General features: G+C 36.9%; 1 pseudogene across 1 annotated transcript; it reads left to right on the top strand.

Annotated features, from left to right (window-relative positions):
• The first annotated feature begins 36,799 nt into the window (after positions 1-36,799).
• On the top strand, positions 36,800-38,018 carry LOC149847127 (AP2/ERF and B3 domain-containing transcription factor RAV1 pseudogene; annotated as a pseudogene). The gene has a single exon (XR_016430590.1). The product of XR_016430590.1 is annotated as an AP2/ERF and B3 domain-containing transcription factor RAV1 pseudogene (transcript).
• The last annotated feature ends 27,137 nt before the right edge of the window (positions 38,019-65,155 follow it).

Genomic DNA, 65,155 nt, shown 5'->3' with positions numbered 1-65,155 from the left:
CAACCTTTGAATTAATACAATAATTAGAAAAAAATGAAATAAAAATTCCTAGAAAATGAGAAAACTTATTAGAATTAAATGTAGGCTTTTATGGTTTTTTCTTTAATTATTGAAAATTTAAAGAAAAATATCCAAAATAGCCTTTTATGCCCTAAAAATAAAGGGAAAAATTAAAAATAAATACAAATGATGCATGACTTTTGCAAAAGCATTCTGATAATATATTTTGGAGTTTCAAAATTTTGAAATTAAGTCTTGAAATATGTAAATCCACTTTAAAATTTAAATTTAAAATGAATTTAACTTTGAAATTAAAGATTTTATAAATCAGACATTGAAAATTATTGAAACAAAATGTAAATAAACTCCAAAACTTATTAAAATAAAGATAGGGCATTCTAAGTTGATGAAAAACATTTTACATTTATGAAATATATGAATTATATTTAAAAATTAGGTTTCAAAATGTTAAAATGCCCAATTTAACTTCATTTTAACAAAGAAAAAGCTTTTTATGAAATCGATTTTGAAAAGTGCAATGAATTAAGGGTCAAATGCCCATAGAAATTTATGAAAATTAATATAGAGACTTCTAACAACATTATAAATACTCTAGAATTGAAAAAATACAAGAAACGATTGAATAAAAATCTGAATTAAGGCCTTTTATCCAATTAAAACAGGATTTTATAAAACCAGGATTTAACAAGCAGACTTGTGAGAGAATTTTGGGTGAATAAAGGTCTAAAACAACTCAAATTAAGCTCAAAATGAATCCATGGATTTATAACACATCATAGAAACATCTCTTTTTTACAGAACTTCAAAATCATTTTTAAGACTTGAGATATGACTAAAACATTGAAGAATTAATTTTAGAAATAGGGAATTGGATTTTAGCAGACAAGTTTCTATAATTTTAGTGTTTTAGAGGCTAAATCGACTCAATTTATCCTAAATTTGTGGGAGAATGTAAACACCCCAAATTTTCACTCACCTCTCTAGCATTTCCACCAAACATCATCATTCAGCTTTTGAATCGCCAGAGGGCAAAATGGTCATTTTCTGAGCTCAGACCTCGCAAAAGTCCAAATTTCATCTGGAACTCTTAAGATTTCTCTATTTTTAGCACAAATGTTCAAAATTTTACTCCTGACAGAAGACAGGAATCTTCAAGTCTTGGTTCAAGATTCTATTGCATAAGACATGACATTGCATATCATTGCATGAGCATTTCATATCACTGCACTGCACAACATGTCATTTCGAGGTCCAGAACTCTCGATTTTAAAATTTTCAATCCAGATTTGAATTTCAACTCTTTTCAAAATTGATTTCAAAACTGTGGGTCTTCAAAATTATCAATTCTTCCCATTTTACCCCAAAAACTCTGAATTTCAAAATATTTCCTCAGGAAAACAATCTGGATAATTTTCAATAAAGTTCAACTCAGATTTTGCCTTTTGTCAACTATTTCAACTATCATTCTTTTACAAAATCGCCCTACAAGGGCCAACTCTTTCCAAAAATTCCTGTTTTACCAATTAGTCCAGATATTATAAAAATTCCAAAAAGAAGTTGTTGTTTTATCCTTATTTCAATAAAGAAGCAATGTGGGACCCACACTGAGGTGGTGTCACACAGGCTTTTCTTTTGAAAAAATTTGAATTTTGAAAAACCCAAAAATATAGGAGCCTTGTCCCCTGGATTGGAGCCACTTGTCTTTTCTCTCTCCTCCCATTTCCATGCCAAGTGTCAGTGTAGGGCCACCTTAAGAAGCCGCCACATGTCATCCCATTTACCTGCCATGTGTTAGTAAACACCATACCTATCATGCGCCATGTGTCATTTCAAAAAACACCAGGAGATGCCAAGTGTCATAGGTTGTCCTGTCTAGAAAAAGTGGAGGCTTGTCTCCTCTGAGGTGGCGCCACTTAAAGTGTGTCTCCTGCAGAGGACACGTGTCAACCTCTCCCTCCTTCAGAAAAAGTAGCCTGACACATGTCTCTCCCTACCTTTCTCAGAAAAGTAGGAGACACGTGTCACTCCTAGCTTCCTCCAGAAAAGTAGGCTTGTCTCCTCTGAGGTGGCGCCATTTGGAGAGTGTCTCCTGCAGAGGACACATGTCAATCTCTCATCTCCTCAGAAAAAGCAAATGCCATGTGTCATTCTCTGCACTTCTCAGAAAAAGCAAATGACACATGTCATTCTCTGCTCTTCTTAGAAAAAGTAGAGGACACATGTCATTTTCTGCCTCCTTCAGAAAAAGCAACAATTCAAATATTCAAACTCCAGGCTGAGGTGGCGCAAATCCTGAACTTCACCTTTTCTATTTTGTCTTAGATGGTGCCACGTGTCCCTTTCCCTCCTTTTCATCCCTCTTGCCACATGGCATCGTAGGAGCCACTCTGAGGAACTGCCACATGTCCATCCTTCATTCCTCCAGAGCCAACCTCCATTTGAAATTCAAATTCACCTTCTGAGGTGGCGCCATTTGAGAAGACCTCACCAGACAACTGACACTTGTCTGCCACATGTCCAGACCTCCCTGCATCAGAAAAAGTAGAAACCCCCCCCTCTGAGGTGGCACCTTTTGCTTCCTCCATTCATGTTCTCTTGCCACATGGCATCGTAGGAGCCACTCTGAGGAAATGCCACATGTCAGCCTCTCCTTTCCTGCAGAAAAGTAGAATTTGAATTCCTCTGAGGTGACACAGTCTGCTTCCTCCACTCCTGTCCTTCTGACACATGTCAAGAGCCTCCAGAGATGGCGCCACATGGCATGCTCCAATTGTTTTCAGCTTTACACCTCAAATCTCCTTTTGAGGTGGCGCCAATCCAGAGTCCCACTTGGCTTCCTCTCTTTTATTTAATATATTTTTTTAATAAAAATAGCCCCATGAGGTGGCGCCACCTGAGGGCTCCCTGCAAAAGCCAAATTCGAATTTCAAACCCCCAGATAGCACCCCCTGAGATGCCGCCACATGGAGGGCTCAGATTGAGCCTGTTTGAAATTCAAATTTTTCAGAAAAATCTATAAAAACAAGGCTCCACGCCCAACATGAAGAGACCATCTTTTGAGAACTCCTGTTGGCCTTGAAAATTTGACCTAGCCTTCTTGAGAATCCGATTTTTGCACTTTGAAATTCACGCCCCCTTTGGCTCAGTGAAGAAGGCACGGTGGGTCAATTTTGGTGAATCATCCGAAGCTCGGATCGAAGGACGAACGAAGCCCGTGATAGCTGCCCCTTTCAAGAGCTTCAACGCTGCCTAACGAAGCAAGGTGCACCTCTTTTCCTCTTGATTTGATTTCATAATTCGATTCGAGAGTCGTTTGAAGAAAGAGCTCATCCGAAAGATAGATCGAGCTATTCTCATAAAACGACACATATAAAAATACATGATTATGATTCCTTGATGATTTTTAGCATTCATGCATTTAGCTAGATTTAATTTGCATTTTATTTCGTTTATTTAGCATGTTTCATGAATTAATTAGGATTAATTTAGCATTTATTTAATTTCTGCTCATTTTCAATAGTTCTCTGTTTTTGTCAGTCAGTCCACACGTCATTTTATGCATTTATGTTTTATTAAAAATCCCCAAAAAATCACGGAATGCGCCCTTAGGTGTCTCTAAAAATGTGCAGAAAATTTGGAAGCATTTGAATTCGTTTACTGTGGTAAACGTTCAAAAAGGTAAGGCGGGTTTTACTACTCGGGATGCATTTTAAAATATCTTTTCCGACTTGTAAAATCGAGATCTCCCTCATGGGAGATTCGATTTTCGATCCAAAAGATGTTATGAACTCGGGCGGATGTCTAGTTTTTAACCTGATTTTATCCGATTTTTCTGATTTTTGTTAATTTCTGACAAAAATCCGAGAGTTTGGGACACGTGTCAGAGCCTGATTTAGGCCTCTAAGACTTTGGATCGACTTAGGTCGATGGGTTCTCTTTGTGTGTTGCTCCAAATTCAAAACTGTAAAAAATGAAAGTTATGTCCGAGGTGTTTTATGTTTGCATCAGAAAGCCTGTGATTTTTAGAACAATGTTGATACCTGTTTCGAATTTTTCTTGTCAGTTCTCTGTTTTGTCACATTTGTCTGTTCTGTCAATTTAGGATTAAAAAGTTACATTTGTATCCATGTTTCTGATGATCAAATGCCAAAGTCATGAACATGAAAGTTGTCCATGTAGGTGTCGTGAGTAGCTCTGATTAATATCATAAATTTCCATGGCTGTTTTCTATTGTTTTAGCATTTTACATCAGATTAGGGTGATTTTTACCTCTGTCAGAACTAAATCCCTGTTACTGAACTCACCATGGCTCAAATCCCGAGGCTGTAAAAACCAAAAATGTTCCATTTCGGGTCCTTTAGCAGTCTGCAAAATATCAGAAGTTTTCATGGTGTAAATCTTGCATTATCATGTTAAGCATTGCATTTGGTTCGGATCCATAGGCAAAATCCACCCTTTTTAGGACTTTCTTTAAATTTTAGCATTTAAATCATATCATTTCGTGTTTTTTTAGCATTCTAGGATGTTTATCAGAGTAAGTAGATGTTTTATACCGAATTTGGTGCAATTTAGAATCCATTTGAGATTCAGATTAGCCATAATACCAAAACAGGGTCCCGCAGGACCTAGATCCAAATGAAAAACAAGCGAAATTCGTTATTTTGGATAAATTGCAAAATGTCAAATTCTGATTTTACAGTCCTAATGTGTTTAGCAGCATGTCATCATGCCTCATACTGCATTTCATCATCATTTGATTCAATTTGAATTTCAAAATCTCAATTTCACCAAGTTTTCCTTCAAAAACCCTGATTTTAAAGGTATAACTTTATTTCTAGGGGTATTTTGGTCATTTTGACCCCAATTCCGAATTTCAAACTATTTTCCACTGAATTTCTTGCATTTTTATCATTTCAAATATCAAGGAAGCATGAGAATAGGGTTTATATCCAATTAAATCCAATAATTTCATAATATTATTGGAAAATCTTGGAAAAACCCACATATTTGAACTAACCCCATTTCAAGTTTGGCAGGGACATTCAAAAGAGAGAGTTGAAGTCTGTAATTTCATTTTATTCTATTTATTTAGTGATGTAATAATGTAAATTTTGGAATAAGAGATTTAATTTTCTGCTTAGACTAGGATGCATATCATATAGTTTGAATTTATGCAATATCCTGCTTATATGATTCATGCATTGTTATTTCAAAAGCACTATGGATGTTCACGAATGACACGTGCACCAACTCTTAGGGAGTTGATGAACTCGGTGGAATCCATATTTACGGCCCTAGTCGGAATATGGACGAGACCCAGATCCATCATCTTTCTACTAGTCACATTGAGCCTACACTCTTAGGCTATCTTAAAATGCACATCATATTTCCAATGTTTTCAAAGCATTGTGCATTAAATCAATCAAACTCTGAACATATTCATGGCCACAGTCAGAATATGTGAAGGATTTATCTTGACTTAATACACATTTTTCCAACAAATTTCTTAGAAAATCTTCCAAAATGCATTCATTCACTCATATCATTTGCATCTTGAAATCATTGGTTTTCTCATGATTTTCTTAAAAAAATTTCATTCTCAAGAAATCGATTTCTCAAGAAACTCTGAGAATTTTCCAAAATCGGTTTTCCCAAGTCAAGTTTTTCCACAGTTTTCCCTGGAAAATGCTATTTTCTTAAGACTTTCAAAAAGAGTTTTTCAATCTTTCTCCAAGATCAAAATCGATTTCCAAGGATTCCAAGGGTAAAATTCCCAGGATTTCAATTTCCCAAGTTTTGAATTTCCTTCTCCAATGAGTTTTCCTATAAATTTTCCATCATTTTCCTAAGAAAACTCTCAAAGTCCAAGTTTTCCTAAGAAGTGTTTCCCTTTTCAAATGTTCACCTTTTTTTCAAGAATCACTTCTATTTTCTCAGGATTTTCAAAATATTCATGATTTTCCCACAACTTTATAAACTTTCCCATGATTTCAAAAACTCTTTTTCATCTGAGTTTTCTGAGAAATTGACCTTTTTCCTGAGAGATTCTTTTAAACTCCAAATATTTCCCAAGCATACATCATGTTTTCCCAAGCCGCATTTTCAGAAATCTCATAGCACATGCCTGAATTTTCTGTGCATTTAGGATAGAACATAATTTCGATGATTTAACTAAGTCAAGCACAATTTTGGTCCTTGGTTCGATTACCCCTGTTAAAGGCGGCAGGAACGGTCGAACCTCGTACCAACAGGTCGAGCCCCATCCCATGGATTTTCTCGCAATTTTAAAAAAAAATGGAGGCGAGTATTTCAAAACAATTTCCAAAATCCGGTCAAGTTTGAAGCGCGAAATCATTTTCCTTTCTCTCTTCCGCAAGGAAGGGAAGACGGGAAAAAAATTTGTGACGATAACAGGTTTGGCGACCTTGATGGGACTTGTCCTTGTCTGATCAAAAGTGTGTTTGACTTAGTTTAATTATCAAAATCATGTTCACAAAATGCGAGCTCTTTTACTTTCAATATCATGTGAGCCTAAGAGCCTAGATTCTGACCTAGCTGACATTGATTGCATATAGACTAGGCATGGTTTGGTAGGGCCAGATTGAGGAGATATTTTCATGTTCACATAGACTTAGGTCTAAACGCAACTCTCCTCAATTTAGGATCTGAATGCAAACAATGTATGCTTCTTCAAAGTTTTCAAAATCTATCTCTCTAGGATTTAGAGCCCTCTATTTCTTGCATGTGATCATTTTTCAAAATCTCCCTTACCTATCATTACCCGGTCTTCACGTTGCTGGGCTCTCTTCCAGAACCATAGTTCGGGACAGAGCCTCACAACTGGGCCAATTATCTGGGTTAACACCCCCCTACCACGTACCGCGGGCCACAGTCCAAAGTATATCGGTAGGCGCTCAAGGATGTTGGAAAACCTTATCCTAGAACCGAAGTTGGAATTATATGCCACGTACATCGAATTTCGATTCAGGTATATCGACATAACTGGATTGGACAAAGATGATCTGAACCTAGAGTTAGGATTAAGGTCCTACAGTTGTTTTCAAAATGATACATCTAGAGTCAGCCTTTTAGGGAGTGCTGAATGTGCATAAATGTTTGTGCAGGATGTGAGTTTGTATGCTACCTTTATTTCTCTCATATTTTTCCCAAAAATATTTTTCAAATATCCATATTCTCATCTTTTCCTTTATTTTCTCAAACCCTGGATGATTTTCTCAAATATCCAATTTCTTTCAAAACTCCAGGTGATTTTCTATTCTCCCGTTCCACTGGATCCCGAATTTCCAGCTGCATTTTTTTTATCCTGCTTGCAATTTTCCAAAATCATATATTTTCTCTCATTAGATTTTCAATTCTTTTGTCTATTTGCAAAAATTCTTCACCTTATTGTCCTCGTGCATTGCAGTGGAAATTGTTTACCCACTTGCCTTCTCCTTATTCTAAACCCGTTTGTTGATTGTTTTCCAAGAGATATCTCTTTCCTTCAAAATGATATTTTCCTCGTGGTTGACGACCTCGCCTAGGTAACAAGGCACATTTTCCGTTGTTCATTTCTCTTACAAAGAATGACAACACAATTGTCATGATTCCAGCGGCGACTCCATCCCTAGTAATGGGATATTCTTCCAATTGTCCACCATATAATTTTCTTCCCAATCCAAAAATTTCCTCAAAGTCTAATCAAGACTTTATCCTGCAAAGAGCCTTCGCAACATTTGATGGTTCAAACAAGGTCAGGGAAGAAGACCGCACCAATTCAGCGTATCAGCTATTCATCAACATCAGAAGGAGAGATGAATTCGCCAAGGTCAGACAAAGACCAAGAGCAGCCAGGAGATGACGGTATCGACCCTCAGATGTACGCGATGTTTCAGAAAATGATGAAGAGGATGATGAGTGAGCAGGCTGGCACCAGCTCAGACAAAAATCCATTCAGTCAGAGAATTAGAGATCGTGTGGCCAAGAGGTCAACCAAGTCCTCTGAGGAGAATGTTCAAGATACTTCAGACGAAGATGATACCGATGAAGAATATGAGGTGCCTCAGACATTTCAGAAATGTGGCCAAAGGAGGAGTCACAAATCCAAAAGTCAGGATGCAGAAAAGCCCCTGCAGACACAATTCAGGGAAATGGCCAGAGTGGTAAAAGATCTGCAAGCCCGCGACAAGGGCAAGAAAGTCTTTACCAGGGAGGACTTTTATGACGGTTTAGAAGGGGATGAAAATCTGGAAAACCTCCCCCGTAAATTCATCAAGTTCGATGGTTCTGGCGACCCGAAAGCACATCTCGCCATGTTCTTCGCTGAATGCTCTAGGTTCAAAAGAGACAATAGAGCACTGTTCTTATGCTTTCCCCGCAGCCTGGAAGGAATCGCGGCCAAATGGTACGCGGAACATATCAACCCAATAGAACTGAAAGAGTTCGACAAAGTCGTGAATTTGTTCGTTCAACGATTCTTGTTCAATACTGAAGCGCTCCCAACATTGAGCCATCTCTGCAATCTAAGGCAGAATGAAAATGAAAAAACAAGGGACTTCATTCGCAGATGGAGAGAGACCTGCAACAAAATGAGGGATCCTATATCAGAAAGGCATGCTTTATCCCTGATCCTCAACAATTTTTCGTAACCTCTGAGAGGATTAATTTCTACCTCACCATCCAAATCTTTCGTTGAACTCATTGAGCGAGCAGAATGGCTTGAGCTGAGCGTGGAGAATGGAGTCTATGAAGGCTTCACATTTTCCAAGAATAACCTTCAAGGTGAACAAAAGAAGAAGGCTCACTTCACTTTTGCGGCTAAATCTTTCAATAATAGCAAAGGCAACCAGAATGATCATGGCAACAGTTTGGAGAGAATCAAAAAGCAAAAAGGGAAGGACATCAACAGTGATAAACCTCTCCAATCCAGCCCTCAGCATCAAAAGAAAGATCAGGAAAAATCAAAGCGCAAGGACTGGAGAACTGATCGAGAATTCACCCCTCTGGATCAGACACTCGAGAGTATACTCGAGTATATGCTTGAGAAAGACATTGTCTGGTTGCCTAAAGCCGCTGATCCTCCAGCAATTATGGGCAGATTCAAAGAACAATTTTGCAAGTTTCATCGAGCAGTAGGGCACGATACAGAAAATTGCTTCGTCCTTAAAAACATTGTTCAAGACTGCATTGACAAGAAGCTCCTCGTTGAAGATGAAAAGGAGGACCAGTCATCCTGACTAAGATTTTCTCACAATCATTCAAGAAGATGACAATGCCAACAATTTCCCATTTCTCATCTTGCTTTTCCAAAAGAATAATGTAATCTCATTCTCTTTCATTGATTTCAAAGTATCAATAAAATCATCAAATTTTCCAATAGCTTGGTGCCAAATTATATGCTTCCTCTTCCTTTTCATAATGTCTCTCTTGTGAGGAATGATCTTGAGGACATCTATCAGTCAAGAAGCTTGTCGCCTTATTCATCAATTATCCTTCTTTTCAAAATTTTCCTCCCCAGTTACACTGGGGCATTTTTTTTTTTGAAAATTTATCTTTACCTCAAAACATCCTGTATGCAGGCAGGATAAACCAATCTCTCATTTTGCATATATATGCACTCATTTGCATTAATTTTGCATTCATTTGCACTTCATTTGCATTTCATGTACATGTGCATTTCATTTGCATTAATTATGCACCCAATTCACTTCCCATTCAGGAGAAGGGATAAATCCTGAGACTATGAATGATTTCCCATCTTAATCATCAATCTCCAGTTTACAATCTCTAATGATTTTCCCTCAAAATTCTTCAGATAGAATCCTCTTTTCAAAAATACAGTCCCCACAATGGTGATTTGCAAAATTTTGATACCCTAACTGGGTTCTCCTCTGAAAATCTGAATTCCGTTTCAGGCTTCTTTTTCTTTCAAACTCCAACTTTCAAGATGGTCCATATTTTTCTTTTGTTGATCCGAGTTCCGACTCGAGATCTCGTTATCTTATTCAAGCTCTGATTCGAGCTCTTCATTTTCTTTTGTTGATCCGGGTTCCAACTTGAGATCTCTTTATCTTATTCGAGCTCTGATCAGAGCTCTTCATTTTCTTTGTTGATCCGAGTTCCGACTCATGATCTCTTTACCTTATTCAAGCTCTAACTCGAGCTCTTCATTTTTCTTTTGTTGATCCGGGTTCCGACTTGAGATCTCTTTATTTGTTCAAGCTCTGACCCGAGCTCTTTATTCTCTTTTGTTGATCCGTGTTCCGACTCGTGATCTCTTTACCTTATTCGAGCGCTAACTCGAGCTCTTCATTTTTCTCTGTTGATCCGAGTTCCGACTCGTGATCTTTTTACTTTATTCGAGCTCTGACTTGAGCCATTCATTCTTCTGCATTGATCCAAGGGTCACTCAATTTCTCAAATTTGATATTTTGCCCACCAATTCCAATTCAAATCCTCGGGTCATTCAATTCTTCAATTTCGACCTCCGGGTCACCCAATTTCCAATTTTCGACCTTTGGGTCACTCAATTTTCAATTTCGACCGCCGGATCATCCAATTTCCATTCCCCGTTCAGGATAAGGGGATAATCCTGAAACCATTTATAGAAGCGACCCAACTCCATATAATGGTCCTCATTTTTCATTGAACTGATAGTCGTTCTTCATCGAACTGATAGTGTTCCAAGTGAACTGATAGTCGTTCTTCATTGAACTGATAGTGTTCCAAGTGAACTGATAATCGTTCTTCATCGAACTGATAAGCGTTCCCAAGTGAACTGATAGTCATTCTTCATTGAACTGATAATCGTTCTTCATTGAACTGATAATCGTTCTTCATTGAACTGATAGTGTTCCAAGTGAACTGATAGTCGTTCTTCATTGAACTGATAGTGTTCCAAGTGAACTGATAGTCGTTCTTCATTGAACTGATAGTGTTTCAAGTGAATTGATAGTCGTTCTTCATTGAACTGATAGTGTTCCAAGTGAACTGATAGTCATTCTTCATTGAACTGATAGTGTTCCAAGTGAATTGATAGTCATTCTTCATTGAACTGATAGTGTTCCCAGTGAACTGATAGATGTTCCTCATTGAACTGATAGTGTTCCAGCGAACCGATGGTTGTTCTTAATTGAACTGATATTATTCCCACCGATGGTCGTTCTTAATTGAACTGATATTGTTCCCAGAGAACTGACAGTCGCCTCCTTTGGGGAAAAGAGAGGAGAATTTTCGTCACGGATGTATTAAGCCGGATTTCAAATACTCACTTTCACCAAGGATTTCAAGAAAATTTTATCAATTTGTCAAATCAATTATTTGTTGATTTCAGAATCTTTACGGCACAAATCTTTATTTCAGCTTGCCTTTAGCATTTCTTCCAAAAGAGCAAAGCTTTTGCGAAAAGAGATTCAAAACTCAAATTCTTTCTATTGGCCAACCAAAAAGATGAAGGATAAATCCTCGATATGGCCAGAAAAGAAGATTCAATGTTAGTGAAAAGCCATGGATGACCGATATTGATCACAGTCAATGGCACATCTTTAAAGATTATTCTTGTAAAATGAGGCAGTGGAAATATCCTGAGCGCTAGAAAAAGAGAGCATTCATCAAAACCCTGTCTCCTCAGAATCACCTAAGCTGCAATTAAATATCTGCAAAAGGGATCTCTCACCTATCGTCAAGATGAAGGTGAATTAGGCGAATAGACCCCAGGGCCAAAGAAGATTCGAAACATCTCCAAAATGACGGAGTTTGTGACGGATCCTTCCAGGGAAAGTCTAAAGCACTGTCGAGATGAAGGTAGATGCGATGAACCTCTCGACAATCCCTAAAAGATATTTGATTTCAGCTATCATCCAAAAATCCCCAAACCCATCGCCCAAGAAGGATGGAAACATCTCCAAGATGAAGGAGCTTGTGACGTACCCTCCCAAAAGAGGGCAAGAGAGGAAAAAGAAAGAGAGAAAAAGTCAGAACATCTCCAAAATGAAGGAGAATGTAGCCAAAACACTAGAGGGTCAAAAGAGTGCAAAAGATTATCATGAGAGAAGCTCTCAGGATATCAAACTGCCAAATCTATCAAGAATCTTATTTAAATTTGTGAAATTCTATTATCAATATTCTTTCATCAACTGCTTTCATAATATCAAATTCTCTTTTCTATTCATATCAAGGAAATTGATAGCTTCCTTGAAGGTCAATCGCAAGTAATTTGGATTCCCAATCTCGATTCTACGAAGTGAACCTTTTTTGGAGGTAATGCTTCTGGTAGAAGAGTAAGAATATCTTTGCAACAATATGCAACATTTTCAAAAATTTTGAATCAACAACAGAATTCTCAATATTTTGACAATATTTTTTAGCTATCTTGACGTGAAGTGAGAGCTTGATGTCCCTTTTTTACACATCCTGACACCAATTTTAAATCCCTCCTAAGGACTTGATTCATTCCCTTCTTTGAGAGCATGAACTCTCAGATTTGCACACTTCCCTGTGTCCCCACTGTCCAACCATAGACAGTCCCATTTCGGTTCGAGGTCGAACCACCAATCATTTTCTCGCAAGAGGAAATTTCAAAAGCTGATTTTAGTCTCAGCAATGAGGCGCTTAAAATCAATCCCTTTTCAAGCTTTAGGGACCCCATTTTCCTTCCTTTTGCAAAAACCCTATCAGATTTATTGTGCAAAATCCGAAGGTTCTATCATGGTCTCTTCTTTCGAGGATTTCATCCATTTTTTGCCTGATCAGGATAAGGGTACAAACCTGAGCCTCAATCAAAGAGGTATTTCATTTTCCGCCCGATCAGGATAAGGGTACAAACCTGAGCCTCAATCAAAGAGGTATTTCATTTTCCGCCTAATCAGGATAAGGGTACAAACCTGAGCCTCAATCAAAGAGGTATTTCATTTTCCGCCCGATCAGGATAAGGGTACAAACCTGAGCCTCAATCAAAGAGGTATTTCACTTTCCGCCCGATCAGGATAAGGGTATAAACCTGAGCCTCCTTTGATGAGGTATTCCATTTCTGCCCGATCAGGTCAAGGGTACAAATCTGAGTCTCATTTCTATGAGATATTTCAATCCCCAATCAGGTTAAGGGTCAAACCTGAGCTTCGTTTCATGCGAGGTATTTCTGTCCCATCCAGGTTAAGGGCATAAACCTGAACTTCACTCTCATAGAGTGAATCTTTCCTCTTCATTCTCCATTTCATACCTACTATCTTCCTCGGGCTAATTTCTTCACACCCAGTCAGATCCTTCTAACTGAGGCATTTTTTTATATAGCCCAAATTTGGTGTGTTTTTCTTTGCCACTAAGCTCGGCCATGAGCCAGCTTAGTAGCAAAGAGAGGCATCTGTAAACACCCCAAATTTTCACTCACCTCCCCAGCATTTCCACCAAACATCATTATTCGGCTTTTGAATCGCCAGAGGGCAAAATGGTCATTTTCTTAGCTCGGACCTCGCAAAAGTCCAAATTTCATCTGGAACTCTCAAAATTTCTCTATTTTTAGCTCAGATGTTCAAAATTTTACTCCTGACAGAAGACAGGAATCTTCAAGTCTTGGTTCAAGATTCTATTGCATAAGACATGACATTGCATATCATTGCATGAGCATTTCATATCACTGCACTGCACAGCATGTCATTTCGAGGTCCAGAACTCTCGATTTTAAAATTTTCAATCCAGATTTGAATTTCAACTCTTTTCAAAATTGATTTCAAAACCCTGGGTCTTCAAAATTATCAATTCTTCCAATTTTACCCCCAAAACTCTGAATTTCAAAATATTTCCTCAGGAAAACAATCTGGATAATTTTCAATAAAGTTCAACTCAGATTTTGCCTTTTGTCAGTATTTCAACTATCATTCTTTTACAAAATCGCCCTACAGGGGCCAACTCTTTCCAAAAATTCCTGTTTTACCAATTAGTCCAGATTTTATGAAAATTCCAAAAAGAAGTTGTTGTTTTATCCTTATTTCAATAAAGAAGCAATGTGGGACCCACACTGAGGTGGTGTCACACAGGCTTTTCTTTTGAAAAAATTTGAATTTTGAAAAACCCAAAAATATAGGAGCCTTGTCCCCTGGATTGACGCCACTTGTCTTTTCTCTCTCCTCCCATTTCCATGCCAAGTGTCAGTGTGGGGCCACCTTAAGAAGCTGCCACATGTCATCCCATTTATCTGCCATGTGTTAGTATACACCATACCTATCATGCGCCATGTATCATTTCAAAGAACACCAGGAGATGCCAAGTGTCATAGGTTGTCCTGTCTAGAAAAAGTGGAGGCTTGTCTCCTCTGAGGTGGCGCCACTTAAAGTGTGTCTCCTGCAGAGGACACGTGTCAACCTGTCCCTCCTTCAGAAAAAGTAGCCTGACACATGTCTCTCCCTACCTTTCTCAGAAAAGTAGGAGACACGTGTCACTCCTAGCTTCCTCCAGAAAAGTAGGCTTGTCTCCTCTGAGGTGGCGCCATTTGGAGAGTGTCTCCTGCAGAGGACACATGTCAATCTCTCATCTCCTCAGAAAAAGCAAATGCCATGTGTCATTCTCTGCACTTCTCAGAAAAAGCAAATGACACATGTCATTCTCTGCTCTTCTTAGAAAAAGTAGAGGACACATGTCATTTTCTGCCTCCTTCAGAAAAAGCAACAATTCAAATATTCAAACTCCAGGCTGAGGTGGCGCAAATCCTGAACTTCACCTTTTCTATTTTGTCTTAGATGGTGCCACGTGTCCCTTTCCCTCCTTTTCCTCCCTCTTGCCACATGGCATCGTAGGAGCCACTCTGAGGAACTGCCACATGTCCATCCTTCATTCCTCCAGAGCCAACCTCCATTTGAAATTCAAATTCACCTTCTGAGGTGGCGCCATTTGAGAAGACCTCACCAGACAGCTGACACTTGTCTGCCACATGTCCAGACCTCCCTGCATCAGAAAAAGTAGAAAACCCCCCTCTGAGGTGGCGCCTTTTGCTTCCTCCATTCATGTTCTCTTGCCACATGGCATCGTAGGAGCCACTCTGAGGAAATGCCACATGTCAGCCTCTCCTTTCCTGCAGAAAAGTAGAATTTGAATTCCTCTGAGGTGGCATAGCCTGCTTCCTCCACTCCTGTCCTTCTGACACATGTCAAGAGCCTCCAGAGGTGGTGCCACATGGCATGCTCCTATTGTTTCCAGCTTTACACCTCAAATCTCCTTTTGAGGTGGCGCCAATCCAGAGTCCCACTTGGCTTCCTCTCTTTTATTTAATATATTTTTTTAATAAAAATAGCCCCATGAGGTAGTGCCACCTGAGGGCTCCCTGCAAAAGCCAAATTCGAATTTCAAACCACCAGATAGCACCCCCTGAGATGCCGCCACATGGAGGGCTCAGATTAAGCCTGTTTGAAATTCAAATTTTTTAGAAAAATCTATAAAAACAAGGCTCCACGCCCAGCATGAAGAGACCATCTTTTGAGAACTCCTGTTGGACTTGAAAATTCGACCTAGCCTTCTTGAGAATCCGATTTTTGCACTTTGAAATTCACTCCCCCTTTGGCTCAGTGAAGAAGGCACGGTGGGTCGATTTTGGTGAATCATCCGGAGCTCGGATCGAAGGACGAACGAAGCCCGTGATAGCCGCCCCTTTCAAGAGCTTCAACGCTGCCTAACGAAGCAAGGTGAACCTCTTTTCCTCTTGATTTGATTTCATAATTCGATTCGAGAGTCGTTTGAAGAAAGAGCTCATCCGAAAGATGGATCGAGCTATTCTCATAAAATGACACATATAAAAATACATGATTATAATTTCTTGATGATTTTTAGCATTCATGCATTTAGCTAGATTTAATTTGCCATTTATTTCGTTTATTTAACATGTTTCATGAATTAATTAGGATTAATTTAGCATTTATTTCAATTCTGCTCATTTTCAGTAGTTCTCTGTTTTTGTCAGTCAGTCCACACGTAATTTTATGCATTTATGTTTTATTAAAAACCCCCAAAAAAATCACGGAATGCGCCCTTAGGTGTCCCTAAAAATGTGCAGAAAATTCGAAAGCATTTGAATTCGTTTACTATGGTAAACGTTCAAAAAAGTAAGGCGGGTTTTACTACTCGGGATGCATTTTAAAATATCTTTTCCGACTTGTAAAATCGAGATCTCCCTCATGGGAGAACCGATTTTCGATCCGAAAGATGTTATGAACTCGAGAGGATGTCTAGTTTTTAACCTGATTTTATCCGATTTTTCTGATTTTTATTAATATCTTACAAAAATCCGAGAGTTTGGGACACGTGTCAGAGCCTAATTTAGGCCTCTGAGACTTTGGATCTACTTAGGTCGATGGGTTCTCTTTGTGTGTTGCTCCAAATTCAAAACTGTAAAAAGTGAAAGTTATGTCCGAGGTGTCCTCGGTTTGCATCAGAAAGCCTGTGATTTGTAGAACAGTGTTGATACCTGCTTCGGATTTTTCTTGTCAGTCTTCTGTTTTGTCACATTTGTCTGTTCTGTCAATTTAGGATTAAAAAGTTATATTTGTATCCATGTTTCTGATGATCAAATGCCAAAGTCATGAACATGAAAGTTGTCCATGTAGGTGTCGTGAGTAGCTCTGATTAATATCATAAATTTCCATGGCTGTTTTCTATTGTTTTAGCATTTTACATCAGATTAGGGTGATTTTTACCTCTGTCAGAACTAAATCCCTGTTACTGAACTCACCATGGCTCAAATCCCGAGGCTGTAAAAACCAAAAATGTTCCATTTCAGGTCCTTTAGCAGTCTTCAAAATATCAGAAGTTTTCATGGTGTAAATATTGCATTATCATGTTAAGCATTGCATTTTGTTCGGATCCATAGGCAAAATCCACCCTTTTTAGGATTTCCTTTAAATTTTAGCATTTAAATCATATCATTTCATGATTTTTAGCATTCTAGGCTGTTTATCAGAGTAAGTAAATGCTTCATACCGAATTTGGTGCAATTTAAAATCCATTTGAGGTTCGGATTAGCCATAATATCGAAACAGGGTCCCGTAGGACCCAGATCCAAGTGAAAAACAAGTGAAATTCGTTATTTTGGATAAATTGCAAAATGTCAAATTCTGATTTTACAGTCCTAATGTGTTTAGCAGCATGTCATCATGCCTCATACTGCATTTCATCTTCATTTGATTCAATTTGAATTTCAAAATCTCAATTTCACCAAGTTTTCCTTTAAAAACCCTGATTTTAAAGGTATAACTTTAATTCTAGGGGTATTTTGGTCATTTTGACCCCAATTCCGAATTTCAAACTATTTTCCACTGAATTTCTTGCATTTTCATCATTTCAAATATCAAGGAAGCATGAGAATAGGGTTTATATCCAATTAAATCCAATAATTTCATAATATTATTGGAAAATCTTGGAAAAACCCACATATTTGAACTAACCCCATTTCAAGTTTGGCAGAGACATTCAAAAGAGAGAGCTGAAGTCTGCAATTTCATTTTATTCCATTTATTTAGTGATGTAATAATGTAAATTTTGGAATAAGAGATTTAATTTCCTGCTAGGACTAGGATGCATATCATATAGTTTGAATTTATGCAATATCCTGCTTATATGATTCATGCATTGTTATTTCAAAAGCACTATGGATGTTCACGAATGACACGTGCACCAACTCTTAGGGAGTTGATGAACTCGGTGGAATCCATATTTACGGCCCTAGTCGGAATATGGACGAGACCCAGATCCATCATCTTTCTACTAGTCACATTGAGCCTACACTCTTAGGCTATCTTAAAATGCACATCATATTTCCAATGTTTTCAAAGCATTGTGCATTAAATCAATCAAACTCTGAATATATTCATGGCCACAGTCAGAATATGTGAAGGATTTATCTTGAATTAATACACATTTTTCCAACAAATTTCTTAGAAAATCTTCCAAAATGCATTCATTCACTCATATCATTTGCATCTTGAAATCATTGGTTTTCTCATGATTTTCTTAAAAAAATTTCATTCTCAAGAAATCGATTTCTCAAGAAACTCTGAGAATTTTCCAAAATCGGTTTTCCCAAGTCAAGTTTTTCCACAGTTTTCCCTGGAAAATGCTATTTTCTTAAGACTTTCAAAAAGAGTTTTTCAATCTTTCTCCAAGATCAAAATCGATTTCCAAGGATTCCAAGGGTAAAATTCCCAGGATTTCAATTTCCCAAGTTTTGAATTTCCTTCTCCAATGAGTTTTCCTATAAATTTTCCATCATTTTCCTAAGAAAACTCTCAAAGTCCAAGTTTTCCTAAGAAGTGTTTCCCTTTTCAAATGTTCACCTTTTTTTCAAGAATCACTTCTATTTTCTCAGGATTTTCAAAATATTCATGATTTTCCCACAACTTTATAAACTTTCCCATGATTTCAAAAACTCTTTTTCATCTGAGTTTTCTGAGAAATTGACCTTTTTCCTGAGAGATTCTTTTAAACTCCAAATATTTCCCAAGCATACATCATGTTTTCCCAAGCCGCATTTTCAGAAATCTCATAGCACATGCCTGAATTTTCTGTGCATTTAGGATAGAACATAATTTCGATGATTTAACTAAGTCAAGCACAATTTTGGTCCTTGGTTCGATTACCCCTGTTAAAGGCGGCAGGAACGGTCGAACCTCGTACCGACAGGTCGAGCCCCATCCCATGGATTTTCCCACAATTTTAAAAAAAACGGAGGCGAGTATTTCAAAACAATTTCCAAAATCCGGTCAAGTTTGAAGCGCGAAATCATTTTCCTTTCTCTCTTCCGCAAGGAAGGGAAGACGGGGAAAAATTTTGCGACGATAACAAAGAAGTTGCTCAATTCAACCAAAAAATAACTCTAATTTACAGAAATAGGAAATCAATCCTGGTTTGGAAATGGTAACTTTGAGAAGTTACTGTTCCATCTCAGGAAATGGTCCTGTGACAAAACTTAAAGTTCTATAACCAATTCTGATTTTTAGCAGAATTATAATATCAAATGAACATGAAAGTTTATGAAATTCAACATGGATAAACTAAACATAAAATGGAAGAAAACCCTTTTTACAGATTTTAAAAATGATTTTTCATTAGAGAGAGCTAATCTAAATAAAATGAGATAAGATCTAAGTAATGCTTAATAAGACAAAATGACAAGGTTCTAATTTTTGATCAGAATCAAATATGAAATGTCCATAGAAATTGATAAAAAAATGTAGAGGTAAGCTAGACATGAAAAAAAAGAAAAGTTTTTTTTACATATCTTAAAAATGATCTCCCAATTGTGAGATCCAATCCAATCAAGTTGGCCTAAAACCTGTGTAAAACCTGACAAAGAAAAATGGTAGGGTTATAGTTTTTTATCTAAATGGCCAATGAAAAGAAAATAAAAATTTATGAAAATTGGCATGCATAAACTAGACATTATAAGGAAGAGTCTTCTTTTTACATATCTGAAAAATGATCTTCCATTAGAGAGATATGATTGCAACAAATTTATCCTAGATGTAAGCAACGCCTGAGATTACAAACAGATAGAGTCTCGGTTTTAAATGCAAAAGAAATAGAAATACACTATATTACAAATCATTTATGTAAGAAATGACAAATTATAATATAAATCTTTAATGTACCATAAATCAATTAATTCAGATATGACGACTTAAAAAATCAATCATCACCTTTTATAATACATAAATATTATAATATACAAACCTCTATCGTTTTCCAAAAAGCATTTATTTAAAAATGACAACTTGTGAAAAAGTAAATAGTACACACATTATTGTATTCCAAAAAGCACACAGTCGTTTCATAAAAGAGAGGATGTCTTTGATAAGACAAGATAACCCTCATCAAAAAGTACTCTCATTTGAATAAAGTATTTTCAAATAAACTCGACTCTTCTTTTACTCCTATATATACAAACAAAAAGATGCCAAAAACAAGACACAAAAAATACTTTTTGAGATAACACTTAGAGCTTTAAAAAAGAGAAAAAGAAAGAGAAAAAGACAAAAAAAGCTCTATGACAAAAATCGAGTGTGTATTTTAGAAAGAAGAATATTTTGTTCTCCTGAGTAATTATTCTGACTACTTTTGAAAGAGAGAACATTCTAAGAGAATCTTTATACATGCATTCATACTCTGCATATCATTCTGAAGGTTCTATAGGAAAGTGTTGTAACTTTCTGTTTTCTGCTATATTCCTTCTTGGTTGAAGAAGAAGACCTCTATGTTAGAGGGTGTTTTTCTTCTCTGTTGAGAGAAGTAGACCTCTGAGGAAGAGGGTGTTTCCCTTCTCTGTTGAGAAAAGTAGACCTCTAAGGAAGAGGGTGTTGTATTTTTTATCCCGTAACAAGGATTAAATAGTGGAAAGCTCAAGTGTTTTACTTGAGGACTAGATGTAGGTCAGTAACTCGACCGAACCAGTATAAATCCTGTGTTTATTGTGTGGTGCCTATTGCTTTATTTTTTAATTATCGATCTGTGCTCATATATCACTATTCACCCCCCCTCTAGTGGTATTTCACTTACTATTGCAATCTATGTTTGAGTTACATTGCCTTTATTTCGTTTTTGACATTTTGTCGATTCATTAAGTAATATCCCTTTTTTTGTTGTTTTTTTTGTGTTTTTCTGAAATCTTGTCTTTCATCGATAATATTGATGATCTAAAAAAAAAATAGATCAAAGTTGGGGTAATACCCAGCTTGTGATTTGGATTCACTGTGGAGGTAAATTCTGTACTAATTCGTCTTCCTCCAAATCACGGTTCAGAAGGTTGAATTCACTTTTTCTCAAGCAGAAATCAACTCATCCAGCGCTTGAATAACAAAAATCCATTTACTGTTTAAACCTTGGGGATTTGATGTCAGAGTTTGATTTGTTGATTAATTTGTTGCTTAAGGTTTTATGTCCGAAAATGATTGGCTAATCTATTTCGAAAGTCTGATAGTTAAAATTTGTTGAATCTGTTTGAAGGATCAATGTTTGCATCTAAGTTACCATAAACTCCTCTTCCATTTGCTGCAAATTCCTATTTTCACTTACTGTTAAGATTTGTTACAAATCAATATGAAAGCTTGTTTGCTGTAAGGATCTGTCAATCATTATTGTGAAAGGGATTTTCGCTTCAAAATAGGATCCAAGTATGTCATGAAAGCAAATGTGATCTGCTCTGATAGTCTACTAGGTTTGTTGTAAAAACCAGTGTGAATAGCCAATCTAATCTGTGGTGAAGAACAGATCGGCTTTATTCTGAGAGTAATTTACATTTTTGTATTAGATTCATGGTAAATTGGGTCTGTCATGCTACTTCATTGAGAACATTATTTTGGATTTATTGTACACTGGAGGATGCCATGATTCGTTGTGAGAATAGATCCATCATTTAGAATATTCTGTTGTAGCTCCTGCATCAGTATATATACATATGTTACCATCTGTGCATAACCCCCAGCATCTACCTGTCATCCCCCTCATTGGATAGGTTTGGACAATTCACTGCATAAGCTATGATGCATCTGATTCGTCCTTTGCATACCACCTGTTAAACCATCTCCCAGCATCACATCTATACTATCATCTCTTCACTTCAACACTTTACCACATACATACATCCACTTTCCCGTACTGTCAGTTTTACTTCCAGTCCATTTCATACTCCATGGCCCAACACATCCCCGCACCATTGCTGGCACCTCTTGTGCTTCACTAGCACAACAACCCTAAGATTGTTGTAGCTTTTCCAACCCCTACAACAATACTACATTAATATCCACTGGATTCCCCTACCCTCATGTTATCGTCGCAAAATTTTATCTTCCCTTCCCTGCGGGAGAGAAGAGAAAACAATTCCGCGAGTCAAACTTGACCAGAATTTTGAAAATTGTTTTGAAATACTCGCCTCTGTTTTGAAAATAGCGAGAAAATCTATGGGATGGGGCTCGATCTGTCAGTACGAGGTTCGACCATCCCTGCCGCCTTTAACAGGGGTAATCGAACCAAGGACCAAAAGTGCGCTTGACTTAGTTAACTAATCAAAATCGTGTTCTATCCTAGATGCACAGAGAATTTAGGCATGTACTATGTAGTTTTGTAAAAAAATGCAATTTGGAAAATATGATGTATGCTTGGAAACCTTTTGGAATTGGAAAAGTCTTTCTCAGGCAAAAGATGGAAATCAATTTCTCAGGAAATTCTGATAAAAGGATTTGAAATCTCAAGAAGGTTTATAAGGATTTAGGAAAATCATGAAGGAATGAGAATCCTGGGAAAGTGGAGAGAATTCTTGAGAAAAGATAAACATTGAAAGAGAAAATGTTTGCCAGGAAAATTCCAGCTTTGAAAACTTTCTTTGGAAAATGACTAAAATTCATTGGAAAACTCTTTGGAGAAGGAAAATCAAAACTCGGGAAACTGAAATCCTGAGAATCTTAGCCTTGAAATATTTGAAAATCGATTTTGATTCTTGAGAAAGATGAGAAACTCCTTTTGAAAAGAATCTTAAGAAAAGAACATTTTCCAGGGAAAATCACGGAAAAACTTGACTTGGGAAATCCAACTTTGAAAATTTTCAGAGTTTCTTGAGGAATCGATCTCCATAGAGTAAAAAATTTTCTTGAGAGAAGTTTGAGAAATGTAGACAATGCCATGATGCAGATGATTTGAATGGATGAATGCACTTTGAGAAAAATATCCGAAAAGATTTTCTGAGAAATTTGTTGGAAAAATGTGTATTAAGCCAAAGTAAACTCTTCACATATTCTGAATGTGGCCATGAACATGTTTAGAATTTGATTGATTTAATTCACAATATTTTGCAAAATTGGAAATATGATGTGCAATCTTGAAGGTAGCCTAAGAGTGTAGGCTCGGTGTGACTAGTAGGAAGATGCTGAATCTGGGTCTCGTCCATATTCCGACTAGGGCCGTAAATATGAACTCCACCGAGTTCATCAACTCCCTAAGAGTTGGTGCACGTGCCATTCGTGTACATCCATAGTGATTTTGAAATGCAATGTGTGAACCACATAGTCAGGATATTGCAGAAATCAAACTACATGATATGCATCCTAATCTAAGCAGTAAAAGTAAATATTATTCCAAATTTGATTATTACATCTCTGACACAAAGCAAAATAAATGAAATAAAAAAAATACAGAGTTAAAAAGAATCAGCATCCTCCAGATTTTCCTGCAAAATGGATTAATACCAGAAATACAACATGTCAAGAGAGATTGAAAATCTCACATTAAGGCCAATGCATCGATAATTATGCCTAGATTACAATAGAAATGCACATGTTAATGAAAATATAATGACAAAAAAAATGATCTGGAATATATATGGAAACATCCGGAAGTCATGCCAAACTAAAAGGACTATACATATATGGACCTAAACACTTAAATTTGCATTGAATGAAATATACATATGAAAGTATCTATATTAGAATATACACGAAAATTACGTCTACCTAAAAGCCTATGATAATATCCCTTCTAAGTACATATATGAAAGAAAATGCACAGGAACATCTGGATATCCATATAATTGAGAATAGGCCTAATGATCAAATTTATGTGTGTGATGTATAGATGCCATATATAACTATATGCTGGAATGTAGATAACTGGAATCATACAAATAGGCTATGGAAGGTAATAATATATAGCCATGTTTGATGATTTTCAATGGAATACGTAGGTGATAACAATGTTATTCTACAATAGCAAATGTAGCTATTAATACTTGATGTGCAGAGAATATTTCAGAACACAGACAGAACATGCACAGGGTGTACATAAACACCTACAAAAGATAGACTGAACACAAGTAATGAACTACTTTAGGTTTAGAGATCAGCTACAAGACGCATGCTGTAAAGAAAATATGAAGGTGAGAGATGTCACAGGTGCTATAATGAGTAAAAAAGAAGAAGAAACGGATCAATATACAGGGAGATGATCTATCCTAAAAAATATATATATATTTTTTGTTAAGGGATGCAAATAGGATGATATATGTATGTTGCAGATAATGTGCATAGATGGCTGGTGGGTTACAGAACATCTCATAAGGACTGGCAGGCACTGCCATGCCCTTCAGCCATCGGACGACCTAATCACCATCGTCGCCGTGGGGCGACGTCGTCTGACGGGGAGGGGGGCTGTCGCCGGACCGGCGTCATCGTGGGGTGACGCAGGTCGCCGGCAACCGACGCCGATCGCCGTGATGGCGACGTGGGTCACCGTGGAACCGAAAAGGGCGGAAACTGAAAACCCCCTTTTCGGTTTCCCTAAAACTGAAACAGAAACCATTGGGTTTCTGTTTAGGTTTTAAAATGGGACCGGATCGGGTCCGGCGAGGAGACCCGAGGATAGACCCGATCCAAACCCTTTTGGGTGGATCGGGTCTGCTCTTTTATTTTTGGATCTGACCCGGACCCATAAAGGTACCGGGTCTGGGTCTGATCCGGACAGGATCGGGTTTTTCCATTGGATCGGGTTTGACCCGGGTCCATTTGGACCGGGTCTAACCCGGTTCTGATTTGAAACGGTTCCGATCCGGACCCATTAAGAGCCGGGTCGAACCCGGGGTCCGTTTCGGACCGGGTCGAACCCGGTATCCGGTTTGGACCGGGTCGTACCCGGGATCCGGTTTGGACCGGGTGGAACTCGGGTCCTTTTATGGCCGAGTCTAACCCAGTTCTGTTATGGACCGGGTCTGACCCGGGTATGGTTCGGTCCAGGTCTGACCCAGGTATGGTTCGGTCCGGGTCTGACCCGGGTATGGTTCGGTCCGGGTCTGACCCGTATTAAGTATGGGTCGGGTCAGACCCGGATCCCATTTAAACTGGGTTGGATCCATAAAAACAGGATCCAAACACTATTGAGACTGAATCGGATCAAGAACCTGATCCGACCCCTTCTGGAACCGGTTGAGAACCGTTTTTGACCGGTTCTTTCCAGTTTTCACCGGTTCTGAGATGCTGAGACCCTATTTTCATAAATATAAAGAATTACATGGATTTTAACATACGGTTATAGGGTTTTATGAACTTTTTGTTCATATTAAGTATCAGTTTATAAGGTTCAGAACCGGTTCGGACCCTTAGATGACCGTTTCGGGGCGGTTTCAGACTGATTCAGAGTGTTTTTAGACCGGTTCCTACATGTGGACCTTGGGTTTTACCCATATGAGCATGCTTTTGTTATTTTTCATGCTTTATAAAGTATTTATTTTGAATAATGCATGACTTATGCATGTTAATTCATGTATTTAGCGTTGGTTAAGTTATGCATGATGATTTTAAGCATGAATTATAACTAAATTTATGACAATTAGTTTATGCATTTTTGTTGAAGTATGAACTGATATTATGTCATGAATATACATGCATTAAAATGTGTGCATGAGTGTGCTCCATAATACGAGTAGGTTTTTCGGTAAAAGATTTTGATTAACCGATTCATGTAATCACCAAATCGTGTTAATTAAGGATTCTTTGAACCGTATTAAGATTCGTAATTATGATTGTGTGTGAATTTATGAAACATCGATTCTACCCAAAGGTAAGTCGTTGTGTTCCAAAATTTACACAGGGTGTGATAGTAGATGTGCATTCCAGCCCATGAAGCATGTTCGTACCCAAAGGTACAGTGCTGAATTGCCTTTGGATTCATGATCTACTAGTTTCACCAACTGTAGTCAATTCCTTGGGAATTGAAGAGACAGAACAATTATGAGTATTATTGTTTTCACCAAAGTGAAACGATAATGGCTCAACTATGCTTGTCTCAGAAAAGGTGAAAATAAATGGTCTCACTTTTACCTTTTCAACACGAGTCTCGTCTGAGCAATAATAGTAATGTCTTTCCGTTTTCGTTCCATGATTTATCAGGTTCCTTCCATATCGACGGTTCTAGTAGTATCCCTATCTTAGACGGATCGAATTTTTCTGATTGGAAAGAAATTATGTTATTCACTTTGGTCTATATGGATTTAGATCTGGCTCTTAGAATTGACAAACCTCCCGCTCTTAATGAGCAGAGCACAGCCGATCAGAAGGCTGCCTCTGAAAAGTGGGAGCGCTCGAACATACTTAGCCTGTTGCTTTTGTAATCTTGGGTGGCTAAGAACATTCGAGGCGCAATTCCTCATTGTAGGACTGTGAAGGAATTTCTGGGAGCCATTGAGGCTCAATTCGTCACTTCTAATAAGGCAAGGGCCAGTACCCTCATGTTCAAATTAGTGTCTATGAAATATGCTGGTAACAGTCACATCCGACAACACATTTTGGAAATGAGGAATATTGAGACTCAACTGAATGACATGAAGTTCGCCATCTCTGACTTGTTTTTAGTCCATCTGATCTTAACCTCGTTACCTACTGAGTATGGACCCTTTAAAATCTCCTACAACACACATAATGATGAGTGGTCTTTTAATGACCTCTTGAGTAAGTGTGTTGAGGAAGAGGAGAGATTGAAGGGTGAGAGGGTGCCAAGTGCACATATGGCCTCTCATAAGGATACACAGAGGTCGAGGCCAAAGAAAAGCTCATTCAAAAAGAAGAATCAGAAGAGAGCCACTGGGGAGAGTTCAAACTCTCAGGCGAAAGCCAAATCCCAGTTAGGTGGTCCTTCTATAAAGTGTTTCTTATGCAAAAAGAAAGGGCATAAGAAGGTGGACTGTTTGAAGTTCAAGAAATGGCTAAAAAATAAAGGTAATAAGTCATTTGTTTCTCATGAGTGCAATCTAATTCATGTTCCATTGCATAGTTGGTGGATTGATTCTGGTGCCACGGTGCACATTGCCAACTCTTTGCAGGCATTTCTGAACAAAAGGGAACCAACGGAGCATGAAAGAAGCATCTTCTCAGGAAATAAGATGCGTTCACATGTCAATAACGTTGGGATCTGCAGAATTGTGTTGGAGTCGGGATTCATGTTGGATTTGGTCGATACATTTTATGTTTCATCTTATAGTCGAAGCCTAATTTCAATTTCAAAACTTGATAAGTTTGATTTTGTGTTTAAATTTGAAAAATCTGAACTTATTATTATGAAAAATTCAATGAATATAGGTTCTGCATATATGTGTGATGGTTTGTATCAATTAAGAACCAAACTCCAAATTCAGGAATCTCACTCCATTGAGAACACAATGATTGGCAATAAACGTGGTCTAAAGGATGATCAATCCTATTTGCTTTGGCATCAAAGATTAGGACATATCTCGAAAGAGAGAGTCCAAAGACTCGTGAAAGAGGGAATCCTTGGATCCCTTGATTTTACGAATATAGAGTCATCTGTTGACTGCATAAAGGCTGAGCAGTCTAACACATACAAGAAAGATGCCAAACGCAACAATAAAAAGTTAGAAATAGTGCATACGGATGTCTGCGGCCCTTTTTCACCGTGTTATACAGGTGAAAAGTATTTTGTCACCTTTATAAACGATTACTCACGGTATATGTATCTCTACTTATTATATAAAAAATCTGAAGTCTTTCAAGTTTTTAAGGACTTCAAGAAAGAAGTAGAGAAACAAACCAATGAAGTTATTAAGGTTGTCAGGTCAGATAGAGGTGGCGAATATTATGGTCGTTTCACTGAGATGGGATAAAAGGAAGGTCCATTAGCGCAGTTTCGAAAAGAGGAAGGCATTGTACCTCAGTATACCATGCCTGGTAGTGCTTATCAGAATGGTGTAGCTGAGAGAAGAAACCGTACGCTTAAAGAAATGGTTCGAGCGATGTTGAATCACTCAAACCTTCCTTTGACCTTGTGTGGTGAAGCTCTTAGGACTGCAGTGCATATTTTGAATAAGGTTCCTACGAAGGCTGTTCAAAAGACTCCTTACGAGTTATGAACAGGTAGAAAACCTTCTTTGTCATATATGCACATATAAGGATGTCCAGCAGAAGCTAAATTGTATAACCCACATATAAAAGCTTTTGATCCTAGGACAACTAGTGGTTTCTTCATTGGTTATCTAGAAAGATCGAAAGACTTTAGGTTTTATTGTCCATCTCATACACCACAGATAGTGAAAACAGATAAAGCAAGATTTCTTGAAAATGGTTCTGTTGGGATAGATGCATCTCAAAATATTGATTTTGAGGAAATGCAGGATTCAGGTTCTACACCTGCTGAGGATAATGACCCGATTTTCTCTATCATTGTTCCTTCGAGTAATGAAAGAGAAAGTCCAGTCAATGAACATCAATCCCAACTAGATCTGGTTGTTGATGAGGATATACAACAACAACAGGATACATAGGCTCATTTTGAACCACCTGTAGCACCTGTATGGAAGTCCACCAGAATTAGGAAATCTGCTATCCATCCGGACTATGTGGTGTATTTACAAGAGTCAAATGATTTCATAGACATTGATGACGATCCCTTCACATTTGCAGAAGCCATTGAAAGTGAAAGATCAACACATTGGATCAATGCCATGAAAGAAGAGCTTGACTCTATGGCAAAGAACCAAGTGTGGGATCTTGTACCTCGACCTGATGGAGTTAGACCTGTTGGTTGTAAATGGGTTTACAAAACCAAAACAGACTCTAAAGGTCATGTGGAGAGGTACAAGGCTAGGCTTGTTGCAAAAGGTTTCACATAGATAGAGGGCATTGATTATAATGAGACTTTTTCTCCTGTCTCAACTAAAAAATCATTAAGAATAATCATGGCCCTTGTAGCTCATTTTGATTTAGAGCTGCATCAGATGGATGTGAAAACCGCCTTCCTGAATGGAGATCTGGATGAGGAGGTATACATGCAACAACCTCCTGGTTTCAGTATAGATGACTCAAATAACTTAGTTTGCAAATTGAATAAGTCAATTTATGGACTTAAACAGGCCTCCCGCCAGTGGTATAAGAAGTTCAATCAGGTAATAATGAACTTTGGATTCACTGAAAACATTGTTGATTAGTGTATTTACATTAAGACTAGTGGGAGTAAGTTCATAATTTTGGTTTTATATGTTGACGATATTCTTCTTGCAACTGATGATTTGAGTCTTTTACATGAAACAAAAGACTTTCTTTCCTCTTATTTCGATATGAAAGACATGGGTGAGGCCACTTATATCCCTGGAATCAAGATCCGTCGTAACAGAACTAAGGGTGTCCTTGGCCTATCTCAGAAATCCTATATCCTTAAGGTTCTTAAAAGATATGGGATGGAGAATTGTTCTCCTAGTTTGGCACCTATAGTGAAAGGGGATAAATTGAGCTTGAAGGACTGTCCTCAGGATGATATTGCGAAGGCTCAGATGGATGCTGTCCCATATGCTTCAGCAGTTGGGAGTTTACAGTATGTGCAGACCTGCACTCGACCTGATATAGCATTTGCTGTGGGAATGCTTGGTAGATATCAGTCAAATCCAGGCATTGCGCACTGGAAGGCAGCGAAGAAGGTCATGCGCTATTTACAAGGAACGAAAGACTATATGTTGACCTACAGGAAAGCTGACCACCTAGAGGTCGTTGGATACTCTGATGCGGACTTAGGAGGGTGTATTGATAGTAAAAAATCCACTACTGGATACATTTTCCTTCTAGCGGGTGGTGCTGTCTCATGGAGAAGCGGAAAGCAGTCTACCACTGTTGCTCATACCATGGAGGCGGAATTTATTGCTCTATACGAGACTTCGTCACAGGCCATTTGGATAAGAAACTTCATTATGGGTCTTGGTATAGTGGACTCTATTGAGAGACCACTAAAAATCTTTTGTGATAATGAAGCAGCCGTGTCCTTTTCAAATAACAACAAGAGCTCAACATCGTGTCGACACATGGAGTTAAAATATTTTGTTGTTAAAGAAAGGACTGAGAATCATCTGGTATGTATTGATACAATTGGGATGAAGGAAATGACTGCAGATCCCCTTACTAAAGGGCTAGCACCAGGATTGTATTCCCAACATGTAAAGGGGATGGGTCTTTTTGATTCCTTCTGATGTATGATAATACATTAAGTAATCACATTTGTGTTTATGTTTTGATTCTCTAAGGTTTTGAGTTATTATTGATTTTGCATAAAGAATCTCTCATATGGGTTAGAGAGAATAGCAAAATAACAATATTAAAGGACCAATAGAATAGGTGAGAGACCAACCTATTCATATAGGTAATTTCTTTACATGCCTAAGCACTGAAGGTGAATTGTAGTGTAGTACAAGGAAATATGATATTTCATAAAGGGGTGTTCATATCCTTGACTCATACGATTCATCCTTGTGATAAAGGGTGACATGTGAACCCACATGAAGAATTAAATCGAGATAACGGTATACACCTCGATTTAGTACACTTTTGGTGTCAATGGGTCAAGTGGGAGAATGTTGGACATTTTGGGTTACGGGTCCAACCCACAGTCTGACCCGGTTTGACACCCTCTTAGTGGGTCACATAAGTGGCTGATTAATGGAGATAGTGGGTGGGAGTTACGTGAATGTGGAGAGACCACATTCACGTAACTGCCCAATTCCTCCATTATATAAAGGGCTTAGGGGTTATGAAGTTGATGAGAGTTCGTAACATATCCCCTGCCCAAATTCAGTTCTGCATTCAGGCTTAGCAGAACAGGGTCCTGCTCACCGGCGACATTAGGCCTGGGCTCATTGTGGGCGTCGACCGGCTGAGGAGAACGCCGAACTACCTACACGGACAATGGCGAATCCAGGTACGCTCCCTGTCTTGTTGTTTTTACAGGGCATCTCCCAACATTATATGCTACGTGGCATTCATCCAAAATGCAAACAAACGGACACGATGTTGGCATGAGCAAAAAACTCATGTTCAGCATGACCTGATCTGCTTCCTCAACAAGGAGAAGACAACTGTCCTACACCGAATGAACTGATTTGCACACAATCACAACGACATTTTATTCCATTATCCTGAAAATTATTGGTCTACCATTTAAGTTATTATTTGTTTTCTTTAAAGGGGAATTTTTCTTACTTGTACTGACAGAGTAAAGTACACAGAAAATTCAAAAAAGAAACCACAAAGATACTCCAAATTCTTGATAAGCATATCTTCCATCTTCTTACTTGAAGCTAAAATTCATTGTAACACAAAAAAAGAAAAAGAAAAAAAAACTTTTTTCTAATGAAAATCACCACTTCGAATGCATTCTTTCTTCAATAAGATTTTCATATCCCACTATCTGAAGGGAAGAAGGTCTTGATTTTGTCATTTTAAATAATCTTGTCTCATGTTTAGCTTGAAATATTCACAAAATCCATCTCTCCTTCAACCTTTATTTCTTCTCATTGTTCTCAAATTTTTTTATTTTCTTACCTTACATTTTTCTTATTCTTAAACTATTATAAAACATAACCTGAATCTCTGTACATAAAAACTGAACCCAAGACTACATTATTGTCAATCTAGACTTCGAATATGAGCAAAAGAGACAAAAATTCGACCTAATGCAAAACAATGTTTGCAGAAGGAGCAACCGTATGAGATGGGAATTTCACTTACAGTTCTGGAATGGAGATCCTAAGGATTAAAATTCATATGCTAAATAACAACAAAAAGGATTATCAATGTCTCTTACTGAACACTTCTACACATAATGACAAAAGCAAATTTGAAGTGGTCTACTTCCTTTAAGTCATCTCATTTCTCTCTCTCATCCTATGTTTGGCCCACATGTTTAGTATAATATATTTGAAAAAAAGTATTTTAGATTTTTTTTGTTGTGTCAATTGGACATTCATATAGTCTTATTTGTAGAGGAAGAACAAATAGACTTTTTAATATGTTTTCTATGTGTACTTTACATCTTGGTTTCGTTTAAATAGGTTTTTTAATGCCATCCACCAACAAGAACTACTAGATAAACTTATCAACTCTCTAGAATGAGAGGGAGAAACAGAGAGGGAGAAACAGAGAGAGAGGGAAAGACACAATACATTCTTCTTCTTTCTCCTTCTTTTGACACACAGAGAGAGAGAGAGAGAGGGAGACAACAAGAGAGAGGGTGAGAGTTGAGAGAGGGAGACAGCGAGAGGGAGGGCAAGAGATGAGAGAGAGAGAGGGTGAGAGACGAGAGGGGGGAGTGCCCTAATCAGTCAAAGCCCCCATTTGGCCCAAACCATATAAGGCGCACACCTAGGCCATGAGGCGTGCACCTCATAGCCTATGAGGTGTACGCCTCATAGAGTGCTTTTAACAACTTTGTGCATGCCCTTAAAAAAACTTTGGGCACGAAAAAAAACAAGAAAGCCATAGCTATAGCGGCAGTCTCGAACTGTTGCTGTAGTAAAAGTGTAGATTTAAGGCAGTATTGAACTGCCTCTATAGGTTACCATAGCAACTTCTGCCAAATTGCCACTATTTGATCAAAAGTGTGGTAATTTTTCAAATTGCCCGCTATACAAACTGTCATTTTCATCTTTTGTTGTAGTGACTTATGGACCTAATGTCCATCTATCTACGGGATGATCTTATTGTTACTACTATTTTAATGAATTTATCTAAAAAAAAATGATAACAATGACGGTGCTGAGTGGGTTTTTATGATGGTTTGGGGACAAGTTTCAGGGTGCAAGCAAGCTTGCAAAAGCATCCATATCCTATAGTGCTAGCCTTACAAAGTGGTAATTGTGGTGGCAGTTGTTAGAGAACAAGGCTCGTATGGCAAGGATAAACGAGGTAAGAAGAGTTCTAAGGAAAAGGAAAGTCTTGTGGATGTTGTCATTAAGAATCCTACACAAGCTAAGGACGTTGGTGTGAAGAATCCTACGCAAGCTAAGTTACCTAATGATAGAGAACTTGTTAAAAAGAAAGTTAATTTTAAAGAGAACCTTGGAGCTCAAGGTATCTCTAAAATAGATAGTCATAGATGCTGAAAACTTCAAAAAAGAAGTTGGGCTGTGCTTTGTTTCCAAAAGAGGAGAGTCTCCTCTTAAATTTTGTAAACAAATGAATATTATTAATAAGAGGTCCTCTCTCTCTCTCTCTCGTTGAATGTTGAGAGAGATTGAGAGGACCATACCGTAGATGCAGATCCTCGTGGTCGAACCACGTAAAAACCGTCTTGTGAGTGGTGTTATCCTGGTTGTGCTTGGCAAGTCTTATACTTTCACAGTGAGAACCGCCCCCATCTTAGTCATCATCACCATCGCCTTCACTTGCCTGACCCTCATCTCCTTCTATATCTTGAGAACGACTTCAAAAAGATAATGGCATCACTATAAAGGAACCTTATGCTACGATATTTATACAAAAAATTCAGAGTAAATAAAGCATATTTTAGAAGCAGTTCCTTCAAGTTGCCCAATTGCAATCGACACCGTACACTTCTTGTTGTACATCAACATGCATGGTAATGCGAGTGTCATTGTATTTGCATTAATGGGCATACATATCATTATCAATATCATCATCATGGCCGTGGAAAACTACATTATCTTGTGCCGTAATCATCACCATGCATGGTAACAACCATATACTCTCTCTCTCTCTCTCTCTCTCTCTCTATATATATATATATATATATATATATATATGTGTGGGTGTGTGTGTTGTTAGGGGTGTCAATAGGTCGGGTTTGGTTCAGAACCAGGTGGAACTAGACTTGGACTAGATTTTTGGGTATGGTATCGTGTTCAGACCCTGATCTAATCGGGTCTACTAAAAGAGAAACCATACCCGGACCTGACAAGAACTATATGAACCAGACCCAGACCATACCCGATAAAATAATATTTTTTTATCATTTTTATACTGACAAATTGCAGGTTTTAATCCGAACTCAGGTTGGGCCTGGGTCTGGCATAAAATTTCAAAAATTATACCTGGATCCATATATTAATCCGACCTTCAGGTTTGAACCCGGGTCTTAATCGGGTCTTCTTAATTGTCACCATACCTGGACCCTATAGGGTTTGGTTCCGGTAAAACCTACCGGTTGACACCCCTATGTGTGGTAGGGGACACAATGATGAGCATCCTCACGTTAATCACCATACATCATCACCATCATTAACTGTTAGATTCAATCGTGCATTATCAACCTCACCTAACCAAGACAATCATGTTGTGTCGTCGTTATCATCCAGTACCACCACAGTTATCATATAAAACTCTCTCTCTCTCTCTCTCTGAGTGTGTGTTTTTGGGTGTGTATGCAATGAATGAGATCCCACTTGAGCTAATTTTTGTTTTTTTCCTATGAATGTCCATATACATTTCACTGATCCTACGAGCTACTTTCACATGTATCTCGTTTATCTAGACTGTCAACCTTCAATCCTAACAATCCGAATCTATGGCATGACCCACATCATCCAAACCACTATCAAACCTGGGCCCTTCAGTTTTTCATGATCAAGAAATCCTGACGGTGGCAGATAAGGTGCAATCACATTGCACACACTTGATCTGCCCTCCATCTTCTGATGGGCCACACAACTGACAGGCGGTATGGAGGGCAGTCCTGTGCGACGGGATACTGAAAATGTGCAATGTGATTGCACCTATCTGCCATCGATGGCAGATCAGGTGATTGCACCTGTAAAATGCATTCAATAACATCACCTTTACTGTTTTAGGAAGGAACACTTAACGGGTGTGAGCTCATAACATGACATACCAAAAATTGCAAAATTAAGGCATGGCAGGGTAGCCAAAGTTGCAAATCGACCGATTAAGGAAGTCCTAAAAGCAACTCGTGAATTATCCTTGATATTTTGAGGTGCCTGTAAAACGCATGATATCCCCTCAAAACGATGGCAGATCAGGTGATTGCACCTGTAAACCGCATTCGATAATATTTACTTTTTTAGGAAGGAACATTTAACGGGTGGGAGCTCATAACATGACGAAAAAGTGGTAGCTGTGCAGCCCTTATAGGTTCGCAGCTACCAGCGCAAACAGCAGAAAAATGCACGTTTTTTTTCCATCGCGGCCTGAAAAAAAAAAGACGAGAACGCTGTTTTTGCGTGGTTTTTTATCACCGCTAAAGGTCCTAACAAAAACTGAGGCCTTTAGTGACGGTAAAAAATCTGCCATTAAGACTTCTGACCGCTGCTAATTGTAAAAAAGCAGAAAAATGCACGTTTTTTGCGTTTTTTTACTTTTTTTTTATTGTGAAGTGATGGACAGCCACTAAGGCATGACATACCAAAAATTGCAAAAATAAGGCATGGCAGAGTTGCCAAAGTTGGCAAATTGACCGCTTAAGGAAGTCCTAAAAGCAAGTCATGAATTATCCTTGCTGTTTTGAGGCGCCTTCTTCATTTGCTGCCAATAGGAGATCTGAGGTTTTCCCACTTGCAGGGTGACCCAAAAAGGGTGGGTGCACCGGGATCGACACTATTAGATTTTTTGAAGCTGCCAAATTGGCTGGTTGATTCAGTATTGCTCTATGGACTGGACTTGGCTCGGTTCATGAATTGCAGTCCTTCTTGGGTTTTACTGTTCCAACTTATGGACTAGGTGAGCCAACTTGGTTTTCAAGTATTGGAGCCATCGAACAAACATTTACTGGTCAAGTTTGGTCGAGGTAGAAAGAGATGAGATGAGAAGAGGATCAGGTCCAATGTACCTTGGACAGTTTTCTGTCTACGGAACCTTAGATGGCATCCATCTTCAAGACTGTTGGTCACCCAAAACCCATGAAAAAGACTGGTTTCCACCTGGATGAGCCCCACAAATTTTTTTTATGCCGTTTAATTTTCAGATGAAGGGAATCCATGGTTGAAAAATAGACGGCTCACGTTCGTTCAAAACATCAAGCTTTTAATGGTTTTTTTGGGTGTCGTTCATCTTGAAGATGAACGGCATCCAAGATGTCTTGGACAGCGTTCTTTCCAAGGTACCTTGGACCTTATCCTCTCTCGGGTAGAAAGTTAGAAACAATAGGGCTAGGGGGTGGAACGGTTAAAAGTTAGAAACGTTTGCCAGCTAATCATTGTCTACTGGTTGGACCCAGAAGACTTGACAAGCTCATGTGAGTCTGCAACTACAAGGACATGAAAAATCTGCAACCACCAAAATCCTTAGGTTGGACCCAGGCTGATCAGACCGCTTGGGTAGTTTCCCCAATGCCTTATCAGGCGCGCAGTGCACCCGATCAGGTCTTTGACCCACTCGAAATTGGTTGGTCTGACCCTACATGAGCAACTACACTTGACAGGGCCGGTATTGACCATGTACTCTACTATAAACCATGGTTAAAAAGCAATGGGCTTAATTAATTACAAACTCATGCAACCAGACCAACTTCAACTTGGCCAACCTGTGGGGTGCCATGTAACGTGCCTTTCCAACTCTCAAGTCAGGAATCCTTTATACAGCTACGACAAACTAGTTTGTTTGAGCCTTCTTTACCCAACTGAGCCAGATCGTGGCCGGTTATGTGTTTTGATTGGTGGACATGCTAGTGGTGGACAAGCTGGAGTTCATGAACTCGGTCATCTTTTGCTTGGCATCAAAACATGTAATTAGACTTCTCACCCAGCGGACACAAGGGATATTGGTCCATCCAATCATCATCTGCTACACTATTCCAATCTCTCTCTCTCTCTCTCTCTCATAGAATTAAGAGGCTAGCTAAAGGGGGATGCACCCGCAACCACTTGAGGGCCACTGGCATCTGATAATCATCAACTTGCATACTGCATGGACCCCTCCCCGACACTTCCCCAAGAGAAAAGAAGGATACCAATAATTTTCAATAAATATGCACCCGCTTTATTTCTCCCTTATATAGCAACCCTTCTTCCTCGCATCTTACTCTCACAAACAGACATTGCTTCTCCTCATACACCTCCCAACAACATTCCACAATTCCTAGCAAATTCTGCTATATATGGCTTGCACGGAAGTAAGTAGCCAACTCTCAAGCAATTCGTTCGAGCCAGTCGACTTGATGTCGGGGTTAAATAGCCTCAGTAGTGAGATCACCACTGTTGTCATACACTCGGACTCAGGCGAGTCATGGCCATCAACCAGGAAGCTTTCATCCTCTAGGTACAAAGGAGTTGTGCCACAACCTAATGGCCGATGGGGTGCTCAAATATATGAGAAGCACCACCGGATCTGGCTCGGAACGTTTGCAACCGAGTCTGATGCAGCCAAGACTTATGACATAGCTGCACTCAAGTTTAGAGGTAGAGATGCTATCACCAACTTCAAAGACTCATCAGAAGATGAGCACCAGGCTTGGTTCCTGGATTCACATTCCAAGGCCGAGATTGTGGACATGCTCCGGAGGCACACATATCATGATGAGTTCTTGATTGCCAAACAGAACAGAAAGAAAAACATAAGTGCTCTAGGTGTCACATCCATCCATGAAGGAGAACATTTTCAATTCAAAAGATGCGAGGAGCTTTTCAGTAAAGTATTGACACCTAGCGATGTCGGAAGATTGAACAGGCTTGTCATTCTAAAGCAGCATGCCGAGAAGTATCTACCATCCGCTAGGCAAGATGGGTTGCTACTAACCTTCGAGGACGAAGGTGGCCGAGTGTGGAGGTTTAGATATTCTTACTGGAAGAGCAGTCATAGTTATGTGTTTACTAGAGGATGGAGTAAATATGTGAAGGAAAAGGATCTCAAAGCAGGAGATGTAGTGACCTTTGCAAGGTCCACTGGTCCAGATAAACTCCACTACATTACTTGCACATCAAACCCAAGTGCAAACAAGTTGCATGATCTATCATCACATGACAACTGCTTCCTGTGGCAGTTCTTTCCAGAAAAGGAGTCATCACCACCACTGTCGGCGGCTGCACCGCTCTCTCAACCAGAAGAAAAGTTGGTCAGGCTCTTTGGGGTTGAACTGGCTAGCACTCCTGAATCTCATGTTTTCAACAGAAACAGTAAGAGGATGAGTGAGTTGGATTTGACAAAGAGTGAGTGCTACAGCAAGCAAAGGGTTCTAGGCTTTTATGTTTCATGTTGAGCTGAATATTTATAACATAAAATGGTGCACATAAATTTTTTTTCTTTCAAGAGTACAATTCCCTAAGCGTCTAAGATGATTCCTCCATACATAAAATAACAAAAAATTGCAAGTGGAGAAATTGATACATCAAGTTCTAAAAGAAAAGATTCACAAGTAAATACATGAAAAACCTAAGGTAAAATACTCGCAGGGGCCAACGTAGAATCTTTTTCAGTACCCACTTGCACTAGCTGTCCATGTTTTGCAACTGTTACAACAGATTGAACATATGGGATGCTGAATATCATTCTCATCGCTTGTAATAGTAATAGTGAACATATTAAGTTCGGTTAACCACAAAAAAAATGATACTTAATTTCCACATTACACCATCACAACTGTCAACTTAAATTCTATCTTACCATATCCCATTTGTTTCATCCAAATCATTGTGAATGGCAAAAAGGATCTATAGATTACATCTCATAAAAGACTCACATTTTGCATGACAATCTTTGTGTAGCACGTGGGGAACAGTGTAGTCAAATCACATGCAATTTAATCTGGCACAAATCAAATTCATCTGTGGACCCAAACATGGATTAGGGGATCCATTATAAGGTCTAGACCTGATTTGATCTATTTTTCACTGGATCCATGTTTACTTGTAAAATAGCATACTAGATTTAAGATCTTTATTGAATTTGGATCGCAAAAACCCATAACAATACCACCATATATCTACTTGCATCTGCAAGGAACTTAACAACTCAAACTATATGGATTTGGGTCGGTTAGATGTGAGTCCTGAATCTTTTTATTCACATCTTTAAAATGTATTTCAATAGCCAAATTTTTCAACAAAAAATCTAGTAAATAATAGGATGATGCGAAGTAGTAGATAACCATATAGAGTTCAAGTCCACAAAGAAACGCCTGAGAAAGTTTGAGTGAAATTGGAGATTGTTGCACCCAACAGATATGGCATATAGGCAGCCCGCCATTGTTAGACGTCGTGATGCACCCCACTCAAACTCTCTGGAGATGCGTACTTCATTTGCAGCCAGTGCATCTGGATTTTGTTGTCAGAAGGAGCAGCTTGACCGATGATTCACATGAAGGTCCTTCGAGGATCCTTGCCGCTCGTCCCCATCAAAAGACCCAGAAGATGGCGAACCTCCACAAGGGTGATGGTCATCTCACCCAAAGAAAAGTGGAAGGTGTTGGTCTCGTGCCTCCACCTCTCAACTAGCACCAAGGTTAGCTTCCTTATTGCCTTGACGATCCCACAGTGGGCTAGGAAACTGAACCTAACCTCATCCATGGCAGCCATCAACTCATCATCCTCATGCAGTTGCTACGTGCGAAGTAGTTCGAGGTGTGTCCTATAGCTCTTCTTTGGGATCTCCTGCATTCAAAACAAAAATTGGTTAACACAATTGTCAAGAAAGAACTATTTCAAAAAGGAGTTAAAGAAAAGATAACTAGAGTCCAAAAACTGACCACTTTCATGAGCACTAGACCAGAAATATGGTAGCTTTGATTAGAAAAAGAAGTCTTACATTGCCTGAGGAAGAAAAAAAACAAAGGAGCTGAACCTCTGTCGATATTGTCACCCCTTGGGAACAGTCATCATCACCTCTACAGTTAGGAGCTACAGCAACTCCGTGGGATACAACTACGGCCTCGTGCATGTAACAATTGATGGGGGTGTTGGGTAAGATCGTGCGCAATAAAATAGGAGTCAGTTTTCTTTTCCTTTAAGTTCAGGTTCCTAACTGCACATATAGTGCAAAGTGTTTTGCAGCATCTTTGAAGGAAGTTAACTCCACGAAGTGTGCGTGGGTAGCTAACTGTGTTAGCATGTTAAAAATTTAGTGGTGGTAGTTTCTTTGTTTTTCTTTTGGAACCACTCCCTTACTTGGGATCGTGGGTTACGTTTCAGTTGTTGTTTTTTCATCTTTAAAATCTCATGTTGATCAATAGTAAAAACAGTGAGAAAAAAGTGCGATTAGTTTTTTGCACATCATCCTCCTCTGCTCCATTACCTCATTTGATCCATCAGGGGGAAGGACCTTCGGCTCCTCAAAGTCCCTACTACACTCTAGGACCCCCTCGTAGGTGACATAAATTCCTCATTGGCCATCCAGAAAGGATCAGTTCCCGCCGGTCCGTGGCAGCCTCTCTACAACACAAAAAGATAACATAGGTAAGTATTTTCTAATGACAAATAGGCGGTTCTTAACGATAATAGCAAGTATCATTAGCAATTTGCTAACAATAATCCATGTGTCGTTAATTGATTACTAACAACACATGCAAGTGTCATCGGCAGTAAGATAGATAGACACTTTAAATGCTGACGACACATTGGAGGCATCAAATTGTCGTTCATATTTCATGAAGTGTAGTTAGGAAACTTGATGGAAACTACATGTCGTTAGCAGCCAAGATTTTTGTTCTTTTCTGTCAGATTTTAGACTGATTTATCCTCATTTTCTCAGCTAAAAACCTTGCTAAACTATTTTTAAATCTATTTCCTATAGTTTCAAGTCCTAAAAACCTGATTTTCCACCAGTATTGATCAAAAATCTATTTGGGCATTTTTTCAAAAAACCAAAGGGTCACCCTCTGATTTCGTGCAATTTTGCATGATTCAATATAGGAAAAGGGTTCCCGCATGGTCGTCTTTTGTCCTAAAGCCAAATGGACTTTTTAGATCGATCATTTTCGGCCCAAAACATGAAAAAATTGAAAACTTTTAAAAATCCTACCTTGTTCCATGCTATTGAATCAGACGCCCGACCAATGGTATCTTCCATTCTTCAATCAGACACTCAAAAATCTAAAAAAAAAATCAAGATTTTTTGAAAAAATAGAGAAAATAGGGTCCCGAAGAGGTTTTCACCCTTCCCAACGCTAACGACAACTCTAATAAGTCCTAGTGTCGTTAGCAATTCATATAGTGTCATTAGTAGTTTTAAAGTTTTGTTAGTAATTTTATCTGGTATGTCATCAGCATTTGTATGCGTCTTAGGAGTTCAGGTTGCAGAAACCTGTTTCCTTAGGTTAGCCACTAATGATAATTAGATTGTTTTTAGCAGTTCAGGAATTGTTGTTAGCATTTTATTGTGTCTGAAACCTCTAGGACTTCTCAAAGGGCCCCAAAAGTTATTTTTTTATACATTTATGCTATTTCTCTTCAGTTTCACATGCATTTATCCACAAATTACATAAAAAAAGCCAAAAAAAACATTCATTCATTCAATTTTTTGCATTTACACCTACTAAAGAACCCCCCAAGGGAGATAAGGGAAATCAAAGTATGGAGAGATATTTTCTCACTAATTGAAGTGATCTTGGATGACGTCTAGAACATCACATGGAAGAGAATGAGCATCATGACACTACAAGAAAAATGCGTATTAGCGACGGACACTATTCATCGCTAAACATGTTAGCGACGGATTTTGTGACAGAATAGCGACGGATAGAGTCCGTCGCATAACCCTAGTCGCTAAACTGCGATAGAAACTATCTGTCGCTAATCTGTCGCTAAGTAGCGATGGATCATGTCCGCCGCTAATCTGTCGCTAAATAGAGACTGATTTGGTTATGCGGCAAAATTTAATCCGTCACTAATCTTTAACGAGGGACACATATCTGTCGCTAATGTCTGTCACCAAATTGGTGACGGCCATTAACGACAGTTTAAATTCTGTCATAAACCAACGACTGCTTTAAATTGGCGATGGAGTAGCGACGGATTATATCCGTCGCTAATTTTTAAAAAATAAATATTTTTTTTTAAAAAATATTTTGAAACTTGAGAAAAATTTCTCGTTATACAATTCATATAATCTGCTTATATATTAAAAATAAAGTACACATAAAAAATACATATACAGGTGAAACAAATTTAACACAAGTTCTAAGTTAAACAAACTTTAACAACCAAATACAGTCCTTGCCAAGTTATAATTAGTTACAAGTACGTCAAACAAATTAAACAAATAAATCTAATCCTCGCCAAGATTCTGGGCATCATCCTCTTCGTTTTCTCGATCTACCCCTCCCTTCATGCCTCATCAGCTCCTCTACGTTGATCATCTCCAGCATCCTACAAGAGAACCAAAATGTTATTATTTATAAATAAAATATAATAAAATAAATTATATGCAATGCACCTAATCTAATGTAACAAAGTAAATGACTGAATAACACATAGACTAGCAATAAACTGAAGGACATTAACAGAATTTAGATATGTGTTCTAAGTCTTGAAAAAAAATTTATAGTGATTCAATAATGCAGATATGTGTTCTAAGGTTGTCAAAGAATGTCACAGTGATTCACGCATGCATATATGGTTTATAAAGTTGTCAAATAAATGTGTTATGTATCACAATCATGCATATATGTGTTACAAGGCAATAAAAAAACTTCCATAGTGATGAAATCATGCTTATATGTGTTCTAATCTTGTCAAAAAACTTTCATAGTGATTCAATCATGCTCATATGTATTCTAAATTTTTTTATAGTAATTCAATCATGCATATGTGTGTTCTAAGGTAGTAAAAAATTTTCATAGTGATGAAAGCATGCTTGTATGTGTTCTAAGGTTGTCAAAAAATATTCATAGTGATTCAATCATGCATATATGTGTTCTAAGGTTGTCAAACAACTTTGATATTAATTTAATCATGCATATATGTGTAACAAGGCAGTCAAAAAACTTTCATATATGCTAATATCATGCTCATATGTGTTGTAAGGTAGTAATTCAATCATGCGTATCATGTTCTAAAGCAGTAAAAAAAAATTATAGTGATTCAATCATGTATATATGTGTTATAAGGCATTAAAAAACTTTCATATATGCTAATATCAGGCTCATATGTGTTCTAAGGTTGTCATAGTGATGAAAGCATGCTTGTATGTGTTCTAAGGTTGTCAAAAAACTTTTATAGTGATTCAATCATGCATATATGTGTTATAAGGCACTAAGTAAATTTTATAGTGATGAAATCATGCATATATGTGTTGTAAGGTTTTTAAAAAACTTTCATAGTGATTCAATCATGCGTATATGTCTTATAAGGGTGTCATAAAAATTGTATAGTGAATCAATCATGCATATATGTGTTATAAGGTATCAAAAAATTTCATAGTGAGGCAATCATGCATATATGTATTCAATCATGCATATACTAGCTTGAAATCTAATGACATGAATCTTTATACCCGACGGACATTGAAGCTCATGTTGAATGTAGACAAAGTTTCTCTGTCCTGAAAAAAGTTGCACAACTCATTACGGATAATGTTGGGAATGACTTTATTTAAAAAGTATTGCATTTTGTCTTCAAGACGCTGACAAACACCATCCTAAGACATAGCAGGGTCAATCAGATGTTGGGAGTTGATGCTGGCAGGAGAACTCTGAGAGCCATGGCTGCAGGAGGCAACGATTGTTGTGGTGTTTATGTTACTCCCAAACCCAAACACACGACCCTTTTTGGGTTCACCGGTTGCAGTCACCCATGCTGCAGGATCAAAAGGCGGATGCTGAGTGGAGTCATGGTCATATCGCTGTAGCATTTGTTGCTCGTGTGACTCCTACAAAGTAATGATTAGAATATAAATTAATAATTAAGAATTATAATGTTTATGATAATGTAATTTATAGTAACTTGTATATTACAATGTTTATTAATATAATAAATACATATCGTTGTCATTCTCGCCTTCTCTGATACAAAATCTTCTGTGCTCTTACGTTTATGTGTTTCAACAAACACATTTTTGTAAGACACAATGTCTTCTTTTTTTACTTCCTGTAATGTTAAATGATAAAAAATTTGATTAATAAGTATGCAGAAATACTTACAAATTTGACAATATATATATATATATATATATATATATATATATATATATATATATATATATATATATATATTGATGAATTACCATTTTTATCTAGTGGCTCCCAAAAGTCCTAGATTCATCTGTGTGTAGATGAGCATCGGGCATCTTCGCTCGATTTTGTGCAGCCTTTGCTAAGTGGTTTCGAAATTCATTGCTCGCCCACATGTCATACATGCCCTCCCAATAATCTCTCTTGATAGTAGAAGGCTCATGGCCCTTCCACTGCAGTGGATCATCTATCCTAGCAGCTGCTTTTTTTGCTGCAGTCTTCATATTATACAACATGTCGGCAAATCGGTTGGCAGCCACCTTTTGCCATACTACCCTCGCGTCTTTCTCCTCGTTCGCAGTCACGAAGCGATGGAAAGCCTACAAATACTTTCAGAAAGTTAGCACACATGAGCATAACAAAAAAATAAATATGAAACACATTAGTTATGATAAACGATTGCATACCATGAATGAGAACACTAATATGTCCAACACCTCCGTCGGGTACTCTTTTCATTATGCGATTAGTCCTGAAAGATGTTGCAGTAGTGACTTCCTAATGTTTCGTATTACTTCTTGTTGCTCAAACCTCACATTCATATAAACTGATACACATTAACAATTGACTCTCGATATACACTATTTATATGATAAATATTAGACAAGTGACAATGAAATACTTATGGTCGACTATCGATATACACTATTGGAATGAGTCATCATGTGTCACACTGAAAAGACCCTACATCTGGTGTTGTCTCGTGATGTATATAAGTAGCTGGTGTTGGTGGGTCATGTGTAGGTGTAACATCACCTACAGAACAATGAATTAGAAATTCACACATTGCACATTTAAACTAATCAAGTATACAATTATTTAAATGATATACCTATCGAAGCAGCCCGTGAAGATGAAGACTGGCTACCACTGGGTGTTCGACGATTGTGACCTCCACGAACCATATTCTAACAAATAAAAAACGTCATGCAATACATTCAAACAATGTAATACCTTCAAATCATTCAAATCATTATAATACATTTCAATACATTCAAATCATTCACATCAAATATTGTAATACATTAAAACATAAGATATGACATTACTTACTAATCATGGATAACATATCCTTAACTTGTAATACAATTAGATCAGTTACACAACTTTATATCTTCATGGATACATAATCAAATAAAAAGTAACTTCATGCAAGACATTTAAATATTGTAATACATTCAAATAATTCAAACACGTTACAATACATTCAAATCATAACTATATACTTATCAAAGATACATAATCAAATAAAAAATAACTTCATGCAATACATTCAAACATTGTAATACCTTCAAATCATTCAAATCATTGCAATACATTTCAATACATTTAAATAATTCACATCAAATAGAGGTATGTATTACAAGATGTAATTCACTAGCTCAAAAATGCTTCCTCATCACTTGTTTGACTTTCATATTCTTCTTTTTCCTCCTCCTCCTCCTCTTCGTCATCTTCTTCTTCTTCTTCATTGGGCGCCCATCCACTTGGTATATCATTTGGATCATATTCTTCCATCCATGTGTCATTGGACAATGGAGATATGACATGCATACCATATGCGACATCGTGACCATAAGATAAGTCATACATATCATCTGATTGATAGTAATCACCCTCTTCAACAATCTTGTCTTCCTGTAACTGATCATACTTGGGGTATAGTTTAGACTTCACCTTACAAACTGCCCATCATTCATTTCTATCTAACTTTCTTGTACTCGGATATGAAGTATAGTAAACTTGTTGTGTTTGTGAGGCTAATATAAATGGTTCATATGTTCAAAACCTTGATTTATAATTCACCTTCACAATGCTTGAGGCTTTGTCGACTCATGTTGTTGTGGGATCAAACCAATGACACTTGAACAAGTTACACTATTATTTGTGCCTAAGTAAGTCAACTCTATTATTTCTTTTATAACACCGTAGTAGTCATGTTCATTTTCACCGTAGCTGCTACCTTTGAAGCACACGCCACTATTCATCATTGACTTGTCAACACCGTAGTCTTTTGTATGGAATCGATAATCATTTACGATGTACCCATTGTAACATTGAACAACTTTGGTCAGACCATTTTGTAAATCACATATTCCTTGATCTTTAACATCACCATGGCAGACCTACAAGTATAAACAATGACTGTGATCACGACCAATTAAGTATCTTATTGTTGTTTACACGAAAAGAATGTATGTCATCGTCCTTACCAACTCTTTCAACCATGCCACAAACTTATTTTCACGTTCTTTCTGTACTTTTGCATCAGTGAGATGTGGAAGTTTTCTTCGCAACTCTATATCAAATCATTTGCACTTAACAAATACTTATATTACAGAACCATATACGTATGTATAGAACTTAGTATTACATATTAAGTATACTTACTTGATGTATGGGTCGATTGCTGAGCAATTAAAAAGGATATAAATTTATGCTGCGTCTTGCTCTCGATCTTCCAAGAGTCTTGATCGGCAACTACCAAATGCATGCCCAAGTGGTTGAAATATCAATAATTTGTCAGCTACATTAAATTGTTCTCCATCATCATTACGAGGTGGGCATGTGTAACGTGTTGGAATGTGAGGTTCAAAGTACATAGATGAGAAATTTAAAATCTCTTCTAAAGTGTACGCCTCACAAATAGAGCTCTCTACTCTTGCTTTATTCCGAACCTTTTTTTTTAGGTCAAACATGCATCTATCAATAATATATATATATATATATATATATATATATATATATATATATCGGATTACAATAAATTTCGCAATAGCATTGAAGAGAAAAATATAAAAAAAATATACCTTTCAAATGGGTACATTCACCGATATTACACAGGACCACCAACCCTTAGTTCATATGGCAAATGTATGATCACATGTTCCATAATATCGAAAAATGTTGGTGGAAAAAGCTTCTCTAGCTGACAAATACTAGTGACGATAGAATTCTCGAGATTCTTTATCTCAGATACTACGACTTCTAATGCGCACAATGTTTTAAAAAAACTACTCAACTCAGACAATACCCCTCATATAGGTTTGTCTAACATATCATGAAATGCTAGGGGTATCAACCGTTGCATAATGGCATGAAAATCATGGCATTTCAACCCATATAATTGTCCCTCATCTATCTTCACAGCCCGAGCAATGTTAGAGACGTATCCATCTAGAAACATCAACTATCTCAACCATTGACATACCTGCTTTACTTGATCTGGTTCAAGCACGTGCATTGCCTTTGGTTTCAGTACTTTGTCATTGTACTCTTTGAGTTCCAATTTTGGTCTTTTACATATTACTTTTAAATCCATACAAGCCTTTGAATTATCCTTAGTTTTTCCTTTCACATTTATTATTGTATTGAACACATTATCAAACACATTTTTCTGTACATGTGTTACATCCAAATTATGTTGTATCAATAAGGTTGGCCAATATGGTAGTTCCCAAAATATAGATTTCTTTATCCAATTGTGATCATTCACAAATCCAAGGAAGGGCGTCAAGCTACGAGCATCTGTCAGTCCACATGGAAAGTATCACAATCTTCTTAAAATCTCTATGCCAGACAACCTTTTGGGTGGACCTTCCATTTCAGTTGTGCCTGCTCGAAACACATTCCTTTGTCATTTAAACGGATGGTCGTTGGGTAGAAATTGACGGTGACAATCAAACCATCACAACTTCCTTTCATGTGTCAATCTAAAAGATTTTGTATTCTCTATGCAGTACGGACATGCCAACTTCCCATGTGTGCTCCAACCAGATAACATACCATATGCAGGAAAGTCACTAATTATTCACAGAACAACAACCTTCATATTAAAGTTTTGTTTTTTGTGGGCGTCGTATGTTTGAATACCGTCATCCCACAATATTTTCAGTTCATCAATCAATGACCTTAAATATACATTAAGATTTTGACCCAGAGAAGTCGGACCAGGGATCAATAGAGACAAGAAAAGATTTTAGCGCTTCATACACAAGCTTGGAGAAAGGTTGTATGGGGTGACAAATACCGACCAACATGAGTATGTGGTTGATCTACCCTCAAATGGATTAAATCCATCTGTACATAAACCTAGTCTAACATTTCTCACTTCCATTGCAAAGTTCTGATGAGTACGATCAAAGTGTCTCCAAGCTTCCACGTCAACAGGATGTGTGATCTTGTCTTCATCATGTCAAACTTTATTTACATGCCATATCATTTGTTTAGTTATCCTCGAAGACATATACAGTCGTTGTAATCTAGGGGTGAGAGGGAAGTAGCGGAGTGACTTGTATGACACTTCTTTTGACCTCATGATACCATTTCCCCTTGTCTTTGTCTTGAACTGAAGATGTCCATATGATAAACATGATCTGCTATTTTCTTGATCTTTGAAATACAACATGCAGTGATTTGGACAAGCATCTATCTTTTGATACCTCATACCTAGAGCATTGACCATAACCTTCGCACATTAGAGATTTTCTGGCAATTTCTCATCTTTGGGCAACATACTCTTCACAATAGAGCACAGACAGTCAAAACATGATTGACTCAAATTATACTCGGACTTAAAATTCAGTAGTTGAAGAACTGCAGACAAGATAGTGTGACTCTCGCAACCATTCTATAGTGGCTCATCAACATCTCTAAGTCATAAAATCTACTAGCTGCATCGTTTGTTGCTTCTTCCTCTACCCTAGTTGATGCATCACTATGTTCCATAGCAGAACATATTTTCGGTCCTGCGACATCAAATATCAAATCCACATATGAATTATCGTGCACCACATCCACCCGTGCGTCAAAATTATTCCAAAATTCTTCACCATGAAGCATCCAATTCTGATAACCACTAATAAAACTCTTCCTGTATAGGTGATGTCTAACGTCATGAGGTTCTACAAATCGATTGTTCTTACATATCATACAGGGGCATCTAATCCGACCGGTGGGATCCACTATACTGACACTTGCCATTGCAAATTCAATAAAACTGTCAATACCATCTATATATCCATGTGACACCTCATTATCAACTATCCTGCGGTACATCCATTCACGGTTTGCAGTCATTTTATCCTATAATGTTATGGATATTATCATCACCAATTAAAAGAGAATCTTAATAATGTTGTGATGAAAAAAATATCTAATTTATCTATTAATTCTTGTTTGGTGATTGTTTGTGAGTAATTTTTTGTTTCAATTAATGCATAAATTTACTTTCCCTATATACCACAAATATGCTTAACATAAAAGGCAAGTCTATAAACTATTATGCATGCATTTACAAACTAAATATTTTCGTACATAACACCATCAAATCATATTTATACACATCATGAGGATATTTAGAAATATGAAATCACATTTCATAAAATAATACATTTATTTGAAGCATATTTTCATGATACAATTTCACATGAAAGGCATAATCAAATGGAAAATAACTTCATACAGACACATCAAACATTGTAATACATTCAAATCATTCATATCAAAACAATGTTAAACATGTACCTGCAGTAAACATACTCCAATATCTCGCTAACTAATACCATGCCTAACATAGAATCTGTACTCCAAAAATAAGAACACTTCTATTTTCATACATTAAAATCATGCTCAGCATGATCTCCAAACTCCATCAAAGCAGTCATAGATATCCACAACTAAGTGAGTGTGTGAACAGAAAAGTGTTGCATCCAGAAAATTAAATAACATGTGATGCACTTGGATCACTTACTCACCATGGGTATTTACCCGATTTGAATTGCTTGTACTTCTGTATTTTTTTCTTTCTTTCTTTTGCATTGCATTTTTAGCCACATGCGATGCTTAGCACTAAGCATTGTGCAATTAGCTCAGCAACGTACTTGCAAAGCATAAATATACAAAACAATATAGAGAGGAGTCTCGACCCCTACCTGGCAAAAAAGGAAACAGGGAGGGGTTAAGGTCCCTCCCTTGCATCTCATAAAACAGAGAGGGGGCTCGGCCCCTCCCTAGCGAAAACAAAAAAAAAAGAAGGGGGCTCGGCCACTCTCTCTCATCCCATAAGACAAGGAGACAGGGAGAGGGCACAACCCCTCCCTGGCGAAAAAAATAACAGGGGGAGAGGGCTCGACCCCTCCCTGGCGAAAAAAAAAAACATGAGAGGGGGACGAGCCACTCCCTCGCATCCCGCAAAATAGGGAGACAGAGAGGGGGCTCGACCCCTCCCTGGCGAAAAAAAAAGTGGACGGGCCAAGCCCCTCGAGTGCAACCCGCAAGACAGGGAGAGGGCTCAGCCCCTCCTCGACAAAAAAAACACAGGGAGGGGGCTTGACCCCTCCCTAGCGAAAAAAAATAGGGAGGAGGCTCAACCCCTCCTTGGTAGAAAAAAAAAGGGGAGGGGTCGAGCCCCTCCAGCGCAAGCCATAAGACAGGGAGGGGGATCAGCCCCTCCCCAGTGAAAAAAGCATAGGGAGGGGGCTCGGCCCCTCCCTAGCGGAAAAAAATAGGGAGGGGGCTCAGCCCCTCCCTGGCGGAAAAAAAAGGGGAGGGGTCGAGCCCCTCCAGCGCAAGTCGTAAGATAGGGAGGGGGCTCGGCCCCTCCCTGGCAAAAAAAAAAGGTAGGGGTCGAGCCCCTCCAGTGCAACCCGCAAGACAGGGAGGGGGCTCGGCCCCTCCCTGGAAAAAAAAGCACAGGGAGGGAACCGAGCCCCTCCCTCGCATCACATAAGACATGGAGGCTCGGCCCCTCCCTGGTGAAAAATGAAACGAGGTCGAAGAGAGACGGTATCAAGGAGGGGTGGCTCACCAGAGCTCTGGTGTGGGTTGCCAGTTGCTGCAGGGGAAGTGAGAGGAGACACGGAGAGGGGGGGTTCTCGGGGTCGTCGGGGTGTCTGCCAGACACAGGGAGGAAGAGGTGGTTGGGGCGATCGTAGGAGGGTAGGAGGTGGTCAGAGTGGTCGTCGGAGATAGGTAGGTGATCGGGGCGAGCAACGCGGGTGAGAGAGAGTGAGAGAAAGAGAGAGGGAGACTTAATTTTGTGCCCTAGATGGCGTTTTACATCGAAAGTTAGCGATGGATTCACGACGGAACAATTCTGTCGCCAACACCGACGCTAATTAGCAACAGAATAATATTTGTCGCTACTCTGTCATTAAGTTTCGACATATGTTGTGACTGAATAATATCCGTCGCTAATGTGTCACTACCTAGCGACAGATTAGTGATGAATATTATTCTGTCACAAATTCCGCAACTAATTCAATTTTAGGGATGGATCATTTTCTCTTGCTAATCCATCACAAAATTGTGATGGATTATTTCTGGCGTAAATTTTCGTCGCTAATTGACATTTTTCTTGTAGTGTGATCCTATGAAGAGAAAATCAACTTTAGGCAAGAATCTTACTCGACAGTGTCAATGGCAACTTCTTGCAATTTGTCCTCAACCACCTTGTTTTTCATGATCCTTTGGATCTGTGAAAATTGGCAAAGACACTTATCAGGATGTTATAGAGAGAACCAGGTAGCCAAAGAACCCTCCAAGGATACAACTTGATAAATTTGGGTTTTCGATACATGTGAACATGTATGATTTCCCAAGTGACGGAACCTTCTTTAAGTTTCTCAAGCAATAACCGGTATGCCCTCAAAGGTTGTCAATTAAAATCTCTCTCGAAGTCACTGTACCGTATTCACAGACATTTTATGGGCCGCATCTACATGTCTAGGATATGTTTGTAAAACCAGATTTCAAGCAGAATCTTGCTTAGGTAAGCAAAAGTACTCAAGCTCTAGTAGAGATAAGCCAAGGTTGCCATGCCTAAAGAGAGGCACTTCCCAAGACAAAACCAATGTTTTAAGAGGTGCATGCACTGAACATGACTTCGTGGGTCTCCCCTAGGACAATAAAATCTACAATACAAAAGGTAAAGCAATGCTTAAGTCGTGTCCTAGGCTGGTTAGACAAGTTGTGACTACTCGTGATGTCCTAGTAAGCTTCTCACAAACATGATGAGTTTTCCTTTGCCATTGAGCACCACCAGTCAGATTCCTTAGAGCCATTCACACATCATGAGTTTTCTTGTGTTTACTAATAATGCATGAAATGCATATCATATTATCATAAATCCATGCATTCATGTGTGAGTTTAAAGATTAAGTACCTATGTTTATGTTGTTTTAGGTGCAAAGGATCTTTGGTTCAAATTTTGTCAGAATCCGAGTTAAAATGAAGAAATTAGAGCATTTTTTAAGAAATTGAATCTGTAGCGATTCAAAGTGGATCCAGACCTGATCCAAAATTGTACAACTGGAGTTTAAATCTGATTTACATGTCAATCTGAACCAAATTCCAAGATCCATATTTAAAAAAATATCCAAAAAGCCCCTCTAAAAAGTAGCGTAGGGTAGTTTTTAGCAAATATAGATAGTTTAGGTATTGTTTTGTAAATAGTCTAAAATAAGCCCTTATTTTGTAATTTTTGTAAAATATCATTATAAGTAAGGGATGTCTAGCCCTGTACCAGCGTCTTTGCCTAGGGTTTCATGCCACCCTCTCCATCCTCTTTCTTTCCTTTTGCTTTTTAGATTTCTTCTTCTTCTTCCTTGTTCTTACTCGCCTGCGATTTCTAATATTCTTCCCTTCTATCATATTGTGTGTTTCTTTTTCTTGTTTGGTTTTGTATTTGCTTCAGGTACCCATGGATGGAGGCTTCCAAGTCGATTTTGGTGGTAACCACCGTCTACCTTCATGATCGGTTGATCGAGAACTCTCCCTTTGCAACCAACCGATTTTTTTTCTTCCACGACTGATCTCCCTCTTCGTTAACTCAGCCTCCAATGTGCTGCAACCAAAAATAAATTCCAACAACAAAAATGATGTTCATGGCATAAAAACCAAGGTATAAGCCCGCTCTTTTCTACCCCCACACTCATTGGGCAACCCCTGAGGTGCGCCTTCCTCCCCCACTCTACTTTTCAGCTTTTATTCCCTATTTTTTTAAGAACCCGAGTCTTGACCCCTTTTCTTTTTTGTTTTGTTTTGGGTTTTTGATATTATGTGTTATTTGTCATTTAGAGTCTAGTTTTAATGTCTGGTCATTTTTTTTTGTGTTTCGGTCGAGTCTTGAGTCACCCGGATCGAAGATCTTAACCGAAAAGGCATGTCGGGTAAGTTCTGTTTTATAAAAATTGTCTGTATGAATCCATAGAGTAGTTTATTTTTATATTCTCATTGATTAGATTAATTTTAGAGTAGTTTTAGATTAGATCTGTGTTCCTTTATTTTCAGATTTAAATTTTCAAAAAATAAAAATAGAATAAATTAGATTTTATCAATTTTTAGTGTTTTTTAGGCATAATCTTAGGTTTTTCTTGAAATTGTTAAACATAGAATAGTTTTTTTTTGTTATTTTCATGTTTTTTAGATTATATTTAGGTTTAGATCAATTTAGATTAGGTTTTTGTTAGTCTGTATTAATTAGATTAATTATTTAGATTTCTTTGTAAATAGTCGATTATGGTTTTTGTAGTCTTCTTGATTTTTTTTTTGATAAGTAGATCTGACTTTAATTCATTTATTCATGTTTAGTAGGTTAATTATTTCATGTTAATTTATGTTTCTTGCATATTAGATTTGTTTTGTTTAGTTTTAATTATCATTAAATAGTTATTTCATTAATAATTAAAAATCAATAGTAAATAGCTTAGAATAATAGTTTTTCTTTTCTTCAGCCAAGGAGAATATTTAATTTTTGGTTCATTAGTAGTTAGTTTATTTATGATATTGTATTTCCAAAATTTGATTATAGGAATTAGTTAGATATTTAATATTATTAATTTGTAATTATCATTATTAATTGAATTTTTAATTTTAGCTGAATTAGATAGTATCGATTTTGATAGTTAGTTATTAATTTTAAATTCATGTTTTATTCCTGTTTTCACGTTAATTAGATCAGTGTTAATTTAGTTTAATTTTGTTAGATTAATTGAAATTAGTTTAGCATAATTAGCTTAGTTAAATTAGTTACCCGATTTCCTTCTTTTATCAATTATCGGTTTTTAGCATAGTTCATAATTTTTTGTTTAATCATGAATTGATGTAGCTTAATATTAGTTAATTCAGTTAGTTATGTCTAGTTCTATTCAATTCATGTCAGTTTTGTTTAGTTTTTATTTTAATATTGCAAATAGAAATGGATAGTTTGTTAAATTAGTAATAGGCGGTTTATTGTTTTATTTTTTTAATTCATAGTTAGTTAGATTAGATATATATAGTTTTCATTTAAATTCCAGATTGTTATTTGTTTGTTTTAACCTCCGTACAACACGTTTTGTAGATCCATTAGTTATTAAATTAGTTTTCTTGATTGTTAGTTAGTTTAAAATCTTGATTCTTGAATTCGGTTACTTGTTTTTATTGTTCCTTGGTTAGTTAGATTAATTTGTTAATTAATTTTTAAGTTAGTTAGTTCATTTCTTTATTCATTGAATTCACGTTAGAGTAGTTTAGTAGTTTATTTGAATCATTGATTGCATTTAGTTAATTTAGCTAATTAGTTTAGTTTAATTGTTCATAACCGATAATCGATATTCTTGCTTTAGTTATTAATTACCCTCTTTATTTCATAGTTTAATTTAGTTAAAATTAATTCTTTATTGTTCCCTTAATTGTATTGTCCCTTATTTAGTTAGAATATTTGATTTTTGTTTAGAATAGGGTAGTAGTTCCCTTTATTTTTTTATTCTATAGGTCCCTATATTGTGCCAGTATAAGGAGGAGGGTGGGCTGAGGTGGATACAAAAGAAGAGAAAAATTATCAAGCTCCCTGAATTTTGCTAGTGGGCCCAAGCATAGTTTAGAATTTTTATTGTTTATGTCCCCTTTGTTTTGCAGTTAGCTTGCAATCAAGAATAGTATAATTTTCTCTTCCAGTTATTAATAAAGTAAAGTTCAATGAATTATTTTGCCTAAGTTATGTTCCCTGAGGAGACGATCTGACTTGCTACTCTGCAATGAGTGCAAGAACTGGTTTTAAAATTATTATTTGGTGCACAGTTCTTGGTTTAAAAATAATGTTTTCAAAAATTGCACCAAATTTTTTACACCGTTGCCAGGGAACGGCGAAAGGCAACAATTCACTACTTGCTTTATTAATATTTGTAATAGTTTAGTTTATATGTAGATAGTTAATATATGTTTTAACATAGTTAGGACATATAAGGTCACTTTCTTTTTGTGCAGTCACGATCTTTCATTTTTATTAGATTAGGTATGTGTGCATACCTGGTCTAGGCACCAGTGTATGCAAGGGCGTAGAACTTTGGGTAACCCGTTGCATCCCTTTGTCAAATATCTCGAGAGAATAATTCATTCTTCTTAAGGATGATGAGAAATGGGTGACATAGAGCCCGCTACTCCCACACATCCTCTGAGGGAGTACTTCCTTTCCACGGAGTATACTCAGGTGTCCTGCATTAGGAGATCTGTTGTAGGGGCACCACAATATGAGATTAAGGTCAGCGTGATTTAGATGCTATAATCCTTTTATGGCCTTAGTCATAAAGATCCTTACAGGCACTTAGACGAGTTCCTCGAAATATGTTTCAATATGAAAATCTAAAATTTTGGGGACGATGCTTTAAAGTTAACATTCTTCTTATTTTCATTGAAGGACAAGATCAAGTATTGGTTAAAGTCCTTAGATATCATAGAAATGGGCTCCTAAGATCAGATGCAAAAAGAATTCTTAAAGAAATATTTTCCCATAGGTCATACCAACCAGTTTAGGAGAGCCATCATTAGCTTCTCAGAAATAGAAAGTGAGCAATTTCATAAGACCTAAGAGAGATTGAAAGATCTCCTTAGGAAGTGTCCCCATCACCAGGTGTCGAGATGGCAATTGATCCAGTGCTTTTATGATGGTCTATCTAAATAAAATTGTCAGATGATCGACTCTTCTTGTGGGGGCACATTCACATTAAAGAGCGAAGATGAGGCATGACAGTTGTTCGATACATTATGCAAAAATTCATTGCATCATACCTCTAGCTCTCGTGTTGAGAGAACTACACCAGGGATTGTCAAGAAAGGTGGTTCCCTGGAGATTGGAGAAGTTGTTAAGTTAAGGAGCAAAGTAGATTTGATTACTTAGAAGCTCGACCAACTTTTTGTGGGCCCAACACCTACTCATACAGTGTGTGCTCTTTGTGCCAGTCTGGCACATGTTGTTACTGAGTGCCCTTCGGTATCTCAGTACCTTGAATTTATTCAAGAACAAGTTCAGGCTACTCAAGGGTTCGCCAAACCCATGAATGACCCATTCTCTTCTATGTATAATCTGGGTTGGTGAAACCATCCTAATTTCTTATAAAGGAACCAACAAGCTGCAATTCCTGTCCCTCCAAATCAACAGGTTAGGCCCAGTGCTTTCACTCATTCCTATTAGAGACCCAACTATCCCCAATCTTCTCCCATGTTTCTCTCAGTTATCCCTCAGAACACTGTTCCCCAGTTGTCTTTTGAAGAGAAACTTCTCCAAGCATTTTAGGTGGTGAAAACCTCAAGTCAAAATGTTTTGGAGAGATGTAACCAAGTGTTAAACTCCCACACACAATCCATCGCTAAATTAGAAACTCAGATGGGACAATTAGCATAGGCTTTAACAAGGAGAACTGAGGGTAGTTTACGCAGTCAACCTGTTATGAATCCCAAGGGCAAAAACCCCATGGCTTCTGATCTGAATTTGACAGACCTTCATCGAGGAACAAAATAAGAATTGAGCAGGGATCTTGTACCATATGTATAGAGTAAGAGTAGAATTAGATTGTTTATTTTTTTTATTAGATTGCCATGCATATATGGTTTAATCATTTGTGCTTTAGTGATATGAGTATTAGGTTATAGGACACATGAACCTTCATAGGAGTGTATCATGTGCCAGACCAGCAGAAAATCATGCATTCGTATATGCATGGTGGTGGTGCAAGGATAAGGCGACAATTAGCTCACAAGGCTCTACGCGTAAACAAGTTGTATATTTCCTTTCTCCCTTATTTATTTCTTTTATGTTCTTAGGTGTGCATCACCATCTGCATGTTTGCATTTTTGTATGCCACTAGAGACAGTGTCAATCAGGCATGGGGGAGGGTATGAGATGTACACCCAAATTTTTTTTGTCCATGTATCTATTTTTGATAAAAACTCATAAAATTAAGCTTTTGAGAAACAAATTTAACATATATGAATGTTTTTACATAATATGCCATTTTAGAAATTTTTAAGCCCTATGTAAAAAAAAAATACTAAAACTAATCTAGAAAGAGTGGTTATTTATGTGGATTTCAAAGAAAAGATTGTATATGAATGTTATAGTTTGTTTTGAATCACAAGTATGAATATGCAAAAATCTATTTTTGAAAAACTAAGCAAATGAAAAATAGAAAAAAATAAGAGTTTTAAAGAAAAAGAGCATACATTTAGTTTGTTTGATATCATGGTTGTTCCTTAGCAACTGGGTTGAGACACAAGCTAAAGTGTTTGCTTCTCATGTTGAAATGGACAACTAAGGAAATCACTTCTTTGTCTACTTGACATCTATGGCCTATTTGGTTTGAGCAAGTAGAGCCTAAGGGGAGTTTACACCTGGTACCCTAAACCCATCTGATTTGAGAGCCACTGGCCTGAAAGCCTGTTACATAGCCTTAGTAGAGAGCCTAAGAGATCTAGACATTGCACATGACAGAAAGAGGACCATATATAAATATAAAAATCTAAGGTCTAGTGACTCGAGCAATTAAGTCTGAGGGATACTCTGTATCTGGTGCCCTAATTAAGGTCATCTAGTTTGGGAGTTACTGACTCAAAGCACGTTATATGGGTCACGAAAACCTGAAAACTAATATAGTGCTCAACAGAAAAAAGAAGAAGAAAAAAGTATGAAAAATCGAAAAAGAAAAAGAAAGAAAAAGAATAAGAGCTGAATGAAAATTCATTGTTTAAAAATACTTATGAAAAAAACTATGCAAAAAACATACAAGTGATGATAAATGAGCAATAACATGATTGTACTTGATTTTCTAAGGAAAAAGCATAGAAAATTGCACATTTTAGAAAAGTGAAAGGAAAAGTTTTTCTACTATGAAGGCATGCAAAACTCTAAATATGTTGTAAGAATGTAATTGCATGAAATATTTGTTTAGACTAATCTCTTAATTGCCTAATGCTTTTTGAAAATTTTTTATATGCATGACGAAGATGTTTGTGAGTAACATCATTGCAAACCCTAACGAGACTTTACTCATCCACTGGGGTAACCCAGGGGTCTAAAGGGCTTGTTGCATATGCCAAATGCAACCGTGATTCCTACAAAAGTGAGTTAGGACTTATATGTTATTTGCTTTTGAATTCATGCATTGTGAATTTGTAGTTTTTCAACACAGTAGTTTAGATTTAGTTTGCTCGAAGACTAACAAACAAATAAGCATGGGAGCATTTGATAATGCATGAAATGAATTTCATATTATCATAAATTCATGCATTTATATGTGGGTTTAGAGCTTAAGTACTTGTGTTTATGTTGTTTTAGGTGTGAAGGATCTTTGGTTCGAATTTCATCATAATCTAAGTTAAAACAAGGAAATTAGAGCATTTTCTATGAAACTAAATCCGTACGATTCGAAGTGGATCCAGACCCAACCCAAAATCATACAACTGGAGTTCAAATCTGATCAACACGTCAATCTGAACCAAAGTCTAAGATCCACATTTGAAAAAATATCCAAAAAGCCCCTCTAAAAGTGGTGCAGGGTAGTTTTTAGCAAATATAGATAGTTTGGGTATTGTTTTATAAATAGTCTAAAATAAGCCCTTATTTTGTAATTTTTGTAGAATATCATTATAAATAAGGGATGTCCAGCCCTGTACCAGCGTCTTTGCCTAGGGTTTCATGCCACCCTCTCCATCCTCTTTTTTTCCTTTTGCTTTCTAGATTTCTTCTTCTTGTTCCTTGTTCTTACTCGCCCGTGATTTCTAATATTCTTCCCTTCTATCATATTGCATGTTTCTTTTTCTTGTTTGGTTTTGTATTTGCTGCAAGTACCCACGGCTGGAGGCTTCCAAGTCGAATTTGGTGCAAATCACTATCTACCTTCATGATCGATTGATCGAGAACTCTCCCTTTGCAACCGACCGATCTTTTTTCTTCCACCACTGATCTCCCTCTTCGTTAACTCAGTCTCCATTGTGCTGCAACCAAAAATAAATTCCAACAACAAAAAGGATGTTCATGGCATGAAAACCAAGGTATAAGTCCACTCTTTTCTACCCCCACACTCATCGGGCAACCCCTGAGGTGCGCCTTCCTCCCCCTCTCTACTTTTTAGTTTTTATTTCCTATTTTTTTTAAGAACCCGAGTCTTGATCCCTTTTCTTTTTCGTTTTGTTTTAGATTTTTTATATTATGTGTTATTTGTCATTTAGAGACTAGTTTTAATGTCTGGTCATTTTTTTTGTGTGTTTCGGTCGAGTCTTGAGTCATCCGGGTCGAAGATCTTAACCGAAAAGGCCTGTCGGGTAAGTTTTGATTTGTAAAAATTGCCTGTACGAATTCGTAAAGTAGTTTATTTTTATATTCTCATTGATTAGATTAACTATAGAGTAGTTTTAGATTAGATCTGAGTTTCTTTATTTTTAGATTTAAATTTTAAAAAAATAAAAATAGAATAAATTAGATTTTATCGATTTTTAGTATTTTCAGGCATAGTCTTAGGTTTTTCTTGAAATCGTTAAACATATAATAGTTTTTTTTGTTATTTTCATGATTTTTAGATTAGATTAGGTCAGATTTAGGTTATTATCAGTTTAGATTAGGTTTTTGTTTTTTGGTAATAATTAGATTAATTATTTAGATTTCTTTGTAAATAGACGATTGGGGTTTTTGTGGAGTCTTCTTGATTTTTTTTTTGGTAAATAGATCTGACTTTAATTCATTTATTCATGTTCATTAGATTAATTATTTCATGCTAATTTTCATCTCTTGCATATTAGATTAGTTTTGTTTAGTTTTAATTATCGTTAAATAGTTATTCCATTAATAATTAGAAATCGATAGTAAATAGATTAGAATAATAGTTTTTCTTTTCTTCAGCCAAGTAGAATATTTAATTTTTGATTCATTAGTAGTTAGTTTATTTCTGATATTGTACTTCAAGAATTTAATTGTAGGAATTAGTTAGATATTTAATATTATTAATTTGTAATTATCATTTTTAAATTAAATTTTTTATTTTAGCTTAATTAAATAGTATCAATTTTGATAGTTAGTTATTAATTTTAAATTCACATTTTATTCCTATTTTCATGTTAATTAGATCAGTGTTAATTTAGTTTAATTTCATTAGTTTAGCGTAATTAGCTTAGTTAAATTAGTTAGCCGATTTCCTTCTTTTGTCAATTATCAGTTTCTAGCATAGTTCATAAATTTTCATTTAATCATGAATTGTTGTAGATTAATATTTGTTAATTCAGTTAGTTATGCCTAGTTCTATTCAATTCCCGTCAGTTTTGTTTAGTTTTTATTTTAATATTGCAAATAGAAATGGATAGTTTGTTAAATTAGTAATAGTCGGTTCATTGTTTTATTCTTTTAATTCATAGTTAGTTAGATTAGATATATATAGTTTTCATTTAAATTCCAGATTGTTATTTGTTAGTTTTAACCTCCATACAATACGTTTTGTAGATCCATTAGTTATTAAACTAGTTTTCTTGATTGTTAGTTGGTTGTTTGTTAGTTTAAAATCTTGATTCCTGAATTCGGTTACTTGTTTTTATTGTTCCTTGGTTAGTTAGATTAATTAGTTTTTAAGTTAGTTAGTTCATTTCTTTATTCATTGAATTCACGTTAGAGTAGTTTAGTAGTTTGTTTGAATCATTGATTGGATTTAGTTAATTTAGATAATTAGTTTAATTTAGTTATTCATAGCCGATAGTGTAGTTTTAATATTAGAATAATTAATATTCTTGCTTTAGTTATTAGTTGCCCTCTTTATTTCGTAGTTTAGTTTAGTTAAAATTAATTCTATATTGTTTCCTTAATTTAGTTTCCTTAATTGTATTGTCCCTTATTTAGTTAGAATATTTGATTTTTGTTTAGAATAGGGTAGTAGTTCCCTTTGTTTTTTTATTCTATAGGTCCCTATACTATGCCAACATAAGGAGGAGGCTGGGTTGAGGTGGATACAAAAGAAGAAGAGGATTATCAAGCTCCTTGAATTTTGCTAGAGGGCCCGAGCATAGTTTAGAATTTTTATTATTTCTATCTCCTTTGTTTTTCAGTTAGCTTGTAATCAAGAATAGTGTAATTTCTTTTTCAGTTATTAATAAAGTGAAGTTTAGTGAATTATTTTGCCTAAGTTTCATTCCTTGAGGAAACGATCTGACTTGCTACTCTGCAACGAGTGCAAAAACTGGTTTTAAAATTATTATTTGGTGCACAGTTCTTGGTTTAAAAATATTATTTTCAAAAAATTGCATCATCTATTTCATTCATTTATAAGTGTGGATTTCTCTAACTTTCATATATTGTTTATGTTTTGTGCTTTTTTCGAGCCCTGGTGGTGGCTCACATTGTCAAACTCGCTTGTTCTTGATAGGACCTATGTACAAGGTACGATCACTCGCAAGTTAAAGCCTGCATTGAAGATTTCAATTTCCTGGTGCGACAGATCTCTGCTCAACAAAGGAGGAAAGACACACAACTTAAAGAATGAACCCCCGATCTTTATCTCTAGTCTCATATTTGATTCTATTTTTTTATTTAAAAACCTTTTATTTGATAAATCCTCACTTTAGTTTTCAAATTTTGAGGATTCACACCTCCTCAGGGTCCATGCAGAAGAATGGAAAAGATGTTGACTAGTGTAGCCTGTATTGGTGGAGAAAGAGAAGGGAGACCATCCAACCAAAGGAAGGTCGATGTCATTCTCTAATGATCGAGTTTTTCATTAATCAGGCTTTACATATTGGATTTTTATCATTCATTTAGTGAGTGACATGTTTTGGATTATGAATTTTTGATGTATTTTTTAACATGCTAAAAATCAATGGCCCACAATACTTTCTATTGTAAAGTTTTAAATGCAATGTGAGCCATCTATTTTTCATGTTTCAAAAAACATGCCTATATGTCATAAAGTCTTCGTGTAAAACATATTTCTTACTAAATAAATTATAAAAAATAAATATATAATTTATGATCGATGAGATGCTCAAGCATTGGAGATGGGAGTCTGATCATTGTTGGTTGTAGATTTTGGACCTTCGTTTGGTTGGGCAGTTCTCTTTATATATATATATATATATATATATATATATATATATATATATATATATATATATATATATATATATATATATATATATATATATATATGAGTTAATCTACCATTAAACCAGTTAGATTTAACATTAGATGGATTCAATCTTATAAAAATGACTAAAACACCCTCAAAATAATAGCATTTTTTAAAATACAAGGATACTTTTTAGGCATTGGAGGTCTTTTGAATTTGGAGGGAATTGTAAAGTAATTTTAAGAAGCTATCAAGGTTATCTTTCTGACCTCAAAAAGTAACCTTGCTTTTTTTAAAATGCTATTTTTTTATGTGTTTGTCATTTTCATAAGAATCCATCTAATGTTAAACCTAACTGGTTTTATGGTAGATTAACCATATATATATATATATATATATATATATATATATATATATATATATATATATATATATATATATATATATATATATATATATGATTTTAAGTAAGATAATCCAATAGATTTAGATTTCAACAGTGGATGAACCTCGTAGTACATAATTGATAATTGATGCAGTCTAATTAAACCCTCCAAAAAAAGTCTATTCTATTTAAATACTCAATTATTGATTTTTTGTTCATACTGCATGTTAGTAACTGGACCCGGCCACACAATCATGTTCCCCATAAGCTTCACTATCCTATATCACATCTAGGCTGTCTGTCCGTCCGTTTCAAATGTGTCAATCTCGATATTGATGTCATTTAAGACATTGCCATTGTTCTCATTCAGACAAACCTTTCAATTTCAAACAGGTATAGTGGGATGGTGTTCACTCTATTTTGGTATGAACGCATTCTGAATTCGATGTGACATTTTGGTTGGCATGGAAGACAAACAAGAGATGGTCCCCTTTCAAGTGTCACCCATGCATAAATGATCAGTTTTTAAAGAAGAGAATCCTTTTTTTTTTTCAGTATGAAAAAGTACATTGAGGTCAGTTTCACAATTTACACCGTGAGTGACGAGTGGTCGCCATTAATCTAAAATAACTTAGAAACAGTAGAGCTTACAGGTGTTGTTAAGTCTGAGGCAGCAGAATCAAAGTCAAGCGTGAGGTAAGAAATTTGATAAGGTTGCATATGTCAGAGAAGTCTCCTTTGAGCTTCACGTCTTGAATAGTGTCCGAAAGGATTGACTTCTGGACGCACTCAGAAGTCATGTTTTCTTCTTTGAATAAGTGATTGTTTCGTTCCAACCATACAGTCAGTCCTCCAAACAGTAATGATCCATCCAGCATCTCCACATAAAACGCAGGTGCTTAGAGTGCTTGAATGCTGCTGGACACATCTCCAAAATCCGAGAGACATAAAGATACCGTCGTTAAGGATGAGCTAGGAGAAATGTTACGCCCTTGGAGATGGTCCCGCGCCCCAAACAATATGGTGGGAGGGTAAGGCCCGTTGGTCAGGAGTTATTGCCTTGTAGAAAGCGGCAACTAAAAACAGGCCGGCAGATGGGCAGACCTATCTGGAGGGGTTGAAGCGGCAACTGAAAACAGGCTGAAAGATGGCACACCTATCTCACTATAACACTTTCAAAATTTTAACCTTAATTATTTTTTAAATATTAAAATTTTGAGACTAATTTTTTTTATAAGTAAATCAGATCTTATGATGCAAAAACGATTTTAAAAAACGGTTAAGTCTTTGGGTATGATTAAACTAAAGATAATAATCAAATCAAAATGTATGAAATATACACATTTATAACTTGAAGATAAAGTTAATTTTTTTATTTATTAATAATCCTTAAAAATCACAGGTTTTACATCCTACCCCTCTTTAAAAAAAATTATCTTCAAAATTTTTACTCGGATACAAATAAATGTAAGTACTTGTCAAGTCATAGAGTCTTTCTGCCCAAACAGTCTAGCCAAGAAAAGATTATACAATAAATATGAGTATAGGCATATTTCTAGGTTCACATCACAACATTTCAAATATCATACATGTTTAATTTTTTTAATCTTATCAGCAAAGGTTTTCTTACTCACATCTTGTGGCCATTGTTACCAAACTGCTCATTTTGCAACACCCTACAAATTTTAACCTTAATTATTTTTCAAATATTAAAATTTCAAGACCATTTTTTTTCGATAAGTATAAGTAAATTAGATCTTATAATGCAGAAACGATTTTAAAAAATGGTTAAGACTTTGGGTAGGGTTACACTAAAGTATACGTGATATACACATTTCTAACTTGACTATAAAGTTGATTTCTTTATTTATTAATAATCGTGCATGATCTCCCTTGACAAATTTTTATAGTTAATGGGTTCTTGATGTGTGAGGAGTCCAGAGAATTCAACCTACCACTTAGAGGACGCATCCCCAGTGCCGACTAATAGAACTATTTTGATCCACTACTATAGGAGGTATAAATTCAGGAAGATCAAAAGTAATAGCCTAGGGGTCATTCCAAAATGATAGTAACTCTCCATTTCCAAGCTTTAGGCAAAGGTGAGTACTGAAGGATGGACAAATCTGGATCCAATCCAATCAAGTTACCGAGCATGAAGAATCTTTGAGATGGGTTCCACTTTCATGGTGCTAGGCCCAAGCCGTATTTATATCATCATTGCATAGGGAAGCCCACCACTTTTCCTGCAATGTTGTATTTTGTTGTCTTAAGATCGAGCTCCCCTAACCATCCACGGTCAATAGGTAAAGATACATGTTGCCAACTTACAAGTGTTTTCTTCTTATTAGTGTATCCGCTCCACAAAAAAATCCTAAACTTGGTAATTAATTTCTTGTCTACTTTTGCGAGCATACCATACACGTACATAAAATAGGAAGGTAAGCTAGATAAGATGCTATAAATCTGGATGCTTCTGCCA

This window comes from Nuphar pumila, chromosome 2 (assembly GCF_984573655.1).
Source record: "Nuphar pumila chromosome 2, dmNupPumi1.hap1.1, whole genome shotgun sequence".
In the NCBI taxonomy this organism is placed as follows: Eukaryota; Viridiplantae; Streptophyta; class Magnoliopsida; order Nymphaeales; family Nymphaeaceae; genus Nuphar; species Nuphar pumila.
This window is presented reverse-complemented; position numbering and strand designations above follow the sequence as displayed.